Below are 72,089 nucleotides of genomic sequence, written 5' to 3'. Positions count from 1 at the left end.
TTATGTTAGATTGTTGTGGTTTTATTGGAAATAAAGATAATTATGTTATATATGGATCGTCGTTAATGGTCAATGGTATTTATTTAATATTATTAGAAAGAATTATTTTGGGTTGTTAAGTTATATAATTGAGAGTAAAGGGCATTTTTATTATATTTAAGGTAACTTTTTTTTATTTTGGATATTTAATATTTATATTATAAATACGTTTGTTCAAATAGTACTTGTATTTATATTCAAATACTTTTTTTGAAGTGTATTTATATTGATTTGGGTCAATTTTTAAAAATGGTCCGATTAAGATTTTAACCAAAATAATATTATAAGCCTGGAATATTGCTAGTAGGTGGCTTAAAGGTTTGGACTTTTATTTGCCAAATCTCGAGGCTTGCACAATATTTGGGTTAAAATCTTAGTCAGGCCGTTTATAAAAATTGACCCAAATAGAGCAGTATATTGTATTTATAATCGAATACACATTTTTGAAAATTTGTCCAACCTTGTATACTTTCAATTTTTGTATGTTAACATTGACCCACTAACAGAATTCCTGTAAAAATATCTTATAAACACAATAGCTAAATATAAAAACTCATCTACAAATTACTATAACTTCTTGTTTTCCCTTTTAATATTTTAAAAATATAAACGGTTTTTAAATGGAAGATGTTAATTTTTTTTACTAACTCGGGTCACAAATTTAATATTAGTTATTTATATTTATATTCCAAAATCGTGAATAAATAGAATATACATTTTATTTTTTAATATTTAAAATACAATTACTTTCTAAAATATTTAGTTAAATATAAAGCCATTTCCAGACCGAACGTTTTTTCAATGCGGGATTTGGGTAATGTTACCAGCTTTCCAAAAAAAAAACTAATCGAATTATTTTTTTTATATAATATGATATTTTTTTTAAAAAAAAAATCGGATACCTATTTTCTTAATCGTAAATAGAAAACAAACTGGTTTGATTTTAATAACGATTGGCCTCTTGATCTTGAACACCGGAGTTATTTTTAAATATTATATAATAAAATTAATTAAACAAGTTAGTATCCTTTGTTTGGAAATTAAAAAAATTGCTGGTAACATTACCTAAAAACCGCTTTGAACTGTCTGAAAATTGCCTAAAATACAATTATTAGCGATCAACATTAAACTTAGAAATTAAATCGTTATTTGTACTAATAAACATTTTATAGATAAAATATGAATAAAGTTTATTTTTAAGTAATAATGTAATATAATTTTAAAAATATTAATAAAGCAAAAATTATTTTAAAAAATAATAATACGCAAACTTGCGGATTAAATATTATAGAAATATATATTTTATTAAAAGATTTACACTCTTTATTATATAAAAACAGTGGCGTATCCAGGATTTTCTTATGGAGGGGGGGGGGGGGGATTTTTGGGGGAGCTTTGCCCCTAAACCCCTTTACCTGGCCTTCGGCCAGTTTTTCCCGGCCTTCGGCCGTGTCTTATGTTTTAGCTATTCTATTAAATTATTCATAATTTAATAATAATTATAAATCTATTTTTAACTATTATTTACTAATTCGTGCTTATGGATATTACAATCCTATTTTTATTATTTTAAGTTAAGTATATTATATTTAATAAAGTTTTTTTTAAATGTAAAGTTGAAATAAAGTTTAATGTCATTTTTTTTTATAAAATTTGCTTTAAAAACTAGCCTAGCTTAAATTCTCATACAATATAAGTAGAATATAATTTTTTTTATTGAAAATACTAATAGTAGTGTGTATAAAATATTGACTAGAAAATAAAAAAACAAGTTTTTTTTAACTTCTTATCAAATACAATATTATACAAAAAATTTTATTAAATACTATAATTATAATGAGATTTTTAATTTTCGTGGGAATGTTGCCAATTCATCAAGAATTTCGTTTGTCGTTGGAACCAAATCTCTGTGGATATTTAACAGAGCTAACCCATTTAGCCGAGATTCGGAAGTAGTACTTCGTAAATATGTTTTCAACCTTCTCAAGTTGGAAAAAGTCCTTTCATTCGTGCATGTTGTAATAGGAAAACATGCAAGAATATATAACAACTTCAAAATATTAGGAAATTGAGCCAAAGTTTCTTTACAGAGTTTGAGCGCATCAATAGCATGCTCAGGTAAAATAGCTAAACGTAGTAAATATTTATACCACAATTCGAATTCACTGATTAAATTTATTTCAGTATCAATATCATAGGAATAAAATTTTGCTAAATATTTAATTTTACCAATAGTGGCACTAGAAAACGAAGAAGGATCTTTGGGTAATAAAACTTGAAGATTGCTAAAGACTTTTTTTATCTAAAAACCGTACTTTTATTTACGATAAAAAAGTATCTAAAAACTAGGTTGACGAGGCTTAATAAGTGTTATATCATAAAATTTAGCTTCGATCAACGTTTAGATAAATATTATGAAAATATTCATCTACATTCATTCTTATTGTATCTACCTGTTCATATATATTTTCCGCCAAATCAATAACCTGAACCAAATCTATATTGGTTTTTGTAAATTTCTACAAATTAGTGCGCTATAGAAAAATAATTTATTGATGTAACTAGCAGCAATGATAAACTATGATTGATCAATTGAGTTCAATAATGATATCGCTTCTGATGACACATTACTTTTTTTCATGCTCAGCCTTATTTAACTTTTGTATGTAAGTAAAAATGAAAAATATTTAAAAAATTATAGATATTTATTAATAATTAAAATATTATTAAAAATACTTATTAATTCTAAAACTCACTAATAATTTTGAAATTAATAAAAGAATTATATATATAATAATAAAATAAATTACCGTTTGATTTCAATCTCTTTGACTAAAATTTTTCCCATTTTATTAATATTTTTGAATAATGTTAATGTACTCACAAGGAAAGGAAATTTTAATAAAATTTATTTATAAAAAATAAGTTTTATGTTGGAAAATTGATATTCAAATATTTGTAAAATTTTGATTGGGGGAGGGGGGGGGGGGGTTGAAATTTTTATTAGCTTAAAACGATATTTATGAAAACAGTCAAATTTGCGATGGGGGGGATTTCCCCAGCATTGGTTACGCGCCTTTATAAAAACAAATAATATTTCTTCTATATAATATCGACATTTTAAATCTTAAATATTTTTCATATTTACCAGACTAAAAAAGAAACTCTAATTGGTAACTCTTCAATAGAGGGAAAGACTGAACTAGACTTAATAAATATTGTAGATCCTTTTTTTTATTCATTTGAAAGTGCATAAAGATTAGTTATATGTGGGTGGCCTAGCATTAATGACACTGGATTATCTTACAATTTTAAAATAATAATTTCTGTAATATCATTTTATTTAGTACAGTATCGGAAAATAATTATACAGGTACACTTTAATATTACATATTATTATTTCCCTTACAAATATACATAATTCATTTTATATAAGGTTAATACGATTTTATAATAAATACCATTGATGTTTTATTTATTAGAGGTAGATTCCATCCGTATAATAAGGCTTTTCGATTTATTTTAAACATATTACATTATATTATTTATCTTTTATAATTAAATAAGGTTAAACAAAAAAATCTAAATCCTTCGATAGCAATTCTATCGGGGGTTGGTATTGAAGCAAGCATAGTGAGAATTCTAAATAATTATTCCTTAAATTTTACCCCCTCCCCCATAGAGAATTCTTTAGTTTTAGCACCTGTTACAACCCATGTATGTTCATATAAATTAATGATTTTTTTAAAGTATAAAAAACAAAAATACCCATTAACTTCGAACCCAAATAAATGAATCTAATATAAGAACATGGCAATTTAAAACCTTTATAAAGCGAATTATTTTTTTTAATATAAATTTTATTTTAAAGTAAGTAAATTTAAAATTCGTTTCAAAACTTATTATAAAAATATTTCTTTAAATAAAATTTAAACTAAATATCATTTTAAAATTAAATCATAATGAATAATCATATTATTATTATTATTATTTTTATATAAAATAATATTTATGACTAATATACAAAAGAACAACTATATTTTATAATTATGGGATAAATTAAAAATGATCATAGTGTTTCAAGTATTTCAACCGAGTGATATAAAAGTGGACATCAAAATTGTTTATAGTTGAAAGGTTATTTTTCTTAAAAATACTTTTTATATGGAGTATACTTTTTGTGAAAAATAAATTTTTAAAAGTTGGTACCATAGAGTTGTAAATGGGTCAATAAATTCTTAAAGGGGTTTAATTTTATTTTATACCTGAGATGTTAGATATTATATTATGTCGATTGAGTTCATACAATTTATAAATCGCAACCTTGCACATTCCCATACAATCAATATTAGTGGTTTTCTTCCACCTGGCTATGCCTATGACAATCCTAATAAAAATGAGTCTTTTGATTATAAGTTTTTAAAAAAAAAATCAATTCAACCTAATCCATCCATCTTGAATAATCCCCTAAAAAAATAAATTAAGAACTAATTGTTAATGAATGAATAAGTATATGTGATTAAATATTTGATCTAAATACGGCTAAGATAAATTTAACACATAGAATATTAAATTATGTATGCTTGAGGAAGTTGCAAAACAAATTAGGGGAGACCCGGGTTATGTGGCAGGCGTGATAAAATTAAACTGAAATAAAATATCGGTTTCTACCTTTTATAATGTAACGCTATTTAGGTATAGGTATAACCCTTGCTTTTTATTATTTATTAACGACCCTGGGTAACAGGGTTAGTGCATCATTGTAAAATGGCAAATATCAAATTTAACCCACAAAACACAAAATTATCCATTTTGATTGTTATAATTAATACATAATTAAATCATATTAAGAAAATTTTTTAAAATAGTTAGTCTCACAATAAGATGTACATATAAAATAGATAAATCCTGTCGCAAATAAGACATACCCATATTCAAGAGAAACCATTTATTTCTAAGCAATTTTTAATATTCTATCTCTATAAACTTTACCTGTTCCCAGCCAAAAAACCTTCTTTTTCTTTATCTAATCTCTAAATATTATTTAGTAAAATTGAAAATCGATACCATCAGAAATAGCTTATAAAATTCATATCTGCTACCCTCCTTCCATTCTTATTTCCTCATTTCCTTTGACTCTTATTATGTTTCAATGACGATATTGCGTCCAACCCAGGGTTGCCAGGTCTATCATACTGACTAGTAGATTACTATAATTTTTTTTTTAATTCTGGATATACCCTACTCAACTCAGCTACTACAATTCTACCATATTTTGTGAAATTTCCAAAATATACCCCAAAATCTATCACATTTTAATTCTCTTTCTTAATCATGTTTTTAAAATTATTTTATATATTTTTTTTAAAAAAATCTAACATTTTTCATTCTTGAAGTTTTGGCCTTATATATAGAGTGACTTAAGATCATTTGATCCTGATGATTGATTAGTCTTATAAGATAAGATCCTTAGATTTAATTGTTTATTCCGTATCTGTTTGATTAATGCAAATGGAATTGTGAAGTTGAAATTCTGGAAAATATTAATGGTATTCACAAAAAAGTCAAATTATTTTTTGATGATATAAACAATAGTGGTAATAATCGAAACAAGCTTTAGAGACAATAAATTTTATTTTATTGAATCCGTAAAAAATTTAAATTTGGTATTATAAAAAAAAAGATGACCTATTTGATCTGACTATGTATGTTGCCAATTTTTTGTATACCTAATATAAGGAAAATCGTAAAAAATTTATTTTAAAATCTTTTAAACAGAAGCAATATTGTTTCCGTTGAATTCTGATATTCTTTTTAACCTTACCGCACAACATACCCCTTTGTTGATATTGCAATGCGCTGTTAGATTATAAGTGTTTAATTTTTGTTTAAGATGAGATATTTAAATATTTTTTTGGATTAAAGCTAAATTAAAATCGTATTTGAATATCTGGGTAAACATGCAATAAAATGAAATTAATATTCTTACTTATCACCTGCTTAAATACATTTAATACATAATATTTAAATTCAAGTTCTACTGTAAATAATTTTTATTAGTGTCATTCCTTCTGTAGTTCAATTTAATCATAAATAATTTGTTGTGATCTCCAGCTTCTTTCTTCAATAATTTCTTTTAGAATGTTTGGCATGTAATTATAGGCTAATAGGAGTATTTGAAATATTATTTCTTTTTTATATGAAAGTGTCTGCTAAAATATATTTATAATTGTAGGTAAAAATTTTTACCTTTATTATTCAATGCCACGTCTAAATATTTTATTTTCGAGACTATGTTTATTGTTTGTGAGTTAATAGTAAGAATTTGAATTGTGTAAGCATGGGGTGATGAAAGAATTGCCTTCCTTTTGAAGTTTATATCGAGAAACCTAAGATTGGAATTAGGCTCAAATTTATCATACCATCACTTAGAGTCAGTTAATGAATATTATAGACAGATTTATATGAAATTTTAGATCAATTCCATTTATAAAAAATTGTTTCAACAAACCAGTAATGTATCATTTAATTAATGGAGCAATTTAAGTATCAAAAACTTGATTGAAATCATGTTTCAGTATTCTATAGACATGTTTTAAAATGAATGGTTTAATTCTTCATAGAGTGATTCTTTTGACTACTCAAAGTTGGGAAAATATACATTAAACTCTATCAAGTCATATTAAAGGAACAAAGTAAGAAAATAATGGTTTCCATCTTCCAGAGTATGAAAATGCTATTAAGAATTCCTGTAAATGCTTCAGAACGATTGTTTTCAGGACTAACACGCCTTAAATCTTATTTAAGTTTTATGCTCAATCAGCAACGACTAAATCATATAGAAATATTAAATGCTAGAAGAAGCAAAAGAACTTGATTTAAATGTGCTCTGATAATATAAATATTATTATAAATAAAAAAGAAATAAAAGAACACATTTTACCTTAAAAAAATATAATTTATAATATCATTCACAAAATAAAAATATATTAAATACTATTTAGTCATCTATATTATAAAATACTTAGGGAATTAAAAAATAAAAATTTCTATACAAAATCAAAATTATGTTATTTTTTAACAATTAAAAATCTTTAAAAATAAATCTCTCCCCCCGACATTTTTATAAGTTGTCGCACTGCCTCTACCTGTCAGTAACTATTATATGTTACATGGACATTAGAGATAACAGGGGAGACTGGGGCTATCCTGTGTTTTTTTAGATATTATAAAGAAAAATATATGAATAGATAGTTATAACTATACTCTTTAAAGGTACCTTTTTATTTTTAAAAATATAATCATATATTTTAAAGTTTATTTTTTGCAAAAGTTAAAATTTTTCTCAACAAGCCCCAATAGCTGGGCTAGACAAACCACTGCTAGGGGATTCCTAAACCATTATTTTTTTTAGGTTATAATGAATTGTAAAGCATTTTTAAAATAATGATACGTATAGAATAATTTTAAGAATCTAACTATATATAAATATTGAAATTTAATTTTGGTTAATTTAATAAACATTTCACACATAAAAATAAGGATTTTAAGGAGAGATTATGATTTCTTGGCATAAATTCTAAATACCAATGATAAACAGCCATGAAATTGATTTTCCAAATTTTTTTAATTGTTAACTGCCATAATTGACGAGTATGGTTAAGCAAACGCCGATAGCTCTAAATTGACTAATCATAATTGAAATAATATTTAGACACAACAAATTCTCATAAAACTTTCTCAAATTATAAAAGAGGGTTAAAACTTCGCTATAAAATTTAATATACAAATAAATGATTATATAACTTAATAAAAATTATCTGTCATGTAAAAATCTTTTGAATTTTACCTCAAATCTCAAATCAATTTTTTTTATTAATAATATAAGATTTTTTGCTTATAGATTTATACTAATAAAAGCTATATTAGGGTAAAATTTAGACCTTCTATTCTATTTAACTTTAAAATGGGATTATGTGGTTTGCCAAGCTTCGGGGTTTACCTAATCCCAGTCTCCCCTATACATTTAGTAGTTATAAAGTTAGCTTATCAACTTAACACCATTAAGCCAAAGACCGAGAAAATCCTGCCAAACCCTAAAAATGGGTTTATCCCTCAGAAACTTGTTAAATCTCCTTTTTCTTTAAAAAAAATTATTATGTTTATTTATTTTTAGACAATATTAATTATATAAGGAGTTAGGTATTATTAATTTTATGCAACGTATTAGAATTATCTATCTATTGTATCTAACATTAAAAATATCAAACTCATGTAAAAATATATACGAAATAATCTATATCAAATTTATGACTCGTTTACGAAATTTATTTGATCTTGCATATATTTTCCATCATCCTAAACATTTTTTTCTCCCAAAACTTAAATTTAATCTCAAAATATGGATATTCTATTTGGAATTTATATTTTAAGGAATTAAGATATAACGATCGATTGTGTATATACCCGCAAAAAACAAAACTCATCTCAGGAAACTAACATATTTTCCGAGAAGTGCAATCATTACATTTAATTTTTTTAAATTATTTAGATTATCCTTGGATCAGTCTAGGGAGAGGGAATTGGGCAACACTTGTAAGTAATTTACAATATAATGAGTAACAGAATAATTAAGGTTTTTCTTCATCATATGATTCAAGGACAAAAATATCCTGGATTAAAAAACCCGCACAAATAGACACTGGACAAAAATACAAATTTGATATTTGTTTAAATGCTTTAAGAGGGGATAATTTAATGTTTTCACCTTTTTAAGAGTTCAAATTTTTTCTTTGAAAATAGGGGTATTTTTGTCCGGTATCTTTTTGCCCATGTGTTTTTGTCCGTGTCTTTTTATCTTTTATCCAAATCTTAACATTCACTACAGTTCCATGATTCTCTTCACATAACTTTTACCTTTAAAACCGAACTAGAATTTTTTTAAAAATTAAATCTATAAATCCTAGTATTTTATTCAATCTTTTGTTATTAATAAATATAATTTATAAAAAATTATTAAGCGAATTAAGATAAGATAAATATATATTTTTTGCAACTACTATATATAAATATTATACTAAAATTTAACGCATATGAATTTTAATCATTTTTGTTTTACATTTGCAACTACTGCTAGCGGAAGACTCCTCTTCAGGTTCTTCCTCTTTCTTTTCTTTGTCCTTTTTCTCTTCTTTATTCGTGGCTTCGTTCTTAGAAACCTTGGCAGCTCTTCTCTTTCGCTTTATCAGACTATTGCCTTCGGATTTAAGCCCATGTAATAGTTCTTTTTTATATAGGTAGTATGGGTATATTTGGAGATTCGGTTCCTGAAAGTTGGCTACATATTTTGATTCGCCTGATTCCAATCGAATTAGCAAACAAAATATCTTTTTTTTAACACAAAAAAAGGTTACAATATATTTTGGGAAGTATTTATAAGTTATAAAAATAACGCTTTAGTACATCTAAAAGCAATAGCAAATCTTTAAAACCTAAATTATATATAGAGCATTTTTTTTAAAAATTATATTCCAATATATATAAAGTGACAATTTTGGTTTTCTTTTGTATATATTTCTTTATTTTAAGAAAAATTTATTTATCAAAATTAATATAAATTAAGATTAATACAAAAAATTCATAGAAAATTGTCTTACAATCTACAGTCAAGGATAGATACACTCTATACATGTTGGAATGTCGAAATCATATATTTCAAAATTAAAAAAACTAGCCATATAAATGATTTAAAATTTTGAAAATTAGCTAAAAATTTAGGGAAATGAAACATAACTCCGAATTTGTTAAAGTCAGACTAATATAATATATATACGTCTATCAATTCCAATAGATGTTATAAAGAAAAAATTAATAATAAATGTAAAAAGGTTCCTGCTTTTTTTTAAACAAATATCAAAGGACGACGGGTAATAATAATTGAACTTACTATAATGATGCTTCCTAAGGTTTTCATGAAGAGGGCAAGAAATCGGTAAATTATTATAAAAAATATATGAAAAAATTATATTTTTTTAAAAAAACCAAATATTTTGCACTTAGTTATTTCTCATATATATATATACCCATATTTATTTGGCAAATTAAATTATTGAAAATATTAATTTATTTATAAAATGTGTAAAGAATAATTTTTATATTTACTTAACTTTCGCGGTTAATGAGAAAGTCATCGTACACAAAAATAATTCAAATATCAAATTTTAATTATTTCTCTAACAATATACTTTTATTTTTTTAAATTACGACATTTGAATTTCACTATTTTTATAAACGAATTGGCTGTCGAATTTCTATTTTTTGAAAAGTTAAATATAGTAATATAATATCAAGTTTAAGATGATATAAATTCTTTTTTTATTATTAGAAGTAATAATTATTTTATTGTGGGAAAGGGGGGAGGGAGTGGTGGAATTCAATCAGATATTATTACTAATGTTGAAATTATAAATAATTCATCATGAATGCGCAAATATTCGAATATATTAAGAAAGAAAAACTGCCGCTGGAAAGGTAGTTCACAATATTTAAACATTTATTTTTAAACAATAGCAATTTGCATTTGAATACATTTTTATGTGCTTATGGTATCTAGTAGTAGTAGTATAACCTATGCATAGATTTTTTTAAAAATAGACTATATAAAAGAAGACGACAGGAATAAATAGATCAATAATCGTTGTATAAAAATAGTTATACTGGGTCTTTATTAAGAGCGAACAGGTTTTATGGATAAAATTAATCATGTGTTTTTATTATATATATGATTAATCATTCAATCAGATACGAAAGCTGTTTAGATAGAGATAATTTATTTATATCTCAACATTATATTATAAATTAAAAGACTATAAATATCTTCTAACACAAATTGGTAACTTTTTATAATAAACAATATTATGACATAAAGCATTTAGGTCCGTACACCACCGTAAATTTATTTGACCCCCCCCCCCCCCCAACGAAATAAGTGCAGATTTTGAGTTTAAAAAAATAATCATACATCCATTTACCTTATTATATAAAATATCCTTAATATTGAATAAATTATCGTTAAAGTTATGCTTAATATTACAAATATGATTAAGATGGCTGAATCTAGTCATTTATACTATCAATTATTTATATTTTATTTATTATACTCAATTTATATTCTAATCTCTTTGTTAATCATAAAAATGAAAAAAATTTTCAAATATTCAACTTTCGGTAGAATCCGATTAAAAGCTTCCCCATCTTAACAAAAAATTCCAGTTAGGGCCCTGGAATAATGGGAATTCAGGATTATTCTAGAGAAATTTAAAATTCCCGGAAATTATTCATGTAATTTGCACATTTGTCATATCCTTAGAAAAAGTTTCAAAATACATTTGAAACTTACAAAAGATCATACAAGAATCTCTTAGATATTTCGGCAATTTTAGGGAACTTAAATGTCGCAAATTAGCCCAAAAAATATAATGAGCCATATTTGGCTCCAATATATATTAAATAGTATAAAATTAAAAAATAAGCCTGTCTCAGGAATTTTATATTTGAATGCATTTTATTATTATACCATTTATTTTATATAATTTTACCTCATATGCTATCATTTCAAACCTGTAATAATTATAAAACATATTTAAAATATTATACTAGTTTATTAGTTTGGTTTATAATGATAATTTACAAGTTTTAATGATGGAAATTAAGTTTTAAATTTTCATTGGCGTAAGAGAGAGGCAAGCGAACAAATTCCCCCTCCTAACCTTAGCAAAATTTGCTGGTTTATAGTTATTATTTTAAGTCAGTGAAAAATTATTCCTTTTTCCCCTCCCGTCACCCCCCACCCCTTACAAAAAAATTTTAAATGTAAATTTATAATTGAAATTATTGAGATAAAAAAAGAAGAAGTGTAAAACCCAATTTTGTTTTTTTTTAATGTAATCGGGTCAAAAGCTTTCAACTGTAACTATCCAGTTAAATTTATAGTGAAATAAGTATTCACCCAAACCCCCCCCCCACTCCGCTTAGAAAGACCTTGATACTCCTAATGAGACTTTACAGAAAAAAAAATTCAGAAATGTTACTTTTATCGTATTGTTATTCTTCCATCAATATTAGATTGTATGCATGCATAAGCATATATCAAGGATTTTTTGTGAAAGAGTGGGCGGGGGGGGGCGTTTAGGTGTCTTTTTTGCCATGTATTATTTTTACTAAAGGATTTCAAGCAAACTTTTTGAACGTTTTGGTACCAGATTATATTTTAATTGGATTTGCCCTTTTTAAAATTTCAATTTATAATCATTATTTTGAAAAAATTATTCATATATATTTATTTTTTAAATTTTGTGGTGTAGAAGATTAAATAAAAAAATGCTCTAAAGTAACTGTAAATTTTAATGAAAAAATAATAAACCTGCTATGATACCGGAGCTATAGTTAAAGCAGGGTTGGCAGGTCAATTGACCGGTAAAATTCTGTCAATTGACCGGTCAATTGGCAGAAGGAGTATTTGACCTGGTCAATTGGCAGAAGGAGTATTTGACCTGGTCAATTCGCAGAAGGAGTATTTGACCTATTCAAATACGGTCAAGTACTCTAAAATGTCATTGGTGAATAACTATATTTATATAATGAACTAATATGTATTTAAAGCATATTTATCAATCTGATTTGTTTACAAATTATTTTAAAATATATTTGTATCATCAAGGCATCGATTTAATTTTTATATAAAAATATAAAATTTTCTTATTAAAATATAAGAATTTCAATTTAAAATATAAAAAAAGAATTTTTCTCATTATTAATTTGATTGGATTTAAATATAAAAATTTTATTTAAGCATGGTTTGAGAAAATTACTAATTGCCATTATATTACATTATGTACAATTATCCAAGCAAGATGGGTATCATAAATAAAATGTAATGAGCAAATATAAATATGCAAGAAAGCACTGAAAGCAGCTGTTGAAGAAGTTGGATATTTGTTCGTGAAAAATTATCAATTTTGGACAAAAAAATTAAAATTATAAACTATTCATAAACATTTAGCTATCTTATGGACCTTGACTTACGTAAAAAACGAGAGGCTTAATTTAGAAAACACATAATACAATCATGTCCATGATTTTATAATTTACCAACCTAAATAAAAAATATTAAAGATAAGTTGAAAAAGAAAACAATTTAAATACATGTGCTGTCACTGCACTGCTGATTATTTATTGGATTCCCAATATAAGGGGAGCATCTTACTTTAGTTTGATAAAGCATATGACATAATACAAAAATTAGTCGTTTCATAAAGAGATGATCATCAAAATATTTTAAGTGAAATCATAATTTTCAGAAGTAAAAGCGGAGTATTTAATGCCAAAATATGTGGAAACCAGTAACTTTCATAAAAAATAATCAGATTTCGGGCTCAAGTTGTTGGAATGGGCTTTGTTCACATTGAATATTAAGAGAAGTGTCTAAGAAATTCGATTGAAGATCTCGACAACCAGAAAATTGGTAGGTGTATATCATAACCTAAGATTGATTAAAAATTTTTAAAGAAAATGATAAGATTGAATATAAATTAGAACAAGGCTCTGCCATAAAGAGCGAAACATTCATTATAGAATTTAGAAAATAATTTAATATACATACATTTTTTACTATTATATATAAAATAGAATTAATATTGTCTTAAAAAACATTTATTTGAATTTGACCATATTTGACCGGCCAAATATCGATCAATTGACCGAATCTTATTTGACCGGTCAGATGCACAACCCTGGGTTAAAGTCATGAATGCGACTGAAATTTATGGCCTGAGGAAAAAATTTGTCCAACTGTGCCTAGATGTCTGCACGGACGGCTCAATGCCCGACTAGAGCCATGGTGGGGTTCGGACACTAAAGACTTTTTTCTCAGACTAGGACTTTAGTCGGGTTATAAGAGATAACCCCCCGGTTCGAAAATTAAATGTTGGAAATATGCTCAATAATTATTTTGTTTCAGCAAAATGTCAATCCAATCTGAATCACAAGTTATTTTTAATCTTGCACATGGCCAGCGTCTAAATGACAGAATTTTTACTGGATGCCAACCCCCTTCAAAAACCTTTACCCACCCCCCTAAAAAATAGCAGAAAGTTTTTTTTGGAAAACAATGTGTATGATTGTTTGCAATATATAGATTTGGTCGATGAATTTTTTATAATAATTCTATAATAAAAGTACATGGCATTCATTTATTTACGTAATTTCCATTTCCCATATTGATAATAGTCTATTTATTGGGATTAAATATACTTTTATTTAAGGTACCAAAATGTAAATAATTTTTAATTTTATTTAGATATTATAATATTTAAACTCAAATTCCAAAATAATTTCAATTGGGTCGGGCTGGAATAAAAAATTTATGCTCGCATCGAGCTCGGACAGAGAAATTTTCGGGCTCGGTTTGTAATAAAATACTTTAAATTTTAAATGCTGATCCGAAGTCTTTTACATTTTTTAAATTTTAAATATAATATAGAAATTCTGATCTATGCAATACGACATGATAAGAAAGAGTTTCGATAAATTTTGAAGATAAGTAAATTTAAAGGAAAGGAATTAAATTTACAACTTTAAAGCGACAGAAAAAACGTCTTCAAAAATCAAAGTAGGCATCATCATTTCGGGTCAGTTAATGAATATTATAGAAAAATTTATTATGAAGTTTTAGTTTATACATTTACAAGTATAAAATATCAATAAACCAATAATGGATTATTTTATTAATATGGAGCAATTAGTGATTCAAACTTGATTGAAATCATGTTTCAGCTTGAAATGTATAGTATAATTTATCAAAGAGATAAGTTTTTGGACTATTCAAAGTTGGAAATAAGATTATGAATCTTAATGGTTTGATAAATTTAAAACAAAATTCCTTAAAATGCTATTAATAATTTCTATAAGTGCTTGTTCTACAGGACGATCGCTTTCAGGACACATGTCTTGAATGTACTTTAAAAAATATTAACACTAATTATATTATATCATTCACAAAATAAAAATATATTGAATATTATTAGTTATTTATATATATAAAAAACTTTAGAGAAAAAAATAATATCTTCTAATTTTTTTTACAAATAATTAAAATTTGATTAGGTTCATTTTCATGAATTTCATTCCTTGGATATTTTTATAAGTCGCCACATGAATGGGAATAAGCTCCAAAAATTCAAAATGTGGGGGACATGATGACTTAGGAATACAGGGATAGGGGCTTAGATTAGGCTAGGTTGTTAGGCTCAAGTAAATACATTGTGAATATTATTCGGAAGGAGAAAGTATTAGTTTAAGGAATTCGATTAATCTACATCCTTTAACAAGACAGATATTTCAATTACAATTGAGTGAATGTGGATTCCATTGTAAAGGACATTCCCAAAAAAGGTGAGTTATCTTTCAGAAATGAAATAGAGTCTAAATGGAAGGTAGGATTGGTAAGTCAATAGATCGATAAAAGAATAGGAAATGCCTTATTATAAGTTGTAGATGATTGGTGGTCATTCATCTATTTTTCGGAGAGATTACAACTTTTAAGGGAAAATTATTCAGTGATAAAAAATGAGGCTATAATGTTTAGTCAAATGGGAGAATGTTTAGGGTAAGAATTTATGATATGGGAGGTTCATAAACCATTGTTAGGCTGTATTAAAAAGAGTATAAAGATATTATGTTATACTCTAAGTAATAAAAGTGAATAATTGTAACTTTAAATAAATTGTATTTTGTTATTTTGGTTTAAAGATGCAATTTATTGTAAATGATTGATTATCTTAAATATACTTTCGAGGAATATATAAAGATAATATTATAAAGGTTAAAGCATCTTTTTATACTTTTCTCAAATTTTATATCAATAAATACCACAATAATCATGTTAGGAAGGTTTGATGTAGAGGCCAAATATAGGAAAATTAAAGAGAATAATATGATAAAGATAAAACAACCTAATTATAAAAAAAATTGCAAATGTTATACAAGGCAGTAAGTTGAGAGTATAAAAGGTTGGAGAAGGAATTGTCTGGAAGCTGATTATATTGTAAGAAAAACAAAAAGTGGTTCGCAAAAGACTTTAAAGATGATATACCCGCTGGTCATAAGGGAATAATAAGGATGATAATATTCGGATAAAAGATTGCCAGGAATAAATGATAAGCATGAAGTGTGAGACATGTAATAAGTAAGCCAAAATGTCGACGATAAAAACAAATCAGGTTATATGATGGTAAGGAAGGCAGATCTACCCACAGGGATGAACATAAACCCTGCCCCACCCTTGTCTGATTTCTAGATTGATGAAAATCAAGTAGTCAGAAAACTATCCGAAGACAGAATCCGAGTCTTGACAACATCGCAGCAAGATATCGAAAAATAGCAACCGTAACAATATTTTTCTTCCTATTAGCCCTCTTTAATAAAATATCGGAAAGCGGGAAAAATCACTCTGAATGTAACATATCCTTCATATATAGCTTCCCTAAAATCAACGATCCATAAATATTTGTAATCATGTTTCTAAGATTTCTATGGTCCTCTTAAAAGGAATCCTAGCATTCACCCCATCTTTTATTGGAAGAGATCTTTTAAAACATTATTTCGTGTAAAAGAGCGATACCTCAAATGAAAGTTCAATATCCAAAAATTCTTTAAACGCAATACAACGGGCAAATGACTATATTCTTATCAAATATAACTCTAGAAGATGTTAAGAACAATACAACTACTTTATATAGATAAATCGAAATTCAATGGTTTATACATTCAATTCTTAATATCGACAGTAATTAATTACGACTTACACAAAGGTATTCAAATTTAAAATCCCACCTCCTAACCAATTAAATTATATGCCTTTACAATCTCAGGGGGCTCAACTAAAAAAAAAAGACTATGGGGGGCGAAGCCCCCCATACCCCCACACAATTATTCTGAATTTAATATTTTGTATAATATGCATAAAAAATAAACTGGCGTAAATAATTAAAACAATAATACAAGACATTTCCAAAAATAATATTTTTTAATACAAATTCTATCATCCCCCCCCCCTTCAGAAATTTATCACTTTTTGTGAAAAAAAATCCCCCTTAGCCCTCCCCCCATTCCCTGACCCTTAAAAAATGTAGGCATATATCTTAAACAATAATTTGAAAGAAAAAATGTAAAAGTTGATATTTTTTTATAAAACTATTCATCATAATTTATACATTTTTGGAAAAAAGCATTTATATATATAAGAAGTGAACCAAAAATGTTTTTTAATAAATGGAATATAAACCAAAGATGAGTTTTAAAACAAAAGTGAAATGTATTATAATTATTAGTAATAGATCCATAAAATTACTAAATAATATAATATATCAAATTATCAAATATAATTTTTTATAAAGTGAGTAATTTTAATTTATTTATCTTAATAAAAGAAAAATATAATTATAAAACTATTGATAAAATTAAATTAAAAAAATTAAAGCACAATACAAACAGTTGAATATTATATGTCGTAGATTTACAGTATATCTAATATTATCAATTATCATATGACAATCAAGTAATTTTTACCAATATAGCGAATTATATATTTTACAGAAAACTATAAAATATTGATAAGGACATCAGAAAATATCTTTCAAAGACATTGTGGGATGAATAATATGAAGATTAATTTTAAATATCGACGAAACCCCCAGTAATTTTTTAATCCCCCCCCTAGGAAAATCCTGGCTACGCCTATGAAGTATGAACTAATGTAATTCTCTGTTACCATTTTAGACAATGTTTTATAGAATAGACTAATAAGGAAAAATTTATAGGCATAAACCAAATCAACAATTTTTATAAGAAGAGAGTATAAACGATCAATCCAAATCATAAACTATATGGTGGTTAGAGCTTCCTTTTAGATGACATGATGAAAGCTAGATAAGTAATCGAGAAAATTATTGTGAGATATTAAATTTCTAAAAGATTATCTTTCATTTTAAATGATATAAAAACGACTACACAGTTGACCATTATTGTTTATCTAAAATATGCAATCATAGGCTCTCAGCCGTTGTAGTAATAATCTTAAATTACATAGCAACACAAATAATAGATGCTGGTTAATTTACAATAATAGCCATGACGTTCACGATGTAAACTAATATCAGAATTTATTATGTAGGATAAATTGATAAAATATAAACACTAAAATCTTTGGAAGAAATAATTAAGCAAATATATTGAAGCCTGGAGTTATTTACACGGCAATGCCATATTAGAAATGAAACATTTTCTAACCATAAAATTAGGACCAGAATGATATGATGAAACAATTAAGATTTTATATATTGTCGCACCACCTCTAGTTGGTATATTATATCTTAAAATAATAGTAATTTGTAATAATATCAAAAATATACTTGTAATAAAAATTTAACTCAAAACTGTTTTTCGAAAAAGAATAAAATAACTTTCCTAAAAACACGTAAAAAAAGAGATTTCAAATTATTACGTATGATGAATAATAAAATGTTAAATTTTTAAAATTATTTATAGCTAAATAGATGGCGTTAAATACTTGAATGCAAATTGTTACTATATTTATTATCAAAACCATTTATTAGTAAAATTTATTATAATATTAACTGTAATATATTATATAATTATCAAATACGTCTATATCTAACATTTTATAAAGAACTGTATATAGTAGAGGATTATAAACTCTATGTCTACTTACTTTTTATAAAGAAATATCTTATACTTATTTGGATCTTGAAAATATTTTTTCAGGGTTGCCATGTCTCCTCCCATCAGCGAGAGACTCCCGCAATTTTTGTTTACACGCAGACATTTATCTCCCGCAAAACTACCGCAATTGGAAATCTCCGCAAAAATCTACCGCAACTTTTTAATTTCTCCCGCATTTTTTTTTTAGTATTTTAACGTTTTTAAAATATAAATAATAATTTTGAGAGACAGTAATTGATTATTTTTATATTTTTAAAATAAATTTTGAATATTTATTTGAAAAATATGTCCAGTTTATAAATTTTTTCTATCATGTATTATTTTTATCCAATAATAAATCAACATCATTTCATTCATATAAATTTACAGGGGAGTATATCAACATCGATTTCAATACAAAAATATTCTCCAAAAATAATAAATAATACAGATGCAACTACAGTTGCGGAAATCGTATACAACCAACATGTAGTTCAACATTTGCAGAGCTATATCATCACAATGTGGGTCGAATCTTTCCCATGATATTTAAAGACTCCAATATAAGTGCAAATCTTACTTGTGGTAGAACAAAAATGAGCAAGGCTATCACAAGTGTTTTAGTACCTGAATCCTAGAATTCAATTCTAGACGATTTGAAAGATGGGCATTAATATGCAATTCTAGCAGATGCATCTAATGAAGGAAAATTAAAACATTTCCCTTGATCCTTCACTATTTCAATAAGAATAAGAACATTTCAATAAAACTGTTAAAAAAATTTTCTCGGATTATGAAAAATCTAACAATGTACCTAACCACATAATGGTAAATATAGCTAATTCAAGGTTATCAATGATTTGCATGTCAGCTTTTTACACTGATAATGCCTCTGTAAATTTTGGCAAAAATCAAAGTGTATTTACCGAATTGAGGCAGTACAATAATGAATTAATTCCAATTGGCTGTATATGCCATATACTATATAATTCTTGCAAGAAGGCAATAAAATGAATGTACTATCTGTAGATGTCGAAATAGTTGTGATGAAATGTTTTAACGAATTTAGTTCATCAACTAAAAGAGTTAGTGGAGTGGTCTGACTTGAAATGGTGTGAGTTGTTGCGATATGTACCTATCAGGTGGTTATCATTAATATCTGCCATCGATATAATTTTAAAATTTTACAAAACCTTAAAAAATACTTCTTAAATAAAGATTTTAAAAGCTGTCCAAAAATTTTGAAAAATTTTTTTCGAGTATGAAATGGCAGAGAAGCATATTTGGGATTAGTTTCACATGTAGGAAATCTACTTCATGCAGTTAATATTCTGTTGCAATCAGAATATTCTTTATTAATAAAGGTTCGCAAAATCATGCTACAGCTCTGTTCATCTCTACAGTTAAAAATTGATAATAAATTTTATGGCGCTATTACTAAAAATATTATATTAAAATGTTCAAATAATACTCTAATTAAAACATTTTTAAATGAAGCAGATATTTTTATCAAGACAATTTTAGAATATTTACAATCAAAATTTGATTTTAATAACTCTATTTACAAATGTATAAATATTTTGACCTTGGAACAGAAACCATCAACTGAGGTTTTTGTAATTAAATAAATATATTGACCGAAAGACATTGATGTCTTGTTTAGGGAGATTGTAATTCTCTCTATTTTTTATGATTCGCCAGAATACTTAAAGTTAGATGGTTTAAAAGCTGAGGAGAAATGGGTAGAATTTTTTCGTAATAACAATAAATCCCCATGCTTGGAAAAAATGGCGACTATATCTTCTCCTTACCTCATTCTAATGCCACATCCGAGCGCATTTTTAGCCTGATGAGGACTGTTTGGAAAAAGGAGAGAAATCGGATTGCTTTAACAACATTAGATGTCGAGCTAATGGTTAAACAAATTTATAATATGTCATTCCAGGATATAAATATATCAATAACGACGGTAAATGTTATGTTCCATTATTTAAATTTCAAATAAAATATAATTAACATTATAACTATTTAATTTTCCATATTTTTTTTATATTTTATAAAATCTTATTTATACATTCGCGTAAAATAAATATATTTTTTACATTGTAAATCAAAAATAGAGAGCATTACAATCTCCTCAAACACATAGGCGTAGCCAGGGGGTGGGGCAAGAGGAAATCCCCCCCCCCTTCAGAAATTTATCACTTTTTGTGAATATCATGTTAAGCTATTAAAAAATATCCCCCTTACTCTTTCCCCCACTCCCTGACCCCCAAAAATGTATGCATACAACTTAAACAATAATTTGAAAGAAAGAATGTAAAGGTTAATATTTTTTTATAAAAATATTCATAATAATTTATACATTTTTGGAAAAAAGCATTTATATATATAAAAAGTGAACCAAAAATGCTTTTTAAGAAATGGAATATAAGATAAGTCTTAAGACAAAAGTGAAATGTATTATAATTATTAATAATAGATCCAAAAAATTACTAAATAATATAATATATCAAATATAATTTTTTATAAAGTGAGTAATTTTAATTTATTTATCTTAATAAAAGTAAAATATAATTATAAAACTATTGATAAAATTAAATCATAAATTAAATAAAAAATTATAGGATAATACAAACAGTGGAATATTATATGTCGTAGATTTACAGTATATCTAATTTTATCAACTATCATATGACAATCAAGTAATTTTTACCAATATAGCGAATTATATATTTTACAGAATATAAAATATTGATAAGGACATCAGAAAATATCTTTTAAAAACATTGTGAGATAAATAATATGAAGATTAATTTTAATTTTTTAATATAAATAGATGGCGTTAAATAATTGAATGAAAATTGTTGCTATATTTATTATTAAAAGCATTGATTAGTAAAATTTGTTAAAATATTAACTGTAATATATTCTCTAACTATCAAATATATCTGTAAAAATGGAATTTTACCTAGTATTTTGTAACTAATTCTATATAATAGAGGAATATCAACTATATGCTTACTTACTTTTTCTAAATAAATTTCTTATACCTGTTTGGAAATTATTACCATGTTTTTATATTAATGTATATACAAGTAATTTTTATTATATTTTATATAAACTAATTAAAATATATTTCATATTTGTTCCAGGCTTATTTTTTTTATTAAAATTAATCTCCTATCTTGTAAAAATATTTTTTGACTATATATAAACTAAGGTTAACCGGCCGAAGGCCGGTCAAAAGCGGGCCGAAATGCCGCCCAAAGGGGGTCTGAGGGCTAAGCCCCCAGTAATTTTTTAACCCCCCCCTTAGGAAAATCCTGGCTACGCCTATGCTCAAACAAGATATCAATGTCTATCGGTATTTTTAAAATATTTGAACATTTTAATATAGTTTTAGCAATGGCGTCATAAAATTTATTGTCAATTTTTAACTGTAAAAATGAACACATCTGCAGCATAATTTTGTGAATTATTGTTAAGATTCTTCTGATTGCAACTGCACATTAACAGCATGTAGTAGATTTCCTATATGTAAAATCACTCCTAAATATACCTCTGCCATTCATTATTGAAAAAAATTTTCAAAATGTTAGAACAGCTTTTATAATCTATATTTAAAGAAATATTTTTTTAAAGGTTTATAAAATTTTATAATTCTATCGATGGCGGGTATTAGGAGCAAATCACAACCAACATTGTGCTGTCTTAATTCTATAAATACACTCTGGGTTTTTCCAAATTCACTGAGGCATTATCAGATCAGAAAGCTGACATGCATTTATTGATAATCCCAAATCTGCTATTTTTACCATTATATGGTTAGCTATGTCTTTGAATTTTTAACTATTTGAGGGGAAAAAATTTAATAGTTTAATTGAAACGTCCTTAATTTTGTTGAAATAGCGGAGGATCAAGGGAATATTTCCCTTATTAGATGCATCTGTTAGAATTGCATATGTATGCCCATCTTTCAAATCGTCAAGAAATGACCTCCTGGATTCAGGTTCTAAAACATTGATGATATCCTTGCTCATTTTTGTTCTACAGGTAAAGTTTTCATTTATCTTGGAGTCGTTAAATATTATGGGGAAAGATTCTACCTACATTGTAATGATAAGTAGCTCTGTGAATGTTGTACTATAAGATAAGTGATTACAAATGCCACAACTGTAGTTGCATCTATATTATTTCTTATTTATGGATAATATTTTTGTTTTGCAATGAATGTAGATACACTCCCCTGCACGGATTATAATAATGTGATTGAACTATAGTAAATAAAATAATTATCATTGAAATGAGTGCAATAATATCTTATTATGTATTTAAACTTGATACGTGATAATTAGGCGTCTATTCCTATAATGTTATACACACACACGGTAGATTTCTAATTGCGGTCTTGCGGGATATTCGCATAAAATATATTTTTTACATTGTAAAATTAAAATCGTTTGTTTTTTTATAGTTTATCTTTTCTTTTATATTTAAAAAAGATCGTTGATTTTTTTTATAAATTTATATATTTTAATAAATCAAGATGTTATTTTATTTTTAAAAATATTTATCGACTTTGCATTTATATAAACTAATTATAAAAAGTAATAGGCGGATAATCAAGAATTGGCCCGCAAAAATTTTTATTTTAACAATTTTATATTTCTACCGCAATTTTCATATTTATCCCGCAAAATACTAAATTTCTCCCGCAATTTGGAAATTTTGACCTGGCAACCCTGAAGATAATTGTTAATCGAGATTGACTTTTTAAATTTTGTTTAACTGAAATTGTTTTTATTAGCCTTTAACTATGTATTTCGTTTAAATTGTTTTTTTATAATACATATATATATACCTTATTTTATATTTATTTTTAGCATCATTTTTAGTTTTAGAATAAATTTATTATAAATAAAAAACACCACCGTTATCTTTCACCACCGTTATCTCTCCGCTTTGTATGATAACTTACGCACAATGATATATTAAAAAATCTCATATATATTGTGCATATGCCGATAAATATAAAAAATAAAAAAAAATTTTCTTGGAATTATGTAATAAATTATAAAAATTATTCGATATAAAGGACACACACAAAGTAAAAAAAAATTTATATGACTTTACAACGACAATATATATCTTTATGCTAAAATAAAGTTTTAAAATAAAAATTTGCAATTTGGATAAAAGAAAATTGAATACATAATAGTGACAATATTTATCTTTGCTAATTTAAATAAAGTTTTAAAATAAAAATTTGCAATTTGGATAAAAAAAAAATTGATTACATAATAGTGACAATATTTATCTTTGCTAATTTAAATAAAGTTGTAAAATAAAAATCTGCATTATGGATGATAAAATTAGCATATCCTCCAACAGGGAAGTTAAGTTCCCAAAGTTGGAGGGATGCTTGACGGACATATATTTGGAGAGACTTGACGATTATTTCTCTCAAACAATTTTATCCGACTCAGTAAAAATTGAAACATTTATGAGCAATTTATCTGATGACCTATACGATAAAATTAAGTCATTATATGTACTAAGGAAGATATCAAAGATTATAAAATTATTATTAAAAAATTAAAATTTTTATTACCCAGTCAAGATGTTTGGATATTGACTGGGAAGTTTAACCCTGATTCACAAGGTGTTATTGAATCTTTTTTGGATTGGTTTTTTAGACTGTCTAAATTAAGTAGACAATGTAATTTTATTAATGATGATCGCATAAAAGAAAAATTGTGAACATCTAGTTTAAATGACAATATAAAAAATAAATTAAATAAAAATATTAACTACACATTAATTGATTGAAATAGGAAGAAAATTAGATAGTATTAACATTAAATCAGAAAGTGACAATGTTAAATATGTTTTTAGTAGGGATAAAAAAATAATGATAATAATAGAAATAATGATAAGAATTTAGATATCCAAAGTACTTCTAATAGGAATGAGATTAATAGTAACTATAATAGACCTAATTATTATTTGAGGCAAAATTTTGACAGTAGGAATAGAAATTATGGTGATAACAATTTTAGTAATGTTAACGACATCAGGAATAGGAATTTTAGTAACGTTAGAAACAATAACAATTATAATAATAACAACTAAGAAATAATCAGTATAATGATAGTAACTATCAAAATTACAATTATCGGTATAACAATGGCAACAGAAACTTTCATAATAATAATCATCAATCTTATAACAACAACTATGGTAGGAACAAAAACTATGGTAGGAACAACAACTATGGTAGGAACAACGCCTGGTTTAATTATAATCGGAAGAGGCAGATTCAATGTGACGATCAAAATCATAATAACTACCGATCTTATAACAACAATCAAGTCAACAGGTGGCATAATATGGATAACCAAAGAAAACAAATCGAATATGACGATTATAATCGGTGGAAGGATTTTAATCAAAGAAAACAAATCCAGTATGATAATCAAAACTTCTACGTAGCAATAATTGTAATATGAACATTGAAGAAATTGGGGAAAATAAAGTTGGCACTGCCAAAGATATTAATTAGAATGATTTCAATGTCAACAACCTGGCTGAAAATACAGACAAAGGTGATGACAGTGCTTTTATGACTACTTTGAAATTAAATAATGTTACTACTACTATGCAGGTTGACACTGGATCAAAGTATACCATCATACCTCATGATATGGCTAAAAAAATTGGTATAAGAGAAATGAAGAAATCCAGTTTGCGGCTTACAGTCTACGACGGAAACTTAATTAAAATCATCGGGACAACTCAAGTTAAAGTAAGTTATGAAGGAATCACTAAATATTTACTAGCAGTAGTTGTAGAGTCAAGAAAGAACGCATTATTAGGAAGAATCTGAATCAATGCCTTTAAAAATATTTTAAATAAATTCATAGGAATGTCGACACCAATTATGAAGACGAAATCAATAAACTTATTAAAGATTGTGAATCCAAATTTACTAGTGAACCAATTAACAAAGTAAATGTCAAATTACATTTAAGATGTGACGCCCAACTTAAAATAATACCACCAAGACGTATACGTATTCAAAGATTGATCTTGTGGGCGAAGAACTGAATAGATGGATACACGAAAAAATTATTGAGTCTGTAAATGATGTGCGATGGGCGAGTCCTCTAACCGCCGTATACAAATATGATGGGAGCATCAAGCTTTGAGCAGATTTTAAAGACAAACCCAGCTCTCGAAGACTTTAGATACCCACTTCCACGTATAAATGATCTTATAGCTAAACTTTCAGAAGGAAAAAAAAATACCAAAATCGATTTCAAAAATGCTTTTCTACAAGTTCCGAAAGATAAAAATGGCAAAATTTTTTTGACTATATCTTCACATAAAGGATACTACCAATTTACCAGACTTCCTTTTGGGTTGAAAACTTTATCTGCTATATTCCAACAAATCATGGATCAGATTTTCGGTGATATGAAAGATGTCATATTTTATATTGATGACTTATTAATAACTGGAAATAACGATGAAGCACATTTAAACAACATCAAAAAGGTCTTTGAGAGAATATTATCGTTACGGTTAGTACCTAACTTCTCCAAAAGTTTAATTTTTAAAAACAAAGTTAGCTTCCTGGGTCACGATATAGATGACAAGGGGATTCATGCATACCACGACTCTCCTAAGAAGGACGGAAGTGTGGACAAAAATATTAAAACTAATGATAAAAATATTGTAATATCGACTCCTAGACCGATACGAAGTAGACAAAAAACTGTTTATCTAAAAGATTATATAACTTAGAATATTAAAACATGTAAAAATAAATTAAATACTAAAACACGAAAAATTAAATTAAATACTAAAACGCAAAAAAATAAATTGGAAAACGAAAAATAAAAATAAAAATGCTAAAAAAATAAAAACGCTAAAAATATTATCTAACAATCTTGTTGATTTATTATCCTTTTATTATTCTAACATCCAAATTTGATCAATTCTCTTATTATATATCCTAACATCCTATTTGATAATAATAATGATAATAACAATTTCAAAAAATTGATAATAATAACCATTGAGATATGAAGCTTACGATTTAAACAAGCCAACGATTAAAACGACAGATGCAACAACTTGGCAATCAAAATGATAAATTATTTGGACGACAAGCTTGCTATGCCAGTTCAGATGGACTACGGGAAGGCTTTTCAGAAGGGGAATGTTAATCGAGATTGACTTTTTAAATTTTGTTTAACTTAAATTGTTTTTATTTTAAACATGTTAGCCTTTAACTATGTATTTCGTTTAAATTGTTTGTTTATATATTTAATATTTATTTTTAGTATCATTTTTAGTTTTAGAATAAATTTATTATAAATAAAAATTACACCGTTATTTCTATCACCACCGTTATCTCTATATAACAATAATAATATTTAAAAATAAATATACAGTTGTTTAGTCATTTTGAACTCAGCTAATTACAATATAAAATTTGTTAATTTTCAAATAATATATGATTATATTTATATAATTAGGGTTATATAATAATTTAAATAATAAAAGTTAATTAAGTTTCAACTGTTAATGCTAATTTAATATTTAGTGAGTGATATTGATATATTTTTAACACAGAATTTGATCGCAAGCTGACATAGTGAAAATATAATTTATATGTATTAATCTAATCTAATAATTAAAATAGTATTCATTTATTAAAAATTTAGATATTATTAATTATTAAATAATATAATTAAACCTATATATTACTCAATAGAATAAAAGAAATTGTTCAGGGAGCAATTAAAAAAATTTATTTTTAGTTCAAGGGGATATCAAGGAATCATTAAAAAAAAATTTTTTGCTTCAGGGGGCTATTCAAATTTTTCAGGGGGCTCGAGCCCCTGTGCGCTCCCTAGCGACTCCACTGGTTTTCGGGTATAGACATTTTTTGCCCAATTTGTTCTTAGATAGACCTTTAAGTAATAGTTTTAGGTATGTCATACTAACAAGTATGTGTTGCTTGCCCTAAAACGTGTAGAGGGTTGCTCATTTTTTATCTTCACCTAGATTGATTTATTTCCAGTTAGATGAAATAGGAATCTAATTCTGTTGTTATAGTCAGAGAGCAGAGGTCTTTAATTCACGGATAACGTAATTTATTTATATTGAAAAATGCACTTCGGACGCGCTTTATCACTAACTTACATTTTACTATGATTGATCAAACTATGGAAATAAAGTCTCTCAAAGATGAATTGAGAATTATTCTTCAAACTGAAGCAAGGTTAAATTGATTAGTTATCTCTTTTTACTTATATCATATTATATAGAGTTGAATACCATCCAGAATTTATGGAGAAATGCAAAATATATATAGAATATGAAATGAAAAATCAAGATGAATATTATCTAGATCTTAATTTAGCAATTCTAAAATTGTATATACAATGGCATCCTATACATTGCTAATTTAATTTTTATTGTTTTAAGGTATCAATTATTCCCTTCATATAGTGACCCTATGATAGCTTCCTGTATTTTGTTGAAGGCACTTATGAAAATTCCTAAAAATGATTTTTTGTTATGCAAATATTTACTTACAGAAGACTTAGTAATAATAGAATTATTTCCAATCGTTTAATAAATATTAGATTCTAAATGAAAATATTGAAACAATCCTAAAATTAAATAATTATTTAGGAAATGCTGATTATGTAAAATTTTGGGTAGATATATTTGCATTTTATATGTATATTTAAAAAATAAATATAGGAATTATTAAATGTAAAAAGTACCCTAATCAAAGGCATTCATGAATTTGAGAATACCATAAGATTTTGTAATATACTTATATATATTTTAATATAATATATTAATAATAAATTCCTAAATGAATAGTAAAAAAAGTGGATCATTTTATAAATGCAGGGCCCAATAATTTTTTGGAGTTACAGATCTTTAAATTTTATTGATTAATAATGAAATGACCTTTTGCATTTTTTGCATAAAATTAACAAATTTCCATTTAATTTAGTTGATTTTGTTAAAGTTTTTATGAATTTCCACAAAATCTACAGAAAATAATGTAATTCTAATATCAATTTATCCAGTTCAATGTCAAATGATTAGGATTGCACTGATTTTTTGCCAATATTAAAATGGTCTAGTTATAAATGTGTATATTTGAAATTGGCTCTCATGATTGACATATAATTTTACATAACCTAATCATCTTTATTGTTAGCACATAAAATATCAAACAAAAATATTTTAACCCACTATTGAGAGAAATATCAATAGAGGATATAATTTTTTTTTAAAATTAATAAACTAAAAATAATTTTAAAAAAAAATTTTAAACCGTAAAAAAATTTCAGTTTGTATATTTAAATACACAATGCATGTAAAAAGTACCACATTTTTTCAATTTCAAACCTTTTACAAAATAAAGACATATAAATTTATTATTTGATAACTAATGTAATAAAACAAATTTATATTAATTTTTATATAATTTAAAACAATCGTTTTTTGTAGTAAAACATAATGATACACCTATTTGGTATAAATCACTTTTGTAACCAATTTACACCCAGGGTTTTTGCATCAAGCTTTTTTACTATATTTTGGCCAATGTACTATTAAACCCTGTCTTATTTCTTTCTGCATAATAAGACTTGTTGATCCCTTGCTAGATTTTTCTTTTTATTTGGTGTCAATTGATATTCGTTTTTTACACTAGCATTCATATTTTTGTTACATTTAAAGAGTATTTGCTATTGAAATTTTAAATGTTAATAATGGCATCTGTTCTTTTACCGGTACCTTTAAAGCTACAAAATCTTGCCTATACATTAACCAAGATTTATGAGCATCATATCAAGTATATGGAACACTATAGTGATACCATTTAGGTGATCTTATGTGAATCCAGCTCCATCTTTTAGGATTCTTTTTCAGTTGGAAACTGACTGTTATATTGTATTAGCTCTTACAGAAGCTATACTTCCTTTTGGGTGATTAATACCTGAAGTTCTATACCACAGAACTTATTATCAAAACACAATTTAAAATTGGAATGTAGTGGTACCAATAGGTAAAAAACCTTTTCTTCTAGAATCAACATCTGCTGATCTTGAATCAAGAATTTCCTCATCTGATGAACCACTAAGGTTAGAATCAGAACTATCTTCTGGAATATAGTACATTTTAACTATAGATAGCAAATAAAGAAGATTTAATAATATAAAATAAATATTCAAAAAAGCCTAAATTCATATTGCATTTGTGTGCATTATGTATCTGGGTACATGTACCTTAAAATTTAAATTTTAAACACTATTAATGAATATAACAATCTATTTATATATAAAACATTTTTCTTACCTTTATTTAATAAGGTTTTTAACTTCCTGTTCCTTAAAAATCAGAGAAATGACATAATTTATAAAATGGAAAAAATGCAACTATTCGAAAGTTTAAACTATGTATTTTAGAATTTTCATATTAATAGCTGTCTTTTATTTTTGGTAAAATTAACTATAGAAATAAATAAAATATATGTATATCTATTATACATCATGTGTATTAAACTGTAAGTGATTTTATATTAAAATTTATACCTTTTTTTATATTATGTGTATTCAAATATGATGTACGCAATAGAGGGTTAAAGAGGAGTTGGTAATGACAAATAAAATCATCCTATGTTTTGGATTGGCAAAACCTATTCAATTTGAAACAAATATTAAATTGTTATTTTCTAAATCCTTTTCTTAAATAATGGCCCACTTTGAGGCCCTATATCTCTAGTTTTTATAGAGTTATTAATATTTTGGATTCATCAATTGTTATTCATTAACTTAAATATCAAATTTTAACAAAATCTGAGAAGATCGGGTTGTAAAGTTATTGATGGAATTATTTCAATATTGACAAAATCAGTACATTCTTATAAATAATATAACTATGAAATTTTTATTCTTTAAACTTAAAACTAGCAACATTTTTATCAAATAACATAATTATATCAAAATTTATCAGAAATGAAAAACTTTATCAAATGCATATCTATCAGATAATGGCAAATTAATCCACTATTTTGTTACAGAAAAATCATCTATATTTGCAGAAATAGAAATAACAATTTATAATCAATTTTAATTAGATTAAAAATATTATTGAATTTCTTTCAGATTACTATAATTCAACCATCTCATGAAAACTTACTTTAAAAACACATCCAATATATGATATCATCAATAATAATTTAAGACCTGCAGAAATCTTTTTGTATGGCCTTAATTTTTTTCTCATTTTTAAACTTGTAAGATCAGCCCAGATTTTAAATTTTTGTTATATATAGAATTTTGTCTATACCATATAAACAAAATTAAAAGGAAATAGAAAATATGATGAGGTAGGAGTTTTTTTAGAAATATATTTTTAGACCTAGCATAGGGTGTAATTTTTTTACCCAGATTTTTAAATTATACCTTATTCAGCTATAAGTTAAATTTTAATTGTTTATTTATCTGTTTATATCAAGTCATTCTTGGGAACATAGCTTCAACTTTTAAAAATGTGAAAAGGAATTATGTGTTAGAGCAAGTCAATATGAAAGATAATGGTATCCTTTATTAATAATTTATAGTTAATTTGGTATATGGTTCAATAAATTTACCTATATATTTACTAATAATTCAATTAAATCAATAATGAATACTTAATGGTAACCTTTGTTAACCGCTGAGAAATGCACCCTTACACACACACACGTTTGTTAAAAAGCCTGATTTAGGTCAATTTTTGAAAACTACACAATTAAGATTTTAGCCAAAATAATATTATATAAGCCTCGCGATTTGACAAATTGAGGTCCAAGCCTTTCTGCCAACTTTGCGCAAAATCTACAGGCTTATTTAATATTATTTTGGCTAAATTCTTGATTGGGTCGTTTTTAAAAATAGACCCGAATTGGGCTTTTTAACAACAACACCAGTCTGTATTTATATATTTCTTTTTAGCTTGTAATAATATATCATAAATATTTTTCTAATTATTGTAAGATCCATCATTTGATAGGCTGATTTACAACATGGGGTGGAAACAAGAGTTCGATGATATCATCATGGATTCAACCAGAATTTCTTTGCTAAAAAACAAGAATATCGGAGAGAAATTTGATATTGACAGTAAGAAATCTGAATTGAATAAAAATTCCCTTTCCTTGTTATTTTTTATTAATGGCTGCTTCATCATTAAAGTTGTAAAAAATATTCTAGGCTCGGTTGGATTTGAAAAAAAATTTTTTAATAAGCCCTCCCGGATTTTCAATTTTTAAAAAAATGTTAACTCGAGAATTTTAATTATTTTCACATTTTTAAGCTGGTTCCGATTTTTAAAATCATTCCATTTTTGGTCAATTTCCAGGCTTGCATTGAAAAAAAACAAATTTTCAAATAAAAAAACATGCTCAATCCCAATCATTATGTTAAAAATACTGCTTCCGGTTTCTATAGTGTGGTTAACCCGTTCTATTTTAATCTATTTTTTTAAGAACGGCTAACTCAATTTATCCAAAAAGAATGGCACAAAGGGATAGGTATCTATAAGCGAAATCTCAAGGAGGCAATATTTTTCTGGTTAAAATATTAAGTTACCCGTTTTTAAAAGTCCTTATAAATCGAGTTAGTTAACAACACTAGGTTTTTATATTTTCTAATAAAAATAATATAAAGCTACTCAAAACATTTATATAATAATTTATCAAATTGATTTTTTTTGCATAATGGAATATTTTTTAAAAAACTTTGGGTAGATCGTAGATGCATATCGGTCGCCATTTAGAAAATAGGGAACGGAAGAGTAACCCTTTCCATGAATATATGTAATTAAATTAAAAATTCCCGCATTCAAATATTCTGGCCTGGGAACTAGTGATCTGCATCGGAAATAATTTTTTAAGACCTGTATGCAGGGATCCAAACCGAAACAAATTTCTCGATTCAGGTCAGGTTCGGATAAAAATAACGGTTCAGGTTCGGTTTGCAAAAGATAAAAATATCGGTTCGGTTTGAACCTCTAAAAATTTGAACACTTTTGTATTCAAACCTACATTCGAATTATGTATAGGGATTTTTTTTATTTCATAATTAAAATAAAAAACACATACATAAATCCTTCATTTTTATTAATTGCACATTATAAAAGAATGTTTAATTTATAAATATATTATAAATATAAATATCATTAATTAATTTTAATATGAACATTTACTTAAAATTTATTAAGCCGCAATTAATATATTTTCAAAATTCGTCTAATTACATCTATAATGAGATAATATAAATTTAATTGTTGAAAAACATCTTTCCACACTACTTGGGTAGCCTGCACTGCCAGTATGATATCAGATTTGATGTGTCATTATTAATATGATGGATTTAATTTTTCACTACTTATTATAATTTATAAGCTTAAAATTTAAAAAATGTTGTGAAATGGCAATATATTAAAGTTTATAAAAATTATGACTTACACTTATCAATTAAATGTGATTGATAATAATCTTTAAAACATTTCGAATATAATAAAAATTTTTGCAATACTAATAATAACTTACACATTATTTTATAAGCATAAAATTATGAGACTCGAACCGGTTCAGAGGCATTTTAGCGGTTCGGTTCAGGTTCGGCTATAAACTTTTTTAGAGGTTTAGGTTCGATAAAAAAATACCGGGTTTTCTCGGTTAAATGGTTCGGTTTGGATCCCTGCCTGTTTGGCTCTAATTTTTTTTTTTCAAAAATTTATTTGACCCGATCTCGAAATTTTTTATTGTCCCAAAATGCCCGACCCGAAATTATTTTTAAAACCCGATGCCCATGTTTGCAGATCTCTACTGGAAACCTTATCCTTGAGACTTAGATATGGAATTTTAATTAAAGTTATTTTTTGTTTTAATCTTTAAATTAGTTCATTTGATTATTCAATGAATGTCTTTTGATTATTTCTTTGCTAAATCTCAATTATTGAACTCTAATTGTTAATATATTATGGCTTATTTAAATTAATAACGAAAATTTTTGATATTCATTAAAATTCGAAGGTTTAGTTTTACTTTTGGAGAATTGTAAAAAAGAAAATTTTATTTTTTAATTTTTTTTTTGAAATGAACTGGGTCACCGTTTTTCCTTAAAATTATCAAAATGCTTAAATAATCAACATTCAATATATGATTTTTTCTTATTATTTAAAAAATATTAAAGCTATCAAGAAACTTATGCCTGCTCTTAAAACTGTCTGAATTTTGGTTGAAGAAATTCTAATTAATTCAATTATTATAATTGTATATTTTTGTTAATGAATATTAATAAAATAGGAATTGTTCGAGAATGAGTATTATCAATCATAATTAGCAGTGATAATAAAAAAGATTAAACTTATTTAATTTTTATTTCTTATTAAAATAATTTGTTTTAATTTTATATATAAAAATTTATGGTATGTTGTGCCAAAATAATTAATTTAAAATTGTAAGAAAAAATGTAACTTGATACATTAGCATTTAAACGATAGTTTAATATATCGTTTTATTTTCATTAATCCTTTGAAATTGAGCTATTTTGCATATTTAAAACGTTACCTTAACTCTTTAGTGGTAAGGTGAAAAAATAGCACAAGCTATGAGGTGAGCCGAAAATTCTTTATTTCTAAATTTATATCTAGACCTATGCACCCATGAAACTATCGACTGCTTGCACACTGTTCAAAAATAAAATCGAGTCATATAAAGAAACTAACACCTACATTTTTCATATATTTTCTTTAAGGTGAAATAATCTCGGATCCTTCATTTCATAATAAATAGATTTCTATCTTGCTCCTAAAAAATAATGCAAAATTCAAGGTAGACCCTTTTTTATGTTGTAAGAAATTCAATTGTTTCTTTAAATTTTGGAAGGCTCCTCTATGAGATCCGATTCGTAGCTTGAACGTTTAAGATAATGTTTTCCAATTCCTTATAAATACAAAAACATCATTAATCGGATTTTTAGTAGCTCCAGAAATGTTTCCGAACATAATTAATATACTATGCCTAGGTTGTGTTATGACATTTAATAATATTTTCATTTCAGTGCTACTGTGTATTTTATAATTGGAATCGCCAATAAAAAAAATATATAAGCCTTTTTTGGTTCTTAAATATTTTTAAAAAATTGAAATATTTTGCGCGCCATTGTTATAAAAATCAACCACACGCCAACGTGATTTCAACCAAATTCCCTCTTTTTAAAAATTAAATAAGTGTAAATAAAATATTATAGTAATAGAATTTAACATTCTTTTACAGCGATAAACGCAAAACAGGAATAATTAGTAAATTATTATCAAATTCGATTATATTTAAGTTCTAACACAGTTACAATTTAAATAATGCGCCTTATATTTTTTACAATAATCCATTCAGTCTTATAAAAAAATATAATATTATATATCGAAAAAATATTACAAATAAAATATGCATTATGTTATCTGACAATTTAATATTTATAATTCGCTTACCTAATTAAGGGAGGACAGATTTGTTTATAAACTATTGAAAAGATATTCGATCGCAAAAACAAGTATTAACAAGTTTATTCTTTGATTTAAAAAATGCCGAAAATATTTGCTACAAACCGATTCTACAAATTATATTAAAAAATATTATTTATTTTAATTCCTTTTAGTGAAACGTAATAATCTGAGTAATGCATCGGGTGTCATACCAGGTATCTTGTTTGCGGCAGCTATATTCGAAGGTTTATAAAGATTGAGCTTTTCCTTTATTTCGTTGGATAGGCTTAAGTAAGGACTTTATTGTATGGGGGGGGGGGGTAGGCAAGTCATATATTAAATATTTTTGATCAAGTAATTTGGTATAATATATAATTGTGATAAACTGGTTCAAAAACTTAGCTATATAATTTAAAACGTTAAGAGCCAAGATTCAAAAGTATTATAGCTGACTGGGTAGTCATCATATTTATACCTCTCTCACTAATCAATTTAACATTTATGTATTTTACTAAGCAAATAAAATTTCAGATAAATTGACAATAGTCTAAAATCCTAGGGATTAATTCTAGGCCACGCTGAAAACCTTCCTTACAAATATTTTACATGAGATAAATGTGCGATGGCCAAAAATGATGTGATAACGAGATTTACAATGAATTTATCACACATTGGTTAACGCGATTTTATAAAAATATGGAATTTTTTAAAAAAAATTAGTTAATAGATTTGGGGAGGGCTTAAAACAAATTATGCAGGGGGAAAGCTATGAGATTTTGGCTAGTATAAGTGACAATATTGTAGGCTATTGTTACGGAATGCCGGTGTTGGTAAATAGCCCATATATATTGTTTTTTTATTTTTAAAAGCAGCTAACCCAATATTTTAGTCAAAACTATTACCCAATCCTAGAGATTTTGCATATAGAAGGTAGAAAGGTTTGGACATCTATTAATGAAAACTTGAGGATTGCGTAATATATTTTGGCTAGAATATTGGGTTAGCCGTGTTTAAAAATCGAAACGTTTAACAAATACACATATGTCGTATTCAGATATCTAATCCATGGGGATTTGGAAACTCAATTTATTTACTGAAAGTGATTTTTAAATTTGGAAAATATGACTTCACCCGAAATATAATCCAGCATATCTAGATACTAACTACCTTACAAATTTCAGACAATTTCCGGTGTATCTTTCAATTTAAATTATGGTTCCTTTTTGGAGGACAATTATGAAATTGTATTTTGATTTTAATGGTGTTTTAAATATATAAAAATCTATATGAAAGAATCTATCATAAAAAGGGATATAAGTTAAAGGTATTTTAACATTTCTAGACAAAATTGGCTGAAATTCAAGTACTCTGTCTGTACATGTTAAAATGCTCTCAAAGTAAAATCAGATTCTTAAGATTTAAAAATTGCTCTCAGTAAATGATTTTAAATAATGAATTCCATATACTATTACGACATATACACTATTTTTATTGAAGCTAACCCTACCCCATATATGTATTATATGTAGTAAAGAAAAATGTGAAAAGGAATTTATTACAAGTATTACAATTCATTCCAAATGATATTTTATTATTGGTTATCAGATCATTTTTCCTATTTTATATTATATTAAGCTATACATAACATTCTAAATTGTTTATCTATTATCTATTTTAATAAAAAAATCATTTATAATAAAGTTATATTTTTAAGTTAATGGATTATATTATAAAAACAAAAGTCATATGTTATAAAAAAAGAAATAATAAAAAATCATTCATTAAAGTTAATGGATAAAGTAAAAGTTATGTAAATGTTTCAAAGAATACAAATTTTAGAACTTAAATATAAAATATGTTGAAGATTTAAAAAGAACAAATCACTTCAATATAAGGAAATCAAGCAGATTATAAAAGACATATGTTAGTGGCGTCACTAGGGGGGGGGGCAGGGGCTCGAGTTCCTTGAAAAATTTGAATGGCCCCCTGAAGCAAAAAAATTTTTTTAATGGAATCTTAACCTTTTGAATTAAAAATAAATTTTATTGCGATTTCTTTTATAATTCTATTAAGTAATATATTGATTTAATTTTATTATTTAAAAATTAATAAAACTGTCTAAATATTTATTAAATGAATACTATTTTAAATATTAGATTAGAATACATATAAATTATATTTTCACTATGTCAGCTTGCAATCAAATTTTGTGTTAATAATAGAATATCACTCACTAAATATTAATTTAACATTAACAGTTGAAGCTTAATTGACTATTATTATTTATATTATTATATAACCCTAATTATATAATTATAATCATTTATAATTGAAAACTAAAAAATTTAATATTGTAATTGCTGAGTTTAAAATGACTAATCAACTATATTTATTTTTAAATTTTATTATCATACCTATTCCTAAAAATATTTTCAAGGTCCAAATAAGTATAAGAGATTTCTTTATAAAAAGTAAGTAATTAGACATATAGTTTATAATGCTCTATTATATACAGTTGTTTATAAAATATTAGATAAAATCCACTTTTAACAGTTATATAATATATTACAGTTAATATTATAATGAATTTTATATAAATACTTTTGATAATAAATATAGTAACAATTTGCATTTAAGTATTTAACGCCATCTATTTAATTATAAATAATTTTAATAATTAAACATTTTATTATTCATTCTACAATAGATGTAATAAATTTGATATTTTTTTTTCTTTTTTTACGTGTTTTTAGGAAAGTAATTTTTTTCTTTTTAGAAAAACAGTTTTGAGTTAAATTTTTATATATTTTTGATATTATTACAAACTACTATTATTTTAAGATATAATATACCAATTAGAGGTGGTGCAACAATATATAAAATCTTAATTGTTTCATCATATCATTCTGGTCCTTATTTTATAGTTAGAAAATATTTCATTTCTAATATGGCATCCTTGCCGAGTAAATAACTCCAGGCTTCAATATATTTGCATAATTATTTCTTCCAAAGATTTTTAGTGTTTTTATTTTATCAATATCCAACATATTAAATTCTGATATTAGTTTACATCGTGAGTGTCATGGCTATTACTGCAAATTAACCAGCATAAATTATTTGCGTTTCTATGTAATTTAAGATTATTACTACAGCTGCTGAAAGCATATGATAACATATTTTAGATAATCATGGTCAATGTGTAGTCGTTTAAATATCATTTAAAATGGAAGATAATCTTTTAGAAATTTAATATCTCACAATAATTTTTTCGCTTACTTATCTAGCTCTTATCATGTCACCTAAAAGAAAGCTCTAACCACCATATAGTTTTATGATTTGGATTGGTCGTTTATATTCTCTTCTTCAAGAATTGTTGATTTGGTTTAGGTCTATAAATTTTGCTTTATTAGTCCATTCTATAAAACTTTGTCTAAAATGGTAACAGATAGTTTCATGTCAATGTAAGTTGCTAAGAATTATATTGCCTTATATTGTTTTAAAAACCATTATCAATTGAGGCATTTGTATGAATTAATTAACCTTTTTTATCACTTGTAATTCTTTAGATGCAATTTTTTATATCAGCAATCGAAAATATTTTTTACTGTAATAAATAGATTTTGTATTAAAAAATATTATTTTTAGAAATTTCTCATATTGTTTAAGTTAATTTTTCCATAATATAATAAACGACAAAATATGAAATTCAGAATAATTGTTGAGAGTTAGCAAATTTAAAAAAGTATAATAAATTAATATAAACCCCTGGGGGGCGAAGCCGCCCATAATTATTTTTTAGTTGAGCCCCCTGAGATTGTAAAGGCTAGCGACGCCCCTGACATATATCTTAAAACGAATTTTAAAAAAATTGTGAAATTTAGCATTATATTTTAAAAAAGCAAAACACTAGCCAAAGTCAGGTCTTCGCTTATATCGAGTATATACCAACACTTGACCAATTTAAAAATATCATTATAGCATGGAACTATTTACCGAAATGGTGTTCCGTAGACAATAATCATATTTAATACTATCTATAATTTATTTATTAAAATATCTATATAATTCTCCTTACTCTTCATAATCTATGTTCGGAGAGAAAATAATATTTTCGTCTCGTTTCAAGGCCATTATATCCTCGTGTTCTTCTTTCAAAAATCGGTCGTAGGTAGCTTTCGTAAAGAAGAAAAATATTTTTTAAGCATATGGTTGATGCCAAATAAAATAATTAATATTCCAAAAAACTACCATTCAATAATCTCAATGTAATATTCCTAAAAATGTAAAACTTACATTATAATCTCAGTGTATCTTTTTCGTGACATTAGCTTATCACATTGATGATTCATTCATAAAATGCATTAAAAATGTCCATACATAGGAGTCAGCTGTAGCGCTAATTTGTAGCACGTCGATTAAATGTATTAATGTGCATTCATATATTAATAAGTAAAGACAATTGTTGGAAGCGCAAACCACAAAATGGCGCTACAGTTCACTCCTATGTATGGACACTTTTAATTAACGAATAGCCAATAGTAGTATATATTTACATCATTGCATTAGCCACTGGAAGGCTTTAAATATAAAGTTTTTTATAAAGTAACATCCTTAATTTTTAAAATCCGAAACTTAAAAAAAAATTACCTTCTATTTTGCATCTCACTGCAACGGTGTTAATGTTTAGTGGTTCTCGAATAAACTTTTGATAGCCTTTCTCGGGAAAATATCTTGACAAATTTTGCAATGTAACCTCTCGAGCTGATAGCAAGTCAAAAAAACTTCGGGTAAATGATGTTTGATAATGATAAATAGTATATAAATCAGACCTGTAAATGTCAAAATTTTAAGCTCGGCCCGATTAAAATTTTTATTATAAGGACCGGCCCCAGAATTTTTAAAATTTTTGTTATTCTGATTAATTTTGGCCTATTATATAATTGTTTCAATGAGAAACTGAAAAACAGTAAAAAAATGTTTAAAAAAAATATGAATTATAAGATTTTCCACGTGATTTTAGTTGATTTATACGATTTTCCGTTTGATTTTAGTTAATATAATTTAAATTTCTTTTTAAAAAAATCGCCCCGAAAAGATATTTATAGACCTGGCAAAGGTTTGTAATTTCAAACCCCAGGATACGGCGGAACATTCCGGGGAGAGGGAGTGCCTTCAGGCCTCTAAAATTGATTGGAGATAATATATACTTAAAAATTATACCCTTTATCAAAACCTATTTATTTAAATTTTGTATATAGTGACCGAATCGTTAATATTACCTTTTTAACGGTAATTTTTCTTTATCTGTTATATTTTTTTCGTAAGCACGTTTAATTCTTTAAATATTTTTTTTCAAGACTTTAACGGATCATGATATAGTATATTGAGGATATCATTGTGCGACTAGTTGTAAGATAACTTATCAATGTTTTTAGTCATATATAAATAATGCTATATATTTTAACGATGATACACATTGTTCAATTAAAAAATTATGCTATATCTAATACAAAATAATCTTTAATTCGGTTAAATGAGTTATAAAATCATGCAGTTTCGTTTAGTTGGTATGAAAAATTTCGCAAATATTTGCCGATTTTAATATTTTTCTAAATTCTGATCTCTTTTTATTTTAAGTTATAAATTATATATGGTCCGAGACTATCTTAAATATATTTTTTTTTGGTTTTTTATAATCAAGATTTGATCGGTGGCATAAGAAAATACATTTACCAAAACAATATGAAGTTAAATGCTAAAAAATTATAATGTAATGTTTGAAACCTTCTAGGTTTACGCATTTTCCCATAGTCTTCATTTGAAATGGAAGCTAAAAAAGAATTAGCATCCTGAGGAGATATTATGTCAGATTTTAAGCGTTGTTTAGCTTCTTCTAATTCTGATTGAATGAATTGGAATCGTTTCATCCGATCTTGACTAACGCAGCCCAAATGATACCCTTTTGCAAGCCAACGAATATCCCGATTTAAGCAATCATTATACAATATCTACAACCCCTCCCTCTCCCATCTCCTTTCTTCATTCTCCCCTAATATTTATCAATTATTTGAGTATCCGCATTATCCAGCCCGATTAACATTATATATTACTTTATATAAATTATAATTTAAAAATTTCTCAGCTATTTAAATTTAAAGCAAACCTTTGGCTGTTAATCGCGCATCGGCATTATCCGGTCTGAGTAACATCCTATATTCAACTCTCGTGGTAAACATTCTGTATGGCTCAGGGGCTCCTAGTGTCACCAAATCATTTATCAAAACTCCTATATAGCCATCTGTTCTTGCCATACTCCAATAGTCTAATTTATCGACATTTTCATGATGTGTGACGTCATCTGTGGGAGATTTGGATTGAAGTAGTTTACAATGAATAGAAGCGTTGATACCTGCCATAATACCCTTGTTTTAAAAAAAATTATATTTTTTTAAAGTTGTTATTTAAATCTTAACTCTTAAAAAATTAATAAATATAACGAAATGGCTGGAAATTAATCTAAATTGTCATGAAAAGAAAAAAATTAATTTGCATAGACTAACGTACATTGACACTAAGTGCGTCGAAATCGACATTTTTATTAATGATGCCATTATAGTGTTCAATTAATATACATCGGCACCATTATTTTTTTATGCATTTATCTTTTTAATATCAGTGAATATTAAAATAAAAGTAATAAGCCCTAAAATTAACTAAATCAATGTAGCTAGGCCCCATTTATAAGCGGTGTGAAAACCTGGGATGCCGCTTCCTCGTAACCAGTTGTCCCATTGATCTGTCCCGCCAAAAAGAGAGATTTAACAAGCCGAGTTTGCAAGTTAAGATCTAATTGACCTATCGGATCTATATAATCGTATTCTACCCCGTAACCCGGCTTGGCAAAGATAACCTTCTCCAAACCAGGGATTTGTTGGAAAACGCGAACTTGGACATCTTCTGGGAGCGTGCAAGACATGCCTAGGAAAGAATTAATAACCAAAATATTAAAAAAAATACTTTTGATATTTACTAGTGAAGATGTGCCGATTTTTAAATATCGTATTAGCCAGATCATTCATTCATTTCTTGTAAAATATAGGCAATCGACTATTTTTAAATTTGCAGATTCGATATTTAAAATTAAAATAGCTGATTAATTTCTGTACCAATATTGAAAGTTATTATATTAGTCAAAAAAATGTATGTCATTAAACCTTGTGGATATATAAGCGGACTATCAAAACCCTCTGGTTCCAGCCAAATAGGGTGAGAAGCCGAATTAAAACGCAAAATTTTAGATTCTATTGATGGGCAATATCTATGGTTTTATTGATAAAAGTTTAAAATAATCCATTATAAGTTAATTTTGTTGTTATTTTATGGACGATTAATAATCTCCTCTAAGATCTTCTTTTTATTAATTCTTTTTCAATTTTTTTTAACTATTATCAAAAACCCAATTTAACTTAAATAATATTAGGCTTGACCTAAAACATCATATTATAAAAAAATTATCGAAAAACACTAAATAAGGCATATATATATATTATAAAAATATGAACAAAACATATTTTTTTAAAAATTTTATAGTTTTAAATACGTTTCTTATAATTTTGAAACAAGTTTTGGAAACAGCCATATATGATTTTGAGGATAAAGAAAGGTTCTCTTTCCTCTAAACTTAATTTTTCTAAAGATTTATCAAATGTTTTATATAATATAAGGTCATGTCCCCAAAACTTTTATAACAAAATATTTCAAAACTTTAATGAAACTAAAAAAAAATACGCTTTATTCCAATCGAAAAAAAATGACCAAAACATAATATTTTATGTAAGTATCAAAAATTTGACAATTTAGATTTTAAAAATTATTTAAATTTTGTAAACCTTTAAAAAAAACAAATTTTGAGAGCAAACCTAGTGGTATTGACAGATCATATTTAAAATGTTATAAGCGGGAAATGATTTAAATTATAAAAAAATTATTGGGACCCGAAAGAAGTCAAAAAAAAAGGAAGAAAAGAAGTTTAAAAGTAATTATCGCGAATTATACCTAGGCCCTTTGGTTTCTTCTCTCACGTGTCTATTTAAATGCATGTTTTGCATTATAATTTCGTGAACTTTTGCGTTCGTCGACGTTAGGTGACATAAAAGTTGATTTTCTGGCTAAAAAAATAAATTGCAAAGATTGGGAATTAAAATATATGTATTCTTTTTTAATACTTTTTTTTGGTTCTTTTTACATAATGATGCAAAATGACTTCATTTTAGGCCGATTTTTAAAACGGCTCAGAAATATATTACGCAAGCCAAAGATTTTGCTCATAGTGGCACAAAGGTTTGGACATCTATTAGCGAAATTCTCGAGTCTTAGGCAATATTATTCTGGCTAAAATATGGAGGTTAGTTTTAAAGATCGGCTCAAATAAAGCGATTTTACATCACTACTATTACATAACATACAATTTTTTTTTTAAATGCTCCTATTATTTTTTTTTAAAGATTAATAATTTTAATTAAGGTTTTATCCTTATCGCTAATTCAAATTCGAAGTATTAAAATCGAAAGATGAAAAAAAAACGCTTTCAGGCAGTGTCCTGGTTCGTCTTATTTTTGAAGCTTTTTCTGTTCAGACCAGGTTAAACAGATTTTAACCTATACCACCACTATTTTTGGTTGTTTTTTTTTCGGTACAGATTAACATATTATTTTCGCTGATTTACCGTTTACCTATATTCTTTTTAGGCTATTTAGAGGAAGCTATATAAATAAATAGCTAAACAAACGAATGTTTAGAAATAAATAGATAAGTGTTTAAAAATAATTTTTTTAGAAATAAACAGCTGATTGGTTAGAAATAAACAGATGATTGTTTAAAAATATTATAGATCAGGAAACGGCCTCATAGTTTATTTTTACTTCTAAAAATTCTATGGTTAAAAAAATGAAAAACATCTTCCTGAATTTATAGTTAGCGTGAATTCGCGGCAAATTATCAAAATATGCTTTATTTTTGCATACTTCACCTCGAATTCGCCCTAACTGTGAATGCTGAGTTAGACAGATGTACCTTAATATTGGAAATAACAACAAAAATCAGACTTGAACATAATCAATATTATTTGATAATACATATTCGAAAATTTTTATATTTTAATTTCAATCACGATGGTAATTTTAAAAATGTTAATATTAATAGGGAAAATAAAAATTCTAAAAGCAACTTTTTGAGTTAATTAAGTCCGAAATTAAAATTAGTAGGGGTACCTGTTTAAAAAACGTGGAGAAAAAAAAGAAATTGGTAAAAAAGGAAAGAAGATTTTTAAAAAAATCTACCTTAATCCACACGTCGGAGTTCATGAAAGAAAAGGGATGAGGAATATTGTCACCCATATTACTTTGAAGTGATGGGTGATCATAATTGATAGATGACTTTAAAAGTCTGGGTGGAGTGCCTGTCTTGAGCCTTCCCAGTTTAAACCCGAGCCTTTTAAACGTGCGTCTCAATTCGCTGGCTGATTCAATATTTTCAGGATTGTGTATTTCGGTATTGTGCCGGTCACTGCTATTTAATCTCCCAGCCGGAAATGTGGTCAAGCCTATGTTTATTTGACCACCTAAAAATGTTCCTTTTCACATGTCCAGTTTAGTAGATAAGAAAAAAAAACAAATATTATATTTATATCTAGACTTTAAAAAAATAATATTATATAGTATTTACGAGGTCTGGGCGGATTCTTAATCCGAACGCCTACCCTGTTTTTTAAATTTTTGACACGCTCGCCTCCCATAATTTTTTTAAAATTTACCCGCCCGCACACCTATTTTAAAAAAAATAAGTACGCTCTGATCATTTAGCCTAAAAAAAATATGGCTAATTCGCTTGCCTGTCAGCCATTTTTTAGCCTCCCACTCACCCATCTAATGTTCAAATTTTTTAAGCTCGTCCACTCCCATCTTGTAGTATGGGTGGATGAGCCAAATATCTGCCTGCAGACATCTAGCATCTATTTTTTTCTAATTAATAATGATATCTCGCGTCCTAACTAGACTGTTACTAATTTAGACATTAATATTATTAAACGTGCATGCCCAAGTTACACGAATAAAATTAGTAACTTATTTGCGCGACCTAAATTTCAGAATCGCATGTATTTTATACACCATATGGAGAAGAATTCCACTGACTGAGAGGACGCCCGTTAACATTTTTCATCATTAAACTGGAAGGATGTTTTATCATAAGACTTGCAAGCAAATCAGGCATAATGACCTTCATAAGGTAAAAGCTGCGCTCACATTTAGCAGCAGTAATATATGGTAATACAATTTTTAAAATCTTTCAAATCACGGAGGCATATAATATTCTTTCATCCCATTTATGGCGAGATCTACATCGAGCTTAAGTAGGAAACAAATTTGATTAATTTGCTCTTCCCTATAATGAAGAGGGTTTGCAAGCCTGTTATCTATTTCTAAATATTCCATACTAGATAAGATAGCTAAAATCGTATAATTTAATTTAGTTTCTTTAATTACTAAAATTATCGGGAATTAGCCTCCATTAACTTATATTTTGCATATTGTCTATTAAGGTAGTAATGAATTTATTTTCGTTAATACCAAAGAACCTTTTATTTTCTATTAGCTTTTTGGGATATTTTAATATGTTCTCCTTTAGAAATCGAGAATTAGATTATTCAATCCCCACTTATTGTAATTTTACAGGAAAGCAATTTTATAAATATTTTGGTTTATGTAAATAGAACTATAATTATAAAATATCGATTAATGTAAAAGTCATTTTTGACAAAAAAAATGGAAATAACCTAATTCTTAGCAACAAAATATTCCTACCAGGCATATCCATAAACGATTTTAGAACATGAATCGTTCGTTTATTGATTTTTCAGCGTTAGGTAAACTGATTGTTCTTTTCTGAAGCTTTAAAGATATATTGTATAATTCATATAAAACATCATACATCAAGGCGAGATCTGATAAGAATTCTCCGCTTTCTACTTTACACTGTTGCTAAAATATTCTGAATTTATGATACAGCGTCTCAGTTATTCCAAACTGCCTTAACAGCATGAAGAGTGATAAAACCATCGTATATCAAGTACCCTTCCAATTTTCATAAACTGAATGCCCAATTCACATACTACTTGATCCTAAGCTTTTTGATTTATGTTAGACTGGCTATATAAACTATATATTGCGTCAATAAAGGCTTTGAAGTAATAAATGTTTTTATCACTTTTTATTACATATGACTTCTAAACGGTGATTTAAACAATGACAGGATATGATCGCTGGACAAAGTGAAGTGTGCAGTGGCGTAGCTACGGGGGTAGTTTTCGGGTTTGGACCCCTCCCAGAGCAAATTTTTTTTATAGATTATACGTTCAAAAGACTTAAAAGTGACTTTGTATCAAATAAATACCATTAATATTTATATTTTTCTGGTTTTGATGTTTGTGAAAGGATATTATATTACTAATGAATTTATTCTGGGTAGTATTATTATAAAGTCATTGAGAATAATCTACTAAATTATAATAACATTATCTACTAATATTATAATAACATTATCTACTAAATTATAATAACATTATCTACTAAATTATAATAACATTATCTACTAAATTATAATAACATTATTCATGCATTTAAAAATATTTATATATATTGTCGAAGATGTGGTTATGAGATAAACCCGGCCGAAGGCTGGGCAAAAGGGCCGAAGGCCCGTTAAAGGGGGTCTGGGGGCAGGGGGTCTGGGGGCGAAGCCCCCAGGATTTTATATGTATGGACCCCCTCTAAGGAAAATTCTTAGCTACGCCACTGGAAGTGTGCAAAGATTTTGTTACATCAAATTTATTCCCAGTCGTGACACTGGTGCAATGCTAACAAAAAATCCAATTTTTTGCCAAAAATTTTCAAAAAATGCAGCGGATATAAGAGGATCCAGTAAGGGCTTCCAGTTCAGTCTAGTCTAGAAGTTTAAAAATATGTTCAGTATAAGTGGGCACCTAGGATTTGACATAAATAACCAAGGCAGGTTTATTTGACAAAGTAGTAGATTCATCTATCAGGATAGTAATTTTCAATTGTAAATTGTAATATTATTTATAATTTTTATTTGCATTTCAATGGCTCCACAAATGGGCGATTTGAATTTGCAAGAGATTATGCTTGTAATATTTTTAGTCGTTATTTAAATGTGCACATGGCTAGCCAAAAATAGATACAATGATATTCCTCTATTTCCATTAGATATTCTTTTTTAAGAAACAATTAAAATAGGGAAAGGTTTGTTTTTGAAATAAAAATGTACAATTCATTAATATACTACCATTCTGTAAAATATTTGTTTATTTCATAATAAAAAATATTAATATTATGCTAATATACAATTATAAAAAAAATTCAATTTTAAAAATTCAGTCCCTACCTGAAATTTTTTATGTATATCCTTGATTCATTCTCTATTAATTTGATTCTTTTATAATAAGGTTAAGCAACTTAAAAATTTTAGAGAATTCAGAATAAACACAAATAATTTTTTTAAATTAAAATCTGAAATTCATCTAAAATGGTTAGGCAAATGAATTAATCAGTTCAGTAAATGGGTAACTAATAAGCTAGGACAAGAAATTACTAAATAAAACAACACACAATTTTTATTTATTTTAAACCTGTAGTAATTATAACAGCTTTACTATTTATAATTTGATGATTTGATAATATTACACCTTCACATATCTTTTCAGTTTCATTTTCATTGATCAATAAATCTTCAACACTTTCTTCTAAAATGCTTATATTGGGAGTTTTATTAAATAACTCATTTTGCATATGCATTTTATAAAGTTTTCTATCTATTTGTGCTCTGAGACCCTTTAAAATTAAAAAATATATGTATAATATGAATATCAAATACCCAAACTGCTGGACCTTTATTTGTATTGAGAACTTTATATTGAACACCTGATTTATCACATATATGAGAACAAAGTCCACCTAAAGCATCAATTTCTCTCATTAATTGACCTTTACCAATACCCCCAAACGAAGGGTTACAGGACATTTCTCCTGGTAAAATTTTAATTTATTATATATAATTAAGATATAAAATTTTACCTATTGTTTTAATTTTTTGGGTTATTAGTAAAGTTTTGGATCCCATCCTAGCTGTAGCACTGGCCGCCTCGCATCCAGCATGTCCTCCACCGACTATTATAACGTCATAATAATTTTGAAAATGGAAGGTATGTGTTTTGCAAAACCTTTTTGGTTTTTTATACAGATGAAAAAAATGTTTTTTTAATAACATATGGTAGGATGGATGGTTGTTGAGATTATTTAAATGTTATGCAAAAGGTAAACAGGATAAATTTCGAAAATCTTCACAAACTTCATCGTCAAAAATGGAAATCAAGCTTAAATGTTGTATCTGTTGATATATAATTGATATTTATGGACATTTTAATAATTGATTTTCGCATAAAAAAAGATGGAAAACAATATTATTCTCTTGTTCTTTTAGATTTTATCAGGTGATGTTTGGTATACAATAAAAATAGTTTATAGAGTTTCGGAGTGGTATTACATTATACTTATATATATTTAATTTTAAATGCAATCATTACATATTTTATGTTTTTAGGAAAAAAAAGTATTTTAATTTTTCTTAATAAAAGAATTTGTTTGCATTTATGATTTGTCTATTTTTTGAGATTTGGAATATATCTCAGCTAAATATTTTAATTTGTTTCTATAATTTATGTAATTATAAAAATATATGTAACATTTACATAATATTTTTAATAAAATTATTTATTTATATATTATTTATAATTTTTATATAATTAAGATTTATAAACTTAAAATATTAATTATTCCTAAGAGTTTAAATTTAGGGATTAATATTAATTATTTATAAATTTTAGATTTAGCAATATTTATAATTATTTAAAACTGATTTAGGAATATGGATAAGTAAATTAATATGATTTTTCTACAATATGAATAATTAGAAAAATTTATATAATATTTCTAAAATTTTATTTATAAATTTATTTAATTATATTTTATTAAAATTAAAATTAGCATTTAAGAATAATCATAATTTTCTTAAGTAAATTTAGGAATATAAATAATATTTTTTAATAGTTTAAATTTAAAAATAATTATTTATTAATTTCATAATATAAAACCAGATACATATAAGCATAGTGCATGGAATTAGACAAAAGCTCATATTATTGAGAAATATTAAGCACATATTTGGTTCATATAATTTATAAAAAATTTTTAACTGTTTACGATTCAAAATTATTTTTTCCAGATATTTTTAATTCAATCATTTAAACAAAGGTAATCTTATATATTTTTAATACAATCTAAAGAATTCACACAAACTGAAGTAATTTATATATATTCTCATGAATAAAATTTTTATATTATAGGAACTAAATAAAACTGGGTCTGATAGAGGAGTATAATATTGTAGCCCAAAATAAAATGCAGGAATAATTCTAAGAACATCTAATATTAGTTCAGAAAATGTGAGAAACATTGTTCATGAGAAGCAACAAGTTTTTCATTTATCAAATATAGTCGGAAAGGTTTTGTTGAATTTTGACCGACGGGTCCCACCGTCAGAGTGGGGAGAACACTATCCGTGTTCGGGGGTTCGGGATGGTCGATGATGGGATCCTGGGGATCGTGTTAGGATAAAGTTTTAGTCAAGGTATCACGCGGACAACGTAGTGTAATTAAGGTAAAACAAATTTATTTTAATAGTTACAAAAAAAGAAATTAAAAAAATCATTCATAAAATAAAATCATTCATAAAAAAAAATCACCTAACAAATTTCATTTTTCGTGGTCTTTATATAGATAAATTAAATAATAATAAAAAAGAATGTTAATAAATCCAGGCCCATCTCGAAAACTGGCTAGAACCAGTTTTGAGGATAAAATCAAAACAAGCTTGGTATACGTGAACAAAGAAAAAAAGATATACATGATAATGAGAAAAACACATCACTTCTAATTGAACAAAGAAAACAAAAATATAAATGATAATATAAAAACATATCACTAGAACAAAGACATAATAACTATTATAAACTAGTTAAGAACACAACAAGTTTAAAAAGTAATAATATATATTTATTTCTTATCAATCTTACAAAATAATATTTTTAAAAATCAGATATTGGATAATAAATAGCTCATCAAATCTAGTAGAATGAAATGAATATCATATCATATCTTATATAAAATTTATTTTTAAAATAGATTTTCCTTGTAGTCCCACCTCGGTTTTTATATAATATAATATTGTTTTATTTTATTTTATATTTGATGTGAGAAAACTATATATTGAATAAAAAATTTAGAAGTTTTTTTTTGTATATGCTATCAAACCCAAAAGAGTGAATAGCTACCAGCACGGGGTTTGATAGACAAGAATAATCTATCCACATGATATGGTTTTGGAGATGGAGGAAAGTAAGAGAATGATGGCCGGGGATTATGGTATTGCGTAAGGATGTTTAGATTGGATGTTTATGTTCATATTATTATAATATTGTCGGGTTCATTATGATTAATATAATACGTATAAATGGTTTATTTAATCGCATGAATATAGTCCAAGTTATATATATCTCTACTATTATGGGATTAATCTGATTCAATGATATATATTAGTGAATCGTGTAGAAGTAAGAATTATTTTTTATATATGATTTTATTAAATACAATATGAATATATTTAATATTTTATGAAATTATATTTGATATAAAGATATAATTGTGATTCAGAATTTAGCTATTGAGAAAATTATGGAATATTGTAATGAATGAATTATGATTATGTAATGGTTTAGATATTTAATGAAATATTATAATTGCAGACAAAGAAAAATTGGGTGATGAATTAATTGGAAAAGGGAAGAAAATATGAACATAAGATATAGTTAATTTGGTACAAATGAAAACTGAATTGAATAATTATTGTAATTTGGGAAATGATTTGGGATTTTATTGATTATGAAAAATATTTATCCAATATGTAGAGTTATCTGGCATGAACAAAGTGGTAAATGGATTCAAATATGATTTTGAGTTGATTATAAATAATTTATTATAATTGAGGATTTTGTTGAAATAGTGATGATAAATAAATTAATTTGGGGAAATTGATGACTCAGTTAAAATGGAACATTATGGGAAATAATAATGTAAAAACATGGTTACTAATAATACATAGTGTTGTTAAACGGCTAAGTCGAGTCGACAGCCTAAAATCTAGTCAAGTTTTGAGTCGCAAAACTCATTTCAATTTGAGCGGCTCAATGAGCCGCATGAGTCGGCTCGATGAGTCGGCCTTAAGTAAACAACTTTAATGAGTCGACTCATGCGGCTCATTGAGCCGCTCAATTTGAAATGAGTTTTGCGACTCCGACTTGAGTTCAGAGTCGTAAAAACTCGACTATTTAACAACACTAATCATACATTGACATTTACATGGTAATTTAGATTATGATTATGGATCTTAGGTAATTTGGATATTGGGAAAAAGCTTACTGACAAAAGAACCTAGTTAAATTGGACATTGGGAAAATGGTTACTGATGAGAGAACCTGGCTAATCTAAGAATCAGGCTAATTTAGACATTTGGAAAATGGTTATTGATAGAAAAACTTAGCTAATTAAACGTAATTATAATAATTACGATGGGAATCAGTGCTAACCAGATTTGTTAATCGCTACTTTTAAAAGTAGCGCACTACCGCTATTGCTATTTGTCAAAAAAATTAGCGCGCTATTAGCTATTATATTTAAAGCTACTTTTTATAAAAAAAATTTAAAAACAATTTTTTATTTATTTTGCATATAATGTAATTGTATAGTAAATAATATATAAAAATCAACATTTATAAATATTAAAATAGAGTTAATTTTGATTATAAAAAAATTTATGTAATAAATTTTATATATTTATAGTAATTTGGAATTTTAATAATAAAATCATTTCAATATTATCATCCCCAAGTTTAAAGCAACGATCAGAAAGTATCAGTTTTGCATTACTAAATAATCTTCACCTTCAGCATTATCCTCACCAAATATTCTATATTAATATTAAATAGAATAAATTATTCATCCCATTTTTAATAGAAATGTGTAGTGATATTTATCAAAAATGGAGTGGTAAAATCATTAGGTTGCTATTCTAAATTTTAAACCTCAAGAATTATGATGTAACTAAGTATAAATATTTTATCAAATGAATACATTGAATTCCCTGTACTGTATATAAATTGTTGGATATTAATCAATAAGAAATAAATATAGTAAAAAATCTACTCATACATGAAATATTCAATAACTATATCATATTAAATGTTAAGCTCAATGACACTGTGCAATATAAACCAATAAAATAATCCATCTCTGTTGTAAATTTTATTATTTAAATTTATAATACAAATTGAAAATATTAATTACAAATTGAAAATATATTTCAATTTCAAAATTAATTAATAAATCATAAAATTATAATTAATTATGGTATTATATTTAAATTTTCATGCTTATACTTACATTCATTATATTTTTTAAAAGTAGCGCGCTAAAAAATTAAATAATTTTAAAAAAAGTAGCCCCTATTAGCTATACCCAGAGTTGGGCAGTACCGCGAATACTTATATCTAAGATACAAGATACAAGATCCTTTTGTATCTTGTACTCAGTATCTTATTGACATTTATAATAAGATACTAGTATCTGTATCTAAGATCCTTTATTTTGAAAAGAATCTTGTATCTTTTTTATTTTCTTTAAAAAGATACAGATACAGATTCTTTTTAATATTCATATTTAAAACATTTACATATCACACAATCTAACTTTATTTTCTTCGTGAAATTTTGTATTATTTTCTTTATTTTTTCCTGCTATATTTTAAATATATTGATAACCAAAATTAGTTGGAAATTTTACAGATCACAAAGATAGAAAGATTAAAAATAACAACACCAAAACTAAATAAGTAAAGGTTATATTTTATATGAAATATTTTTTAATCTGTAGAATGTTTAACATTTATAGTAGTGAATTATGGAGATAGGTTCTCCTGAATCAAATCCAAATCTTTAAATTCTAGATAGAAAATTTTATAAATTAATTCATGTGAAAAAGGACAAGGTACAAGCCGAATGTCAAAATTGCACAAGTAAAAAAGTTATTAAAGGTTGAACAAACTCCTCTACAAACTTTGTTAAACATATTAAAGTATATTATACATTTTTATTTTATAATTATTAACATAATAATACCTATACTTAAGTCCCTCTTAGATAATTATTATTAAAATTTTTTATAGAAGATGGTTGATTATCAAATTAAAATCATTTTGGATATATAATTTTTAGAGGTGTACCGATGCCACTTTTTGGAGGTCGAGATCCGATATTCAATTGATATCAGCCGTACCGATTTGTTATCATATCTAATTTTGTATTCTGTAAAGATACCAATGGTTTTAATTTTTAATATAATTTTATTAGTATAACATCTATAATTTAACTATACCATAATGTCATTTAAATATATTATAATGATCAGTTATAGTTTATATTCATTAATTGCAATTCTAAAAGTATATAAAATATTTTTATTGTTAAATCACTTTTATATAACAAGTAATAACATTAATCTATATACATATTAATTAATAAACAATTATATTATGAAATTGGAAATAAATATTTAAAATAATATTTAACATTAATATAGCGAAGATTTCTTTTTACTAATACCAATATTTCCAATTTATCAGAGGTCAGCTTGCAGCGATAGTAACTGTCAATATCACCAGCTTCACTAAAAACAGATTCTGAAGAGATTATCCCACACTTTCATAAACAGAATTGGCAAAAAAATAACAATATGGTAGAATGTTTATTAATTAAATATTATTATTAAAAAAATATACATAAAAATGGATTTCGATTTTATTTATAAAAATAAATGATTTTAGATATAACTATTTTTTTAAATTTTATAACATTTTATTTTTGTTAAAGAAGCCATTTTTATATTGGATCAAATTTTATAATATTGACCGATAATTGATATTTTAAAATGGGTGAAATATCGGTTTGATAAAAAATATCGGCACATCCCTAATATATTTTTTATTTAATTATTTTAGCAAGTTCTTATTAGAGGAAATATTTAAGCTACAATTGATATATAATATTAGATAATTTTAAAAGGCTCTTAATAAAATAATTATAATAAGGTAGAATTTAACTTTATTAGTTACTTTTATTTATTTATGATATAAGTAAAATTATATTACAGTATTTATCTACAAAATTTAATCAATTTAAAACGCATTAAAGAAAATTGTTATATATTTAATAATTAAATAATATAATGTTGAACATTATTTTCATATTTTTTATATATAATTAATGATTTTGCAAGAAATATATTAAAAAAATTTGAAAAGAGATTTAAATGATATTTATATATATATGATATTACAAATGCAAGATTTATTAAGTCATACTAGAAAATAAAACTAATTTAAAAAATACATAAATATCACAAACAAGTAATGATAAATACTTATTAAAGATAATGAATAAAATAAAACTAGTATATTTTTTTTAGAGACGCCATTTAGCCATATACTCCGAATATAAGCTATATTTAAAACAACACAGAAAATAACCTGCAAATTCTAATAAAACATTTGATTTAATTTTTTTTTCTTATTTGCAAATTTTCAACTCCCATTAAATATATTACTCTCCCTTCCCTGTTTAAGCTATTAATGGGCAAAAACTAATATTAAAATCCCTGTTTATTATAATTAATTCATTAATAAATATTTTATTAATTATTGCAAATATTCATTCTTATATGTGTATGCTATGTTCTTCACAAATAAATAATAAAATTGTATTTTATAAACTATTCTAATTTAATTGGTAATGATAATTAAAAAGTATCTTGTATTTAAGATACTCTAATTTAGTAAAAGATACAAGTATCTTTTATTGTATCTTTTTGATATTTTGAACAAAATACTAGTATCTGTATCTAAGATTCATTTTTTTATAAAGAATCTGTATCTGTATCTAGATTCTTTTTCCGGAGGACCTGCCCAACTCTGGCTATACCTACCAAAAAAGATAGCGCACTAAACAACTCTGCTAGCAACCCTAGTTACCATAGAGGTTGAATATGAGGATGAGTGGGCAGCGTATACATGACAGGATTTTCATTGGATGCAAACCCTCTTCAAAAACTTTTGCCTACCCCCCTAAAAAATAGCCGCCGCCTTCGGCGGCGTTTTTTTTTTTCCTTTTTATTTTTATTTTGAAGAATTTAAAAAGATAACTTAAATTTATCTATCTCTACCAACTAATTTTTTGATTATAAAGAATTTATTTTTTTGATTATAAAGAATTTATTTTTTAGATAATAAATTCAATAAAATCTTCATTATTTACAGTGAATTAACTATTATGGCATTATGAGCTTGCTGATATATCTAAACCTTTTAAATGTAATTTAAAAGGATAGCAGAAAGTTTTACTTGGAAAACAATGTGTATGATTGTTTTCCATATATAGATTTGGTGGATAATTGTATTATAATAATTCTAAAATAAAAGTATTAATTTTTACAGCAATAAATTTTGTCCTATTTCATCTTAAAATTTAATAGATAACCCCCCAAAAAATTTATCCGACCCCCATATAGTCACTACCTTCTATTCGGAAGGTAATTAGAATTGATGTTGTCCATTAAAGATACTCGGGGGGTACTAGCCAAGAAGATTCGAGTTAAAAGTGGATAGTCCATCCAGCGTCTACATGAGCGGGTGGGGGGGGGGTAGGAACAGTTTGCATCCTAATATCTATAAAGGGGTAGGGGGTAGGGGTTAGGCATTTTGGGGGGTAGGCTATAATAATCTAGAAAATTTTCCATTACATTTTTAAATTATCGATGCATAACATTTTGGTATAATAATCTATAATATAATTGTAGACCTATTATAATATAAATACACTGCTAAATATCGACCGTTACAATCATAATATATTACACCCCATTTTTTTGAATTTCGAATTTCCGGTCTAGATAAATTTCAGGTTTATTTTTATTATATTTATAATGTCCGGTGGAAAATTTGAAGTGATAGAACGGTAAATATTATTTTATTCTAATCATATTTATTTACAGATTCTATGAACATTATATCTCAATATTGATAGCAATTATAACTTACACTAAAGAAATTAAGCTTAAAATCAGCCATCACCCACCTTTAAAGTAATTAAATTATACTGTAGTTCTCGGGTATAGGCTTTTTCTTTGTCCCACTCCTTTTATTAAAGCCTATAGAGGTTTAAGCAACATTTTTCGAAATGTTGTGCCTACAAGTACGTGCGGCTGCCCACAAACGTGTGGATGGCTCCTCATATTTTTACTTTTATACCCAAATTAAATTGTTTCAATTAGATGGAAATGAGGAAAACTTAGCGTAGCTCTGTTGTGTATTCAACGTTAGAGGGCGATGCGCTATATATCACGTAATTTCCCGTCTACACAATTTCACAATATTTTTTAAAATTATTAATTTATAAATATTTTTAATTAAATCAATTTTACAATATAATTTTTACAATCTATATAAATTTTTTAAGTTAGATGCCAAGCAATAAAATATGTTACAAGGTAAAATGTTTGCATACAGGCTGTACCTCCAAAAAAATTAGAAAAGATAAAATTAATTTACATTACAAAATAAGACATCCTCATAGTGAAGTAAAGTTTGAGGTTATAGCTATTAAAAAAGATAATATATGGAGCAATATTGGTCTAAATACAAATAATCTCAAAATAACAAATGGAATCAATACTAAATTTAAAAAAAATAAATCAATTGCAACATATTTTCAAAAGGTTAAACTATTTTCTAATTTTAAAACATTCTTATATCACATGTAAATATATTATATAATTTATTTATTTCAATGTTAGATGATGAGACCCAGGTTTTATAATTTTTAATCATTTGATTTTTTTTATAAAACAAAATCATTTTCTATATTTATAATTAATAGCAATCTCATTTAGATGCCCCCTATCCAGAAATTTTACCATTGTTAGATGATGAAGCCCAGGTTTTATAATTTTTAAATATGATTCTTTTATAAATCAAGATCATTTTCTATATTTATAATTAATAGCAATCTCATTTAGATGCCCCCTATCCAGAAATTATACCATTGTTAGATGATGAATCCCAGGTTTTATAATTTTTAAATATGATTCTTTTATAAATCAAGATCATTTTCTATATTTATAATTAATAGCAATCTCATTTAGATGCCCCCTATCCAGAAATTATACCATTGTTAGATGATGAAGCCCAGGTTTTATAATTTTTAAATATGATTCTTTTATAAATCAAGATCATTTTCTATATTTATAATTAATAGCAATCCCATTTAGATGCCCCTATCCAGAAATTATACCATTGTTAGATGATAAAGCACAGGTTTTATAATTTTTAAATATGATTCTTTTATAAATCAAGATCATTTTCTATATTTATAATTAATAGTAATCCCATTTAGATGCCCCTATCCAGAAATTATACCATTGTTAGATGATAAAGCCCGGGTAATATAATATTTAAATATGATTATTTTAATAAATCAAGATCATTTTCTATATTTATAATTAATAGCAATCTCATTTAGATGCCCCCTATCCAGAAATTATATCATTGTTAGATGATGAAGCCCAGGTTTTATAATTTTTAACTATAATTTTTTTTAAAATATGAATGAAACATAATATTTTTAAATTTATAATATAAAATTTATAAGTTTTAATAGTTTGTCTGTAGAATTATAATTATATTTCTCTTCAAAATATAGCAAATGGAAAATATAGCCAATAGTTTTATTTTTGATAACCCAGAAGAAATATCTAGAAATTTATCAACAAATAAAGAGGTTTATAATTTAAATAATATTTAATAATGTCTTTAAAGGGTAAAGATAATCATATTGTTATCCAATTAGAGTCAATTTATACAGATGAAGTAATCAGTTTAAATTATCTATACATTTTAAATTATACAGTTGCCAAACAAAGCTAAATTAACTCCTTTATCTCAATATAAAAATGAAGAAGATATTATTTCATTATATAAGGAAAAGAATCCTAATGATCCCTTTCATTTTTTTAAATGTAGAATGACTAAAAATATGATTGATTTTATAATTCAATTTGGACCACTACAACCAAGTTCCAGTGAATTTAGTTATCCAAAAACTCATAACAGGTTGATTTAATGATATTGTTGCCAGTAGTATATTTATTTAATTTTGTACTTTTTATTATAATAAATAAAATTTATTTCCAAAATATTATTTTATGAATATTTTAAAGAATAAGGACTTTTTATAACAAAGTATAATTATCTTATAATTAATATTTTAATTTGCACTAAATATCATATTTTACCTTATATATTATTAATTATTCAACAATTATATATATTAATATATTGCTTTTATATGTAGGAGCATGAAAGATATGTATTATAAAAAAATCAATAATGACAAATCATTTTCACAAAGGAAATGGCTATCCTATAGCTCTATTTTAGATAAAGTATTCTGTAACTTTTGTATTATGTTTGGAAATCATCAAGCAAGCATACAATGGACTCAAAAAGGTGCTGATAGCTGGAATAATTTAATTCGGGATATGGAGAGACATGAAGCATCCCCTGTTCATGCAAATTGTGAATATGCACATATGGCATGGATTTCTCGGAAGCGTATTGATGACCATCTTTTATTCAACCGAGAAGAAATTATAACCCAAAATCGTTTTATTATCCATAATATAATTGATGCTATTGTATATTTAATACGAGGCAATGTTGCTTTTTGGGGAAGCAATCCTAATAATGGTAATTTTTAAGGCTTATAACTTTGATCTCAAAAAATGTCCCAGTATTAAGGGCATATCTAGAGAAAAAAAGTACTTCACGGGGAAAAAATGGCAATAAAATATTGAGACCACATATAAACTTCATATCCTATGGCCATGTAAAAAAATTAGCTGAGATAATGAAAATAAAAATATTGAATCAAATAATTAAGCAAATTATGTCAAATTGTGCCTTTAGCTTAATATTAGATGGCACATATGATATTTCAAAAAAAGAATGTGTTGCCTTAATTATAAGGTATATTCAAGATTATCCACATCCAGTGGAAAGAATTATTAATATTTTTACAACTTCTGAGACAACCGGAGAAAATATTAAAAATAATGTTTTGTCTAAGTTAAAAGCATTACATCTTTCACTAAAATACCTCATTGGTCAAAGTATGGATGATGCCAATAATATGAGAGGTGTTAATAAGGGAGGCTCTAATATTAAAAGAGGCTCCTAAAGCAAATGTGTGGTGTCATGCTAATTGTTATTCGTATATGTGCTCATGGAAATGAAATTAAAAACTCGATGGGAATTTTAGACGAACTCTATAATTTTATGAATGGAGTTAAACGTCAAGTGGTTTTTATGAAATTCCAGATGCAAAAGTCCAAAAAATCTCTAAAAAGAATAAAAAATACAACACGGTAAATGAATATAATTTTTCTAAGAAATTTATTTATTTTCACTAAGCAATTTTGATGACCCAATCACATCTTCAATTGCTGAGGGATTATTATCAAGAATAAAAAAATATGATTTTATTTTAAGCTTATTTATTTTGAAAATTATCTTAAAATGCACACACGAAACCTGCATTGAATTGCAGGCTATAGGAAATGATCTAGCTATGGTAAGTAAATTAATACAACATACAAAAAATAAATTTCAAAGATTAAGAGGTAAATTATTATCATATATTTAAATTATATTTTGTAATTAAGCTAATGGTGATAATATTTTCTCCAAATTACTCCATGATGTAAAATCCTTTATAGATGAAAATAATATTATATCGGATATCTATAATTTTAGGTCAATATTCAAATTGGATCAAACAGAGTTTGATAATTATATTGAACAACAAAATGAGAAGTTAAGAAAAGTTTATTTTAAAAATAATATTTTATTTTTTAGATATAAAAACGATAATTTTTACCCAATAATCAACATGATAATTAAACATTTAAATGAAAGATTTAATTATGATACACTTCATTTTTTAAATAAAATTTCTATATTTACTCCTGCTGGATTAGCAGACAATGAGTGTATAGAAATTTCCCAGATATCGGAAATTGCTGGTTTATATCATTTTGATCCACAGAAAATAGTGGATGAATATTTCAATTACCGACTTTTATATTTAGATTCCTCATCAATTATTTATAGTAAAGATCTCATGAATATAAGGAAAAATGATACCTTATATGACGAAAGTAATTAATTTTAATAACAACATAATTTTAATATATGTTTACAGATGAAAACATAAATGATAATAAAACCAACAATACAAAAAAATGGCTAAAATATTCGTTTATATTACCATATAGATTATTAGCTAAATTAAATTCTTTTCCATGTTTAAAAAGATTATATAAATATTTGATAACTCTACCAACTACCTCATGCTCTGCTGAAAGAGCTATGAATAAAGTTAAAATAGTTAAAACTCGCATAAGAAATAAAATTTTTGATAGCTTTTTAGAAAATTTATTATTAATATCTAGTGAAATTGATATTTTAGATACATTTAATACAGAGGATATTATTACAGATTTTGCACTGACTTCTAAAAGACTATCTAGTCTTTTAATCGCATAGTCCATATATTTTTATTAAACAGCAATAAATTTATGAATTTGTCATTATAATTTCCTTTTTTTTAATATTTAAATAAATTTATAAAATTAAAACTATTTTAAAACTTTAATTTACTAGTCCCTTTATAATTAGTCATTTTTAGGTAGCCTTTTGCTCCACATTTAATTATATTCATCATATTATTTTAAATATATTCAACATTAAAAAGTATTGTTACAATTATAATATATTTTTTTTAAATTTCGATCATTTTTATAATAATTATTCTTTATAATAATTCCCTATTTTCGATATGATACTATTTCAAGTGTTGATACTAGTATATAATAAATAATATATTGCAATGTTATATATGTCGTTGTTTTTTTTTGTAATTAAATTGCGAAGTGATTCATTTTTGATGATAAATATTTTTTGTGATTAAATTGTTAAGTCATTCATTTTTGATTATAAATATTTTTGGTGATTATTTTGCGCAATCATTTTGTTAAATAAAACATAATTATATTATAAATATTTATTTTGTAGTTAATAAAAGAGAAAAAAAACAAAATAAATCATTATTCTATTTTTCTTCCAAAATAATTTTTCTTCTAAACTATTCCGATCATTTTATTGTTTTCTTGTGTTGATTTTGAAAACTTAAGACGAGCTTAGTGAAAGAGGAAAATAATAAAAAGTGAAGGTAAGTTATTAACAAATAATATATAAGCAGGACTCTTCAACCGGTATAAACCTGAAAGCAATCATTTAATAAAACTAGTAGCCTTTTATTTAAGCATAAATTAATCATTATGTAATAATAACGCCGCCGAAGGCGGCGAAAATTTTTAGGGGGGTAGATATATATTTTTGAGGGGGGTTGCATCCAGTGAATATGCTGTCATGTAGACGCTGAGTCCATCTATGAGGCCCATGGACGAGGACAAGTGATGAAAACTACTCTGTTAATATAATAAGGAGGGGAGTTGGGATTAAAAGGTAATTGGTGTTAGTAGTTACAAGCACCTAATGGCTATTCAATCGATAATAAATTGTTCAAGGACCGCGTAACGTTTAGCCTTGTTGACTATCCAGGTGGATACGATTCGTAACAGTGATGGGTGCAGAATTAGTTATTGTGACCGAGATGTCACACAAGCGATAACGGGATCCTCTAGGACCGTTCAAAATTTAACACCGTTGAGACCATTCAAGAATAGCAACTGCATGGGGGTATTTTAGATTGGATAAAGGAGGTGGGAAGAGATGTAGTTAATAACTATCAAACACAGGAATTGACAGAAAAGAACAATCTACATCATATGGTTATGAAGATGGATGAAAGTTCGATGGAATAGGATGAGATGTTTATTATTGCAATACTAATATGTTATTATCGGATTAATTATGATTAATATTTGTATGATTACAATAAAGAATTTCAGGATGTCCAAGTTATATATACTTATGCTATAGATTTCAAGTGAAAGCCTTAATTGTTATACATATCATGTTAAATTGAGGAGCTGCAATTGTACAAAGTTTTCAAATGGCGCACTATTCCAGTATCAGATTAATATATTATTAATATATTTGATAAATATTTTTATTTAGCATATTTCTTTCTTTCTTTCCAAAGAATTGTAAATGCACCCCTAATTTCTACACAAAACAGCTATAGCCTCCATTTAGTTTTAGGTGTTTGCTACTCCCTCAAATATCTACCCCTGAAAGATATCGAGAATACTTCTGATTTAATTGAAAACAATAATTACAATAAAAATTCAAATAGCTATCATAATTAATATTTTCTAATAATAATATTATTAATGAAATGAAATTAATAGCATCAGAATTCTGAAGAATTATACAAGGATATATAGATAAAGCATTCAAAATTATTTTATCATAAATTAAAAAAGGTTAAAAAAACTTCAACTTAGCACTAATTTTTAAATAAAAACCTATTATCAAAAGGGAACAATTAATTTTTTCCAACCAACTTTTCTAGAAGAGAAAAAATAAAACACAAATATAATATTGACTAATCTGTTGTATATATTATTTACATAACTATCTTTTTATAATGCAACACTTTTTTTTATAGATTTTTATCTTTATTATATATATATTATATATTTTTTAATAAGTTGAATAAATATATTTAAAAAAGGACACTTCATTTATTGCAATTAATTTGTCTACAAAATTATTTTTATTTAAATGCAAGATATTAAATTTGACCTTTATTCTTATAGAACCATAAGCTAATGGAAAGTGTTTGGATTCTTTTAATATATATCCAATTTGATAACGTAATCTCATATCTATGGGGTTTTTTAAATATCTTAAATTTCCTAAGTTTATTTTCTTTAAATAATGTACCAAAAAGTATACATGGGAAATCTTAATATATTTGTATATCTAATAAATAAATAATATAATATAAGTATATAAAATTATGAAGTGTGAAAAAAATACTAAAAACATTTTACTCATCTTCTATTTTGATTTTAATAAAATTTCAATCATTATAAGAGAAATCAAAGAAACTCATTATTTTATTTTTATTATCAAAATGTTGTTAAGAATAATCCAAAAAAAAAGAAGAAGTTTATCTTATAAATTAAATAAAGGTAGTCTTCAATTTTTTTTTAATTTTTATATAAAATATTTTAACTAGCGTGGGTCAAGCGATTTAATTATTATAATATAACATATCAGGAATAATAAAAGTAAGGATAAATTTTTTATATTAAAATACTAACAATATTAAAGGAAAGAAAACAATCGTTAACGGATATACACCATTAATGCAGAGTAGCATAACTTGAAAGGGTAATTTGCTGCTTGATTAATGTTTTTGACAGGGTAAAAATGTTATATGTTAACTAAAATTCTCCATTATATTACAAATGTTTTATTTTAATAAAAATTAATGTAAAATACCTATCTATTGTGTAAATGGTTTTAAAACTGAGAGTTGTTTAAATAATTTATTATCTATCTCAGTTCTATCTCTTTTATTAAACAAAAGAAACCATAAGTTGCCCTAAATAAATTTTTAATTCGAAATTAATTTACATCAAATAAGAATACCATTTAAATTTATAAAATATACCAAACAAGATTAATATCTTCTTGAGTATATTAAACAAAAATTAGGCCTTAAATTATTTAAATTAACTCATCAAAATTTATAAAATCAAAATATGTCAAAATGAATAAAAGGGGCTCCACCACTTTTGTGTGCTTTTGTGGTACGTTCATGAAATAAATAAGCAGCTGTTAAATTTCGCGGGAATTGCAAATGTTATGCAATATAGATTTTTGCAAAGACACGCTAGTCTCTGACAATACGAATTTATATGTGAACGAGTCTTATAAAGAGGATAGTAATAGTGATGATGATTTTAACTATGAAATTGATGAGATTCCAAAATGTGCAGTAAATAACAATGATATGTTTTATAAAAAGAAACTGAAAGTTATGTACAATAATCATGACCTTAGTATAAAAAAAAATGAGAAATTGAGTATTACTGATACATCCTCTATTAATGGTGATTATGGCATCAATATATCAATTTTAAATCCAAAAATATTGTTTTCTGTGCTTAATTCTTATTTAATTAATAAAAGAAGAGTTATTTTATCTAAATCAAAGGATATAAATTCAAATACTTTGATTAATAATTGTTATAAAAATAGTGACTGGTATGTAATAGGTGTTATTATTTTTAAAAGTGAAGTCAAAATAGACAAAAATAATAAAAAATATGCTTTTTGGATTTTAAGAGATATTAATGAAGACCCTTTGGCATCAGGATTTAGTGATATTATGTTTTTTTTATTTGGAGAAGCATTTATGAAACTATGGAAACTTAACATAGGAACAACCCTTGCTATATTAAATCCTGACATAAATAAAAATCAATCATTGGAATTAAAATACAGTAGAAAAGAAACATTTTTTATACGTGACACAAAAAAGGTACTTGAAATTGGAGAGGCCAAAGATCTTGTATTATGTGCAGGATCATGCGCAGGATCAAATTTCAAAAATAATAAAAGCATATTAAGAGTTGAAAACTGTACTGAGTATATAAATAAATTATCAGGATCAAAGTTTTGTGTAAAACATTTGCAATATGAATTGAAGAAAAATGTTAACAAAAGAATGGAATTAAATCCCACTTATGGATCAAATTCAAGACCTCTAACAACAACTTTAATTAGTAAATCAAAATTAGGTTTAAAAGAGCAATATATAAATTTTAATGAAAAACAAAATTATCAGTCCAGGATATCCCTAAACAAATCCCCGTGTAAAACAATTGGGAAGACTTTGGACAAATTAATGAGCTTTCATGAGTCAAATTTTGTTCAGCCCACACCCTATGCTACTGAAAATTTGATTAGTAATAAGAGAAAATCATCTTCAATTGATTTAAAACAAAAAAACAATAAGATCCTACAACAAAATAAAATTTCATCTTTAAGACAAAATTGCCAGTTTGATTATTTAAATTCTAGCAATACAAAAGCAGATTCAATTAAACATTTCTCAAAATTATTTACCCCTAAACTTGGAAAGGGTTTTAATGATCATAATTCAATCACCCTCTCTTTAAATAAAAAAATCGAAGATTTTGATCCAATCATAAGGGCACCCATTATTAATTATGGTGATACTACTTCCCAATATCTTAAAGTTTTGAAAAATATTTCATTAAAACCTATTCCTATTAACCCGAATTCTATAAAACCTACTATTAATGCAAAATATATATCAGATATATCCAAAAAAATTAAATCTCATGGAACTTGTGCTAACAACAAGTTTTTATTATATTTTATTTCCAACAATTTATTTTTAATTTTAGGCAACAATCTCCAAGTATCACAGAATCAACTGTCAATAAAGCCAAGTTAGAATATATTCTTAATAAAAAATCAAATAACATACATTTACTAGAAGCACATAATGTTGAACAAGAAAAAAGGTTTGAATTATATCATTTTAAATATTTATACTGTATATTTTGTCTATATTGGAGCCATGCATTGGAATGAGGCATATTTATGCCTTAATTTCATAATATAGACCAATAGATTTCTACATTAACTAAGTATTTTTTTAAAAATCCAAGTCCAATCCAAAATTTTATTTTATAAATCTGATCTGATCCTATTATTTTCATTGGGCGTTGAAAAAAAATGTGATCTTCCAAAGAGTGAAAAAATTATATGTACTAAAGAAATATTAAAAATTTTGTTGTATTTTTAGAGAATCATGGAAACTGCCTTGGACAAATAGGCCTGAACCAAAGTAGTCCAGATAAAAAACCGCGATTTTTAAAGATAATTTAAACACTTAAAAGGTGAACGTTTTTAAAATTAGATAGACAAATTTCTAAAATTGAGGCATTTTTATCCAGTTACCTTTGTCCAAGACATTTCTGTCCGTATCTGATTCCACAAATCCAGTGATTATGATATTTTTTCATAATTAAGTCACAAAAATATGAGACCCAAGCCTTGCTCTAGTTAAATAAGAGTACATTAATGACAATATAAATGTTGACGTCAATCTTTTTTCTCTGTCAATTTTTAAATTAAATATAATTCATTAAACGCGTTTTTAAATATTTAAAAAGCTAATTTTACTGGCAATATATTCCAGGATATTTAGAATTTTGTGTCATTTTTAATTTATGGGAAAATGATATATGTATAGTAGTACAATTTAATGTTTCTTAGTAAAACTGTTACAATACTTGGAATACATTTCCTGTAAAATCAGATTTTTTTTTAAATTAAAAAAAAACACGCTCAATCAATGATTTAAAGTCGAAAAATAACAATTGCCGGAGAAATGCACATTGATTTGACTATCGTTTTAATAGCTCTAAATGTTGGCATATGTTTGTGAAGTTGCGGGGCTTCAGAAGGTAGCACCTCGCCTGTGATCTGTTATTATAGATTATTTGAGAAAATTTAGCCCCATGTAAATAAATGACAAGTAAATCTTTCTTTTAAATTTTATTTGGTTAAACAATAAAATAAGGATAAAAAAAATTTATAAATCAAAATTATCTTCTTGAAAATAATATTTTAAAGTATAAAAATTAGTCCCTTTTATAGGGAAAATAAAACGCACAATTATAAATAAAAATAAAATTGGCGCAAAGTGAAAAAAGACCGTTTTTGCGAAAAGGAGTTGTGTTTGTTTTATCTTACATAATTGGAGATAAAACCCACCCCCTTATACTTTTCGGAACTCAAATTATACAGGGTGATCTCCTAGACCTAAATACCTAACTTATATTTGCTGAACACCTTACTTAGGACTTCAAAGGTAAGAAAAATCCTTAAGTAAAAAAAACACAAAAACCATATGTTTTACTTAATATGCTTAATTCACCAAAAGAGATCTCTAAAAAAACTTTATTTAATTTATGTACTTAAGACAAAACAAAAGAGGTGTATAAAAAAAAACTATTTTTAATTGAAATGTATTTAAGGTTAAACAATAGAGGGATAGCAATCTAGAATAAAATATGGTATATCATATTTAACACTTCGAAACAATGAAAACGTATATTATTTTTCATGATATCAGATCAAATTCTTTCAATTCGGCAATTTTTTGTTGTTGTGAGTTACATTAAAAAGGTTAACATTACCGAATAACGATTATACTCATACTTTCTGACGTCATTAATGTGTGACCACCCTCAATTTGTAATCTTTAATCATTTTCATATTTAAAAAAAAAATTGACATCAAATACAATTTTAGCAAAAATTTTTACTTAATAAAAAATATGTTAAAAGTAATTCATAAAAAATCAGTGCCCTGCAGAGGTACCAATTGCATGGCTAGCTCGTATTTGTAGAAAATATAATTACCGGCCAGACCTTGTCTATAAAAAAAAATAGAAAAATAAATTAAATGAAAAGAATATTATAAATAATTTTTTAAAATTTATTTAAATAATATTTTTTGTCGTCCAAGAAAAGACAAGAAATATAAATAAACAGGTGAGTATTAGTAATATACTTTAACCCCTAAAAATATATGATTAAATATAAGAGTAATGATATATTTATGTCCTCATAAAGTAATTTGCTAAATAACAACCAAATTTTATCAAAATGCAGCCCGCTTATTTTTTGATATATATATTAATTGAACCACGGCTTCCGACATTCTATATATGACCCCACTCCCTCTTCTTTAGCACGGAAGCTAGTCTGCTTCAGGAAAAAAACATGATCCTTACTGTTTCGAAACCATAACTATCGGATTAGTGATACACGCACTCAACCGATAGCCCGCACCATCTGAAACAATTTTTTTTAATATTAGGATAAAATTGCGAACGCTATTCTGATATTTTACTAAAACACATAAAAAATAAATAAGGTTTAACGCCGTACATCATTACCCTAAATATATAAACCATGTTTATTTTTACAATTTATTTTTTTAAGGTATTTTAATGAATTGGAAAATAAGGAAGCCGTGACGACCAACTTAGAAAAAGTTATGGAAGTAAAATGCACGGTAGTCTCTTGCATAAAATGTAAATATAGTTACTGGTCAGCTTCCGAAAATTGCAAAGCTACTCACAGGGATTGCCTAATTTACAAAAAGGGCGTCAAAAAGTTTTATCAATGCAAAGATTGCAAATCTAAAACTCAGACCTTTCTCAAGTGAATTTTTTTAAACAAATGACAAATTTAATTTACCTGCATATTTTTTATTTTTGATCGGGTTTAAATATATATAATTAATTTATATATATATATAAGCCTTCCAGACAAAAGTTGCAATAACTGCCATTCTTATAATTACATAAGGATCCCGATGTACAAATCCTATGACGATGGTATCCTACAACCGTCAGAAAAACTACTTATACGAGGAGAAGATCATGCTAAATTTTTGAATAGTGTTTCTTGACTCGAAGATAATGCAAAATAAAATTTTAGTCGTTGAATACGTTTTCCCATGATTAATGCCTTTCTTGACATTCTTGTAAATATTCTCGCGTTTCTCTCCAAAACTGTTAAAATTGAACATGAACATTATACGAATTATTTAAATGATTCACTAATATATAAAATTGTTAAGGTCATCTTAAAATCAATAGACCTTTAAGGTAAAGAATTATGAGTAATATGTACATTTATCGTCGGGCATTATTGATTTTTTAATGTGTTTTTATAAAAGTATGATAACATGGTAAATTATCTTTATATTTAAAAAAAATCATATGTGTGGTTCAAAGATTATATGCATTGACTCGGCGCCACGAATGAAGGTGACAGATGAGGCTTAGGATTATTATACATTAATTATTGATGTTAACGTATTTTGATATTTTGGGCGTTGTTTGATAAATTGCCTATTGATCGACGTTATATATCATTAGGGACAGGCAGTTTTGGTGGCTTAACATACAAGGCAGAGCTGCTGTCCGACTCACTATTTTTATGCGCTCGTGAATTTAATTAATTTTTTGTTTACTGAATTTATTAGAGTATTTAAACATATGAAATCATTCGTGAGAATTCAATATGTTCCTACATATTTTTTTTTAACTTTTACCATATCTATTTATTATACAATTTATTTACTTTTCCTCCTTTGAATTCAAGTTTTTTTTAAACTCTTGTGAATACTAGTCACTCTATTCAGTTTATCTAAAGTGCTTCTATCCACTTCCAACGAAATCTAATAATATAAATAAGATGGGCAGAGCTGCGAGACAATGTACAACTCTTACAACGCCGATCTGAACTCAAATCATGAATAAATTTAATGGTCGAACAGACCATCCATTAAAACTACGAATTTACTTTATTCTATAATTATACCAATTTTTACACAATGTCCTATTAATTAAGATCTATGTCAACACTATATTATCCATTGAAATTCAAAACTTCTATTAAAGAATATTTATTTTATAATAATAATATTATTGCTATGTAAAGCAAGCTGAGATTAAGAAAATAAAAACGAATATTTATAAATGAGTCATCATATGTAATTAATAAATGTAATCTTTAATATTATTTTTCGGAACGTTCCAAAACTGTTTTCAGGAATGTTCCGGGGATCAATGCTCCCGTTCTTTTTGCCTTACATAATTTCCCTGAGATCTAATACATGTCTCTGGTTAAATGTATAGTAGGTTTTTTAAATGTCGAGGAAAAAAGCTCAACCCCAGGGGTTAAGAAAATAAGTAAGAGTTTAAACGAGCTGATAAATTTTTGGTAACAACCCCAAATATTTTAGATAAAGATCAAAATTTCTGTGCAAATGAAAATCTAACCTATTAGGTTCTATGTTAATTATAGTCGATAATGCCTCTGAAAATTTTGTTGGTGATAAAAAAAAATTAAGAACGCTTATAAAATTCGAACGAAAAATAATCATTTCTGGAAGTTGTAAGTCGGTAATGTTTCTGAAAGATTTCATTGTTATAAAAAAATGATTAAAAAGAATGCGAATTATATTTTAAAAAATCCTGCCGTTTTTAAAAATCGACCCAAATCGGTTTTTTTAAACAATACTAACATCACTCTAAGAGACTTGCTAATAATGGAAGAAGATTTAAGGTTTTATAATTACAAATAGGTTGAATAATTAATTGAGGCTGATGCAGTTCTTTGCCTTCCTTGTAAGATCTATAACTTAAACAATACAATGGTGAATCAATCTATACTAAAATGGGTTTTACTACCTGGAAAAAGGTTTGTGTATAAAGGGGCCATGAGAAACATAATTGCAGAATATATAGAAGAAGATATTAAGATTAATAGATTTTTTTAAACTAATTAGCAAATTTAGATACATTTTACTAGACATAAAATAATTAAAACCTTTATTGGCAACCATATTACTGAAGACGGATAAGTAAATGAAATTTAGATTGCCAAAAAAATATTTGATAAAAGTTTAGAAAATGAAAACCTCCAAAATTTTTGTCTGCCCCTCCCCTTACCACAAGTGAAACTAGAAGCGGCCCTGTATTATTAGGTGATCCCACATATCAAACCGTCTCTAAACATAGAATACGTCAAGGTTGTTTAAATTAAATATACATTTTAATTATTATACTTTAAAAAAGCAAGTTGTAATCATTTATAATTTCTTTTCTTTTTACATTAATTTTTATGAAAAACATGTAATAATGGCTCAAACGTAAACCTAATGAGTTCCTCTGGCGATAACTCCTGCTTTTCTAATACGATCTTATATTCAGAAGAAGGTAATTCTTATTCAATCTAATTTTTATATTAAAGAAAAATACAAAGCAATTGCTTCAGATAAATTGCACGGGGAAAAGGATTATTATTATGGGGAGATAGTTCCAATATTATTTCTAAAACAGATTAATCATTAAAATCATTAGCAAATATCATAGTATGATATGGTTGAAAAATTTTATATGTCTCGAAATAAATTTCCTTCAAATATAATATCATTCGAGTATCAATACACGCTATTTTTTATCAAAGCTGTTTACGGGTACGCCAATATAGTTCTTTTGTGGCCTGATGGAGTTCTACTCTTTGTTTCATTATTTGATAATGACCAATGCATTTAAATAAATATTATTTTCCATGTGGAATATTCATTTTATTATATTTTTCTTCCTTTCGCCTTAAGCAAAAACAAAATGGTGCAAAATCAAAAATATTATATTGAAACAAAAGTATATATAATCTATTAATATTATTATTTTATTAATGATCCTACACTACACATCAAAATAAAATAGAACCTAATACATAGAATGTTTC

General features: G+C 25.8%; 2 protein-coding genes across 3 annotated transcripts; one reads left to right on the top strand and one right to left on the bottom strand.

The window, feature by feature from the left end:
• Nucleotides 1-27,988: 27,988 nt before the first annotated feature.
• Nucleotides 27,989-34,223, top strand: LOC135924781 (eukaryotic translation initiation factor 3 subunit K-like). The gene is made up of 8 exons (XM_065459889.1): nt 27,989-28,111; nt 28,158-28,265; nt 28,318-28,438; nt 28,479-28,553; nt 28,600-28,666; nt 31,376-31,456; nt 31,896-32,021; nt 34,098-34,223. Exons 1-8 carry the CDS (start codon nt 28,041-28,043, stop codon nt 34,133-34,135), a joined length of 687 nt encoding a protein of 228 aa, XP_065315961.1. The 5' UTR covers nt 27,989-28,040; the 3' UTR covers nt 34,136-34,223.
• Nucleotides 34,224-35,296: 1,073 nt separating this feature from the next.
• Nucleotides 35,297-48,762, bottom strand: LOC135925590 (protein MTO1 homolog, mitochondrial-like). 2 transcript variants are annotated; one of them, XM_065460997.1, is made up of 12 exons: nt 48,537-48,762; nt 48,337-48,488; nt 48,092-48,293; nt 44,727-45,019; nt 43,444-43,556; nt 42,603-42,706; nt 42,146-42,366; nt 41,552-41,810; nt 41,173-41,347; nt 40,036-40,169; nt 39,464-39,560; nt 35,297-35,686 (listed from the first exon to the last, which is right to left on the bottom strand). In XM_065460997.1, the coding sequence occupies exons 1-12, from the start codon at nt 48,727-48,729 to the stop codon at nt 35,548-35,550; spliced, it is 2,082 nt and encodes a 693-aa protein (XP_065317069.1). In that variant the 5' UTR covers nt 48,730-48,762; the 3' UTR covers nt 35,297-35,547. The 2 variants fall into 2 exon arrangements, 1 of the variants encoding a protein (XP_065317069.1); XR_010571679.1 differs by having other exon boundaries at nt 35,645-35,686; nt 40,036-40,149.
• Nucleotides 48,763-72,089: the final 23,327 nt, after the last annotated feature.

This window comes from Gordionus sp. m RMFG-2023, chromosome 2, assembly GCF_954871325.1.
Source record: "Gordionus sp. m RMFG-2023 chromosome 2, tfGorSpeb1-WG-v2, whole genome shotgun sequence".
In the NCBI taxonomy this organism is placed as follows: domain Eukaryota; kingdom Metazoa; phylum Nematomorpha; class Gordioida; order Chordodea; family Parachordodidae; genus Gordionus; species Gordionus sp. m RMFG-2023.
The sequence above is the reverse complement of the archived record's forward strand: the minus strand, read 5'-3'. Positions and strand labels throughout refer to the sequence as shown.

Bases quoted from the DNA above. Each gene is read 5' to 3' on its own strand.
- LOC135924781 (XM_065459889.1), top strand. From the start codon at position 28,041: ATGATTGATCAAACTATGGAAATAAAGTCTCTCAAAGATGAATTGAGA. The intron at 28,266-28,317 runs GTATATACAATG...TATTGTTTTAAG, and splicing joins AATTTAGCAATTCTAAAATT to GTATCAATTATTCCCTTCAT. The intron at 31,457-31,895 runs GTATCCTTTATT...AATTATTGTAAG, and splicing joins AGTCAATATGAAAGATAATG to ATCCATCATTTGATAGGCTG.
- LOC135925590 (XM_065460997.1), bottom strand. From the start codon at position 48,729: ATGTTATTAAAAAAACATTTTTTTCATCTGTATAAAAAACCAAAAAGG. The intron at 41,811-42,145 runs GTTTTCACACCG...TTTTAAAACAAG, and splicing joins ACGAGGAAGCGGCATCCCAG to GGTATTATGGCAGGTATCAA. The intron at 40,170-41,172 runs GTTTCAAACATT...ATTTACCCGAAG, and splicing joins AAAATGCGTAAACCTAGAAG to TTTTTTTGACTTGCTATCAG.